Source organism: Daucus carota, chromosome 3 (assembly GCF_001625215.2).
Source record: "Daucus carota subsp. sativus chromosome 3, DH1 v3.0, whole genome shotgun sequence".
Taxonomy (NCBI): domain Eukaryota; kingdom Viridiplantae; phylum Streptophyta; class Magnoliopsida; order Apiales; family Apiaceae; genus Daucus; species Daucus carota.
Genome location: NC_030383.2, coordinates 55,463,615 through 55,535,703, shown reverse-complemented (window position 1 = coordinate 55,535,703; position 72,089 = coordinate 55,463,615). Strand labels below are relative to the sequence as shown.

The window sequence follows — 72,089 nt, the reverse complement described above, 5'->3', positions numbered from 1 at the left end:
CTCATACATTGCATACATTAGTTCATATAATTGCATTACATGTTAGTTTCATTGCATGACATAACATAGCATGATCCCATGTAATAGTCCAAGTTGATGATACTATGTGCAGCTTGTTTTTGATTAATTCTTGCTATGATCACATATTAGCGATGTTACATGTGTAGTGTCACTAGTGCATAGCTTATTTATTGACACAAGCTTATTTTGCTCTTAAATATTGAATTGACTTAGATATACTTGCTTCTTGAGGGGTAGCCGCTTGTTGATGATTAGAATTTTGACTATTCCCTTTTGAGCTTATTACGTAAATGCTTGAGTTTGAGGTGATTGTGGGGTGTAAATGTTTTCTTCAAAAAAAAAAGAGAAAAAAAAAAAAGAAAAAATCAATAAAGTATCAAGTACTCCTTTGAGATCAATGGGTGGCGAAAATGAAAGGGACGACCCATGTACTTGTGCTAGTATTAAGTGCAATTGTACTGAAAATATAATTTTCTTGGTGACTTTTCATTATCCTTGATTACTGGAGAATTACTTGACTTTAAAAAAAAAAAAGAAAAAAAAGAGCTTGTGAAGTCTTTTGGTGGTCGTAACTCACTTACCCTGAGGAGCGTCCCAATCTTAGACCGATCATGTGGGGAAAAAAAGATTTATATATAGTAGTATTATAGAAATAAAAAGAAGACATGGAAATCCCTTGTAAACTTGAATGATAGCTAGTGCTAAGTAACGAAGTGTTTAAGATTTATTCTAGTAATCAAGTTGGGAGCTATTAACTCGCATGACTAGTCATGTTGAAACTTGTGTGTCTCTGTTCTTGATTCAAAGAAGAGCATGTTGTTAAGCTAGGCACACACGCACACTCTGTACTTGTGTTCACCAAGTGGTTTTATTGCGGTGTGAGCTTGATGTGTCTAAACTTGTTGCATATTCTGATGGTTATCACTAACTTGGAATATACTATTATTATTGGGATCAATACATTTACATTTATTAGTTGCATTCATGTAGTTGCACTCTGTGCTTGTGTTCTTGTGGTCATCTATATTATTATTACATGAGCTAGATGGATTTTGTGGGTACATTCGCTATAGGCCCTCACGAGACCTTACTCGTCCACTAGGGCTGCCTAGGGGTTTAAAGGGCTTGTTGCATATGCCAAATGCAACCGTGATCACCTACGAAAGTGGTATATATCTATTAGGTGTTAGTGTTATTTATTTTATTTGCCCGAGGACGTGCAAAAGACTAAGTGTGGGGATATTTGATAGAGCATATATTTATATATGTTTTTATATGATTTTATTCCCATAATTTTAGTATTTTGTAAATAATCGGGATGTTACTAATTGATTTTAAGTGTTTAATTTCAGGAAAATAAATATTCCTAAAGTTGGATTAAATCAAGCTTATTTGAGTTTAATCAGATGGAAATTCGGACTTTATGGATAGCCAGCGAAGAAAATCTTGTTTGGGCCGTAACTTGAGTTCTGGATGTCAGAATTGGGCGATTCAACAGCCCACGCGAAGATATTGAAATTCTCTACAAGTTTAAGGTGGTCCAGATATCAAAATCTAACTGGATCAGCCCAGAATCAGGCCTGAACAGCAGCCTACGAATTTCAGCATAAGAATCCAACTCGCTTTAGGATATTATTTTATTTTCTTGTAAATTAAGAAAACTCATATATATATATTAGGGTTTTGATAGAGATTAGAGACAACTAACTTTGTATCATATAGAATAATATAGAGATAGCCTTTTAGAGAGAAAAGGGAGAGAAACACTTGTGAGAGAGAGATTGGAAGAAGGAGTGAAGGGATTCATCCGGACTTCAAGCACTTTCATCAAGTTGTATTCTTTGTACTTAAATTCTTACTCTCATGGTTTGTGGTATAAATATATATTTGTTTCACCTATTCATGAGTAGCTAATTCTTTGATCCAAGAGTTAGGTAGTATTCTTTGGCTTATTATGTTTGTTTAGTTGGATTGTGTTTTCTCTTGATTTGTTAATCTGTCATTGAGCGCTTTATACAATTAAAAGAGTAGCTAACTTTTAATTGAATCTCTAGGAGTTATAACGAATCGGGAGAGGAGTTATAATTCTAGTACATGATATGATGGACACAATTTGAGTATTAGATCGGGAGATTAATATGAGAATTGTGAGACATAAAATCCTTGGTTCTTAATAGTTTACAAGTGTTCTTTGATTGACCATGGGAGTGGCTTTTAATGGATAATTGTAGGCATTATAATCTACCTTGGGAGAGGAGTTTATAAATATTAGAAGGATTGTTTTTAGCAATCAAGAGACATAAATTAGACATTCATGATAGCCATTGAAGAACTCTAATTCTTGGGTTGTTTTCTCTCATATTTATTATATTTATTTATTTATTATATTAATTAGTTGATAGAAAAACCCACCAAATTCTTCTCCACACTTCTGAATTACAAGAGATAAAAGACTCGAAATTGGTATTGATATTAGTCCTTCCCTGCGAACGATACTCTTGAAAATACTCGACAACAGTCTTCATCTCATTGTCAACTTCTTACAAGGGACGCGCCCCTCGGTCACCTCCGAAGAGGGCGTGCCCTCCTCCACATATTACAGGACGTGGGTGGACGGAGGTCGGTCGCGTCTCTCCATCAACACTCTCAAGTAAGGCGTCCCTCCTTGTGACTCGGAGGACGCGTCCTTTTCAAGCAACACCAAGGGTCGGTCGCATCCTCCCTTTATAAGCAGGAGGACGCCTCCTCTTCACGCAACACCAAGGGTCGATCGCATCCTCCCCTTATAAGCAGGAGGACGCCTCCTCTTCATGGGACACGTGTGACCTGGAGGACACATCCCTCCTTCCGACGCGGAGGACGCGTCCTCTTCATTAAGATACGCAACATCGGCGGATCAGTCGCGTCACGGAGGGCTGCGCCCTTCCGTTCAAACTAGTCTCTTCAAGGGTCGGTCGCGTCCTCCCTTTATAAGCAGGAGGACGCGTCCTTCCTTTATATAGGACTCTTAGCCCAATTCATGTCTTACTTAGTTAAACTAAGTACATACTTGGCCCAACAAGGACCTAGCCAAATTTGGCTATAACAGTTTCTACTGCATTACCAATCTAAGTTACATAACACTACACATCGAACTCTGAGAGTCTTGCCGTTTCAAATCTACAAAAAGTACTATTTAATTACATATTTCCAACTATATGATCAAAATTAAAGAACATTATATATATGTGGTCAGATTTAGGGGTGAACATAAACCCATTCAACCCGCTAACCCAACCCAAACCGACCTTTTTTTAGGCCGATTAACCCGACCCGTTCAAAACCGAAAAATAAATGGGTTAATTTTTAAAAAACCCGATTAAATTGGGTTGGGTCAGGGTTTTACAGATTTTAACCCTGAACTAACCCAACCCAACCCGATTATATATATATATATATATATATATACATATATATAATATTTACATATCTATTTTATATTTTTTAGTTTATCTCAATCAATCTTTAATCTAAATTTGATTTATCTAGGGTGTGTCTATACATTTACAACAGCAATATGAATAATTTTAAGTATCTCGATAACTATAAAATGTAAATGATGATTTTTGGAATTTGAACATGGTTAATAATTTGTTAATGAACTGATATACACCTTGTAAATAAGAGTTCATAACTGAGTGTGTATACAACAATTTCCTATTATTTCACCATTGTTCAAATGTTTCACCAATGTAATAGGCTTCCCTCTTCGATTAAAAACTTACGCATCGATTAATATTGGTGAATGATTCATAGAAACTGAGTAACTATAAATATGTATGCCGACTGTTACTAGCTACCGGTGTGCGAGTGAGTATTTTTTTTTCCTGTCGCGATGAATGACTAAATTTTTATTTATTATGATTTTCGCAAGTTTAACCCAAACCAATCCGACCCAACCCGAATTAATTGGGTTGGGTAGGGTTGGGTTAGATAAATTTTTTTCAGTTAACGGGTTAAGTTTTTATTAACCCGAACTAATTGGGTTGGGTCGTTTTTTTCCAAAAACCCGCCCAACCCAACCCATGTTCACCCCTAGTCAGATTGTCATTAAGCTGTGTTAATTCATATACAACTTTGCAATTTGTTGATCTATACATTTGTCGATGCCACTAATTACTTAAGAAATCCAAAGTATTTTCCATATAAATACAGTGGACCCTCTCATGAAACTCAGAACAGGGGGAACATACTATATGGATACAATATGGAAAGAATTCAAGAAACGAATATTATATAGTACACTGGCGGTATAGTGAAACTGGATTCATGTTTGTTTCCCTAGTTTCCATGGTAACCACTAAACAGGTAGAAAATATTGTGGGCTGTCATATATAAAAGGATAATTTTTTGTTGTTTGGATCGTCAAAGTACAAAATATATGCATATAAAGTTTAAAAAGAATTTGACTGAAAACATATGCTTACAAGTACATTAGGCCAAATTTACTCCCAGGACAGTTGTGGTCTGTCAGACTGACTGTGGATGCCTTCTCGCCCTTTCTTCCATATTTGTCTGTTCTCCTTTGATATCTTTAAAACATAAAGACTTCAAACTCTATTATTTGGGCAATTATCTTATGCCAACTGAAAAACAAACAAAATATTACCTGCAATCGGAGGGCTGTGTAGTCCCTTTTTCCCTTAGAAATGCACAGGGGCTGTGCCTGAACCTTCATCCTCATATTTGGCAGTAAGCCAATACAGTAAATTCATATATACATATACGGGTTTTCTAGTGTGTACCGCTACTTTATACTTAAGTGGTGGATTTCAATTGATTTTCATCTCATTAATAATGATGGCCTCCTGCATGCACAAAAATCTCTACCAATCAAAATCCTCCACCTAAGTAAAAAGCAGATGCTAGTGTGTGCCCATGGGCCATGGGCACACCGGAAAGACCCTTATATATAACATATATAGAGCGTAAGAAAGACGAAATCGGTAAAATGAAGAAGTTTGATCCTCGAATATAGCTTGGTGGTCTTGCTAAACTTTAGAATACATACATGGAGATGCTTTGTTAAAGATTATAATGTGAATATTCCTTTTTTTCTCTTCTGATACACTCCAAATCAAAGATTATAACTAAACAGTTTTTGTTCTTTCAAGATATTACAAAGAATTGCATCAATAATTTGTACTTGCACAAAAAGATCAATATTGAGTGAACCATCTCAAATCTACAGTGAAATGCTTCATGCTTTCGATTTGCCTAGTGGTTGAACTAAAGATTAGGTTACTCAAAAGTTGACAGGAGAGTAGGAGCTTCGGTACCCTTCAGAAGGTCCTCTAAATCTCCGTACTAAAGACATAAATAAACCCTGCATACAGAAGATAAACATAATACTCTAGTTAGTGTTGGCTGCATAGTAGAAAGATGTGTTTTCTTTTGGACAGAAGAAACATGGAGTATATCACTTAAAGCATATGTGGTATGACTAAATATTCTCTGCTAGAAACATATCACGTACATTGCTGAACAATAATGATAGAGTCTAAAACCCAATTAAACCCATAAACTTAAGAAAATGTAGTGATGCAAATGCAGCCAATTACCCAATTAGACTAAAACCACAATTACAGACGTAATGCTTTATGGTAAGTAGCAACAACCAACATGCTAGAAGTCCCCACATCACAATTATATAGATTGTAGATGTATTTTGGTTACACTTCCTCTCCCTTTGACTTTAGGCATTTCTATAGGGATGCTGCGGACTCACAAGTACATTCTAGACCTATTGTTCTATACATCTGTAGGCCCCATTCAACCTTTTGTTGGTTCAGATAGGACATCTCCACTATAAGATATTGCATCTTCCGTGCTAATAAACAAGTAGTGAACAAATTATCCCCCCACCCCAAAACACACACACGTACTCATTGCATCTCCATTTACCATGCCTTCCTGGAGATAAAGACATTAAGCATAGTAGTACTGTTGTAGATTCAGAATTTTGAATTCCAGAATCTGCTGCTACTTACCACTGCAAGAAATTATTTATTTTATCCATCCATTCCATGATTTTGAGAAAATTAGATGATAACTTCAAGAGATATCTCATACAAATTAAGTGAAGACTTATGGGAGCTTCAATTTATCAACCATTCTACAAATTAAAAGCTGAGTAAAGCAAAATGGTAGTATTTTTTAACTCCCAGGAGGACAGGACGTACTAGAGATCTCACAGGTATTTATTATATCCACTACCTAATCCTCTAGTTACTCAAGACTCCAGAAGAACATAAAATTTTGATACAGGTGACTAAAAGATGTATACACGCCCCTTTCCAAATTATCATATTTGAGTCGACAAGCCTCTTTTAACAGGAAGCAGAATAACTATAACATCCAACAGATTCCATACCTGGACAGTATGTGGTAAGCTGGCCCAAAATTCCAAATTGGGTATGATCTGTAACAAAGAGGGGCAGAATATATATGCCAAAAAAGGTTAGAATGGGTCTCATTGAAGCAATCATAACCGAACAATGAAAAATTGCACTAGTCTTATACAAATTTTATCAAAAGTGAATTTCAACATAACTACATTCGAATTATTAATAATTTTTTACTATTTTATACTTATATAAACAGACAACTTTCTGGTGTAAATCAAAATATAACCATGGCCATATCTCATATTAATTAGTACAGAGAGTTTTGACATATACTAACTTGCAGGAAACCAATTTTAAAAGCATTCACGATTTTGGGATCTGGCTTAACTTGTGTGTAATATTTACTACATTACAGGTATAACACAAAACTCTAGTTCTAGATAGTAAATACATAATTACCCACGTATACTCATAAGAAGTTAAGTTATTTGTGGCAAAAGATGAATGCTTTTATATTCCTACACAAGAATGTACCTTCCAAAAACCAACATATTTGTGGACGTATCACATTCTATCATGAAATAGCACTCCCTAGGATTCATTCATTTCTCTACCTAGCAATGGCTATTGGTCATATAGAAACTGTATCGTGACTCTACTATAATTTGAGAGTTGAGACATGCATATAACCCGATGAAATGTTAATCTGAAACCACTAGTAGTATGGTGATGGATTTACTTGGTATATAATATGGGTGAGGCAGGCCTTACAAATTACAATACAAGTATTTGATTGGACCGGCATGTACTCTGTACAAGAACAAATGAGTAACAGAAAGACTTGAGAAAGAAAACGTACATCTATTCCACGAATGTGCAGGAAGAAGTATCGATACACAGCACCAACTACTAGATAAGCTCCAAAGAGGCACAAAATACTGAAATTATTTAAACCGTAGAGTAAGTAAACTCCTTTTGATTCTGGTGATTGACTGATTGGTACGGCTTTAGGAAAAACCACTTACATGGTTAAAAGGGTAACAAACCAGCCCCATCCTTTACCATGTGCAGATACAATTGTTGCACAACCAGCAGGATGCTTAAATTGGGTAGCCTGTTAAAAAAAAAAAATTAAATTTGAACAGTAAAAACATCAAGATACAGATAATCTACTGACTATTGTTTGACAACCAATTCGGCAGAGGAGTTATTAACATAGAATGCATGCATAGATATCAACACAGGAGTACCTAAAGAGTAAATATTTGTTTTAAATAGGTTAATACAGAAAAAACTTCTGTATTAAATATTAATTTAGGAGATATTTAACTATTTGTTCTAAATTAATATATATTTGTTTCAAATAGGTGAAATTATGGGCTCGCTACTTAAATTAAATTTAAATAAAAAGGCAGATATTAAATGATGTTTAATATGTAATGCACACACATAGGCACGGGGCTTGCAGAAGTCCATGTGCTTGCCCTAGTTAGCATTCATAAATCAGCACACAAAAACTGAGAATTTCTTTATCTCCCTCTACTCACTTTATCAATTTTCATAACTGTTTCCTCTCTCTGTATATATCTCCTTGTGCATGTATATACATATACACATAGGTCTTTTGTTTAGAGAAAAATTATGGAAGTAGTTAAGGAAACAAAGCACTTACATAATCACATTTCCCACTTCTATTCAACGTGAGAGGCCCCTGCATAATCATTATATATTGATCACAACCATTTCAACCATGTACAGTCACATATTATATAACAAATAATTCCTAAGAAACTGCATTGTGACCTGAACTTCATTGGAATCACAGATCACAGAGACAGAAAGAGAACAGTAAGGCAGGCCACTAGACATCTTAACGATCACACCAGCATGGGGAGTCCTTTTATCTGCATGTCCTCACCGGTAAAAACCATTAGTGAGTTTAGTTTATCCTTAATCAAATTTGCACGTGGATAAAAAATAATAATATACTGAAATTTGAGTCAAGCTCATAAAATTTCTGACTCTAGGTTTTGCAAAGCCATCAACACCCTATATTTAATCCCTTACTATCATTGAAACAAATGCAAATAGTAAATTATCTATAAAACTATTTTAAAAGGAAGGTAACAGAAGGAGAAAAAAATTGGTAACATTTTATAAAAAGACAACACCTTACCAATAAGATCAATTGTCATGCTTGAGGTATTCCCAACAGATGTACATACATGATAGCCTGCAATTAAAAATATGTCGAATAAGTGGATAATCAAGAGGTAGCTATTTTAAAGCAGCTTGTTGGTAGTGGATGCTCATGAATAGATCTTACCTCCCAAATTATTAGAAACAAGTGCACTGCAACCCATTCCACAATGTGATGGCCCTCCACAGCCCTACAAAATATAAAACATCAAAACTGCCATCAAGGTAAAGCCTGTGGAAGAACAGTTGAGATTTAAGTACTGCAGTTAAATACTAGACTTGTAACAACCCTACATGAATTATAATACCAAAACCAGTAATAAGTAAACCCTTTTATAAGTACAAGATTGAAGTACTCTAATTAATTAAATATAAGACCTACACTAGTAGACACTTCTACTAGGAGGCATGCAGAGAAACAATGCTCGCACTAAGAAAGTATTATAGAGAGATCTCAAATCTCTAAAAATTATACTGCTAGTCACACCGCTATAAACATTATCTCGGAGATAGTAACACACAAGAGAAGTACCCCAGAATGTTCATATTAGAATAAAATTCAAAATTCATTAAATGGTTAAAGCAAAACCAAAATTAAAAATGATGTGGAGGTACTACTCTTTTAACTGTATCACGTCATTAAATGAATTGGCATGATGTTATTTACTCATAGCTGGCTAGGACAAGAACTGGCAAGTCCACTATGATAACAAAGAAAACTCAAACATCTTTTATATCTTCTTTATATATATATGTTTTACATATTATTTTAATGTAGTCAGACTTTTTATGCGGGGAAGAGAAAACTCTTGAACTCCCACCGCAGAGAATAGGGCAGTTACGCTCTGGGAAAGAGTTTGGTGATAACTCGAACATCTTAGGAGTGTTTCCAAACTGTGCAAGTGCACGCCATTACTGCAGCTCAACATGGTAAGAGCTAATCTTATCCTAGCTTGTGATAGGGAAAAGGGTATCAGAGGGTTTGGACTTAAGACACAAAACTGTATTCCTATTTCAATAATCTGAACAATAATAAGCTAACTCAAAAACAATATGTATAGCTATATACAACAAACCTAAGCATTTTTTTTCCTAATTCAATACACACTCTACAAAATATGTATTACTTTCCAAATCCAACTCTAATACAAACATATGCGTGTGTGTGCGTGTGTGTATGTGTAACAGGCTCCTAAAGCCTATATTATTTGCCCAATCCAAGTCTCTTTGGGTTTCTTTACAGGTTGTCATGTTTAGAGCTTCCAGATTATGAATTATTGACAAATGTAAATGATAGAAACCTATCGGCTTTTCTTTAAGAAGTACAAACTATTATGAACTGCAGCATATAACATTACACAAAATTACTTTTGATTTGTCTTAATTTTCTCTAAGTAGTATGGCTGGAAAGTCCTATTGATTCTAAAGGTTTGAACTTATAAAAGGTGAGAAAGAACTAAATTTTGTACAAGGCGGGCAGATGCCACAGAAATAGCTGACACGTTGTAACTGTGCTTACCAAGAGCACATCAGGAACAGCCATTAGTTTTAGTGAATAATGCTAAAGATCATTTTCTCACTAATTTTTCTTCAAGATGTTCTGCTGTTTCTTACTCCCTCCGTCCCAATTTATATGCCTTGTTTGACTTTTTGTGGTCAAATTGATCAAATCTTGACTAATATTTACATACACTAAATAATTGAAAAAATTATAAAAAAATATATTACTAAAATTTATATCTATTCTACTTTAAAATGTATTTTTTGATTTTTCAGGATCATGTAAGAACAATTATTAATTACCGATCAAAGTTTGGTCAATTTGACCATAAAAAGTCAAACAAGACAAATAAATTGGGACGGAGGGAGTAGTGTGTAAACTAATATATGCCAAATAGAACAGGGAAAGCACTAACCTCGCAGCCCAAACATGAAGGTTGACCATGGTTGAAAATCATCATGTCACATAGCTGTTCCACATGAACATTAAAAGAGAAAATAGCAAACTTAGCAGTTGATAAATTTTACATATTTTTGTACTCATCAAAAAAAAATCCACAATGAGTGCCAGAGGCTTAGAAAAGTCTCCAAACCATGTATTAAAGTGATAGTATTAGTCAGGCATACCTGCTAAGTTGTAAAAAGATACACCAGCCCAGTAATACATATATTCTATTCGTTTATGAAACACGCCTATTGAGTATAGGGCCAATGACCAAGTGCAAAATTATCTATAATTAGAGAAATATATTTTAAGACTTGCAAGTTTTTCAAATTATTAGTGAAGGTGCATTGTTCCAAATTGTTTATCTAGCCAGTTATACACAAGTTTATGCTCGAGACATTTCCGACACAAGTCTTAGTGTTGTAAAAGGCGCGAGAGGCAGGCGCCTCATGTCCTGAGAGGAGAGGCGATGAGAAGCAAGAGGTGGGTAACAGGTGCGGGAATCATGGTCTGAGTTGAGAAGTGATAAGAGGCAAATTGTGCATAATAGGAATACAATAAACTTTGGCCAACATGTTTAAAAAATCAAAAATAAAAATAAAGATTGATCCCAAAATTTGGCAGCCCAAACCAAAAATAATAACGAAATTAAGGCAGGACACTTGTAATAAGTTAAAACATATATCCTAACTGTCCTTGTAGCTCTTCGTCTAGTGACAAGTATATTTATCTTTTCTTTTCAATTTATTTAACGAGTGAATGCATGGGATCAGCTTCTCTGTGGTTGCAACTTATATAACTCCTCAAAACATACCTATAAGATAATCAACAATTTTGTATTTAGATGGTCAACTTTACAACACCTTGTTCACATATTCACATATTTTGTAATTTGTTATTATGAAATGAAGGCTCATGTTCCTCTTAGAACCCTTAGCCCAAGAACCCTTAGAACCTTTAGCCTTATTTTTAATATTGATTAGGGTTCCGCAGCAAAACTGCACATGCAAAAAATGCCATGTTTATGTATTTTATTTTGAAATTATTTTTGAACACACACAATGATACAAAAAACATGTATTTACATTTAGATCCTGAAAAACTATTTAAAATTTAGGGTTCTGCAACAAAACCTTAGGCTGTGTTCACTTGGATGGAATGGAATGAGGGGAGAATGAAATGAAAAGTCATATAGAAGTTTTAAGGAGAAAGAAGAAAGCATGAGATAATAGTGAGAAAATATGAATGTATTTAAATTTGTTGTGAGAAAGATTGTAAGGATACATGATGTAGAAATGGAATGAGCATTCCTTCCAAAACGTATAGGTTAGAATTATAGTTAAAATAGTAGGAATGGAATGATTGAAGGAATGAAATTATATACATTTTCTTTAATCAATACCATTTTTAGAGTACAAAATTCATTCCATTCACCCACCATTCCATTCAATCCAAGTGAACACAACCTTAGTGGTTCTAAGGTTCCATATTAAGGATTGGTTCTCTCTTGAGTGCAACCCATGAAATATATTAGTAAAGAGGACTATGAAATATGATATATGCAACACTGCAATAATATTTTGTTGAGCTTCCAATCTGTTTGTGCTCTATTGTGAAGAATAATATTTGCTCATCTTAAGCTTATGTGATGTCTACTCATTTAATACTATGGCCCCATTTGAAAGTTAAAGGTCTGGGAGAATATTAAAGGTTTGAGCAATATTCGAGGTTTGACCATGTAAATCCGCTTATATTAGTGTTTGGTAGTTAATGGATTAAAATAGCTGTTTGAACAGCTAATTTTCGAAAAGCTATTTGGAAAAGCTTTTTTTTATTAAAGGATTGGGTATGTGTCTAGCTAAAGTCCAAAAAGCTGATCAAACGGCTACTTGCCAAACAATTTTACGCGAAATAGTTAATTCAATCTGCTAGTCAAAACAACTACTCCAATCAGCTAGTTAAAACATCTAATTCAATCCGCGAACCGCTAATTGCCAAACACGGTCTAAGATTTGTGAGTTGCATTTTAAATATTGAAATTTTGTCTATTTTCTTGTAAAACTACACCTAGCGTGTTTCATTTTTTGCCTTAAAAAAACACTTACTAAACAACAAAGTTATCCATTGTCTGCCTAGACTCTAGCTGCTTCCTGATTACTGTTGTGTAGATACATATTACAGAACTACAGAAGGAGTATAGAACACTGATTTTGCAACTAGTCGATACATAAACTAATAGTCAATTAGACTCCTAATCATTTGCACACCTCAATTAAATAGGCCCTTATCAAGAGAATAGAAAATAACAAAGCATGTAACAGTGACCTGATAGAGCCAACCTGAAACCAAAGCACTGTCTCGTTCACCGCCACTTTGTAAAACCTAAATCAATTAAATAACCAAAACACGAAAACAAACAACACATTAATTTAACAATAAACTCAATTCAAATGCTCAACATCTAAACTGATATAAGTAGATCACACAGCATATATGACTCCATTCACATTCTTCGAAATTATGAAAGCATGCTATGTCCTCAATTCCTCCTTAAATGTCATTTTGGAGCAACTCCGCCAAATTGACCAAACTTTCACCGCAAATCTAACTACATTAACCTTCAACTTAACTTCAACAAGCTCACACAGATAAATATATACAGAGGGAGGGAGAGAGGGGGAGAGGGAGAGAGGGAGAGAGAGAGAGAGAGAGAGAGAGAGAGAGAGAGAGAGAGAGAGAGAGAGAGAGAGAGAGAGAGAGAGAGAGAGAGAGAGAGAGAGAGAGAGAGAGAGAGAGAGAGAGAGAGAGAGAGAGTACCCATCTTCACTACGAGCACCATGTGGATAATTGGAAATAGGCGATCCCAGTTTGTAGTTATAGACCTTGTTGTTTTCACTTAGAGTGAATTCACAAACTGAGTCTGAGAAAATCAAATTAAAATTAATTAACAGTAGTAATGATATATAGTGAAATGATGCAGAAATTGTCATAATCATTGTGACAATTTCATGAATGCTTGCAAATACTAGTGATTCAGTGTAATCATGTTCAAGGAAACTTTGGCTACAATAACAATGCTGTTCAGCAGTTGTAGTGAATTTTAAGGCTCGACGACGTCGTCGTTTTACAACACATTGTAAATGGGTATTTGCCCGTTGCCCGTTGGTACCCAGGGTTCTTCAATTATGGTATTTTAAGGGCAGGTTTGGATAAATTTAACACTCGTGAGTCGTAATCCATGAATATCAATTATATTTTAATATCACTTTCAGTAATTATAAATCAAATAAATATATTATTTTTCAATAAATGATCGATCATATTTTTCAATAAATGACTGAAGTTGCATCTAGTTGCAGATCCTATTTTTGCAAAAATATTTCAAAAATTAGTAATTTTTACAAATTTTTCAAAAGATCGTAAAATCGCAAAAAAAAGAAGAAAAAAAATGATATTTTTGATAAATTCCTAATTTTTTATTGGTGTTGACATGGTGATTAAAAAAATAAAAAAAATAATGTGAAAAATAAAAAATATGAATAAAAGTGGTGCTATTTAATTGATAAATTGAAAAAGTTGTAAAATATAAAATATGTATTATAAATATTGTTATCTCTGAACAACTTTTAGAAAGTTTTGAAAAGTATTCAATTGAGAAGAATATCCAAAACAAAATGTCAAATAAAGAATTAACAAAATAATGTAATTTTTAAATATTATTCTCAATATATAGACACATACATATATAAAGAAAGAAAAATATTGATATATTGATATGTTTTTTCTAACTGAATTTCTCCTAAAATTTAATATATTGGAAGCGAAAAAGTCGAAAAAGATAATTTTGATATCTCTTTTTCCTCTTTCCAAACTTAAAATAAATAGAAAACTCTTTTCTTTAATCCTCTTTCTTTTTCTTACAGTGAAATTTCTATATTAATATCCTTGATCATGGGAAAATATTTTAGTGAGTTTATCTGTTCATCCTAAAATTTTATTAATTTACACAATATTACATGTCAAATATAGTTATTTCTTCCTAATTGTACACATAGATGATACGGTCGTAGTTAATAAAATATAGATAGTTATGAGTGTAAAAATTATTAATCTCTCTATATCGACAAATATTTAACTAGTTAGTTAAATATATATCAATTAAGCATTTAAGGGTATTATAAATTTGTCTCATTGGCATAAGTTGGGATCGCAAGATATCATTATTTAATCAAGTTTATTAGTTTATCAAATAATCATTTATTGAGTTGTTGTTTTCCTTTTCTCTTCACTACTAAAGACTTCGGATCACATTGAGTTTTGTTAAACATAAAATAAGTTATAATTTATTGAGTAAAGTAAACGAATTGTTTATAAATGATAAGTAGGTTGTGATTTATAAGTATTGTTTATAAGTGATAAGTAGGTTATGATTTATAAGTATTGATTATAAGTGATAAGTAGGTTATGATTTATAAGTTTCTAAATTATTTAGACGATATAATTTATAAGTTATTTAAGTATTTGGATAATTTAATTAAAATGTTTGATAATTTTAGAAAATAGATTGTTCTTAGAAAAGAAAATTATAAAAAGGTAGAGGTTGTAAAAAACGAACCTCTATTTTTGAACCCACCACTTCATATTTTGATATCTCTTTAAAATGATTTTGTTTGTTTACATAGATGGGTCGAGCAAAATAGAAAACTGCTTATTATCAAAAGAGTGCCTTTTCGATTGGTGTGATCGACGTTCAGTTTGGTTCACATGCAAAGTCAAAAAGGATCTAGAACATTTAAACAAACCAACCCACAATTCATTCGAGTTGCACAGTTCAATTTAAGTCGATTTAGATTGACAAAATTTACGATTTATGATATTGTCATAATTTAATAAACAAAATCTATAACAAAAAAATATATTTAATATTCTAACTTTCATTATTTTATTAATTACAACTAAGGATAAAATTATTCATTAATAATATGTTAAAATAGTCTATTTAGATCATGAAAGATTAACATCAACAATCGTAATGTAACTTTAATTAATTTATATAATATTATAATATTTTTCGTTATGAAAAATAAATATATACAATATGTTTTGTTGATGGCTTTTATATATATATATATATATATATATATATATATATATTTGATAATTCATAATAATTAATATCATTAATATTTAAAATGTATTTATATTTATTAATAATTAAAATATATTTTTTTTGTTGATGACTTATATTTATAATTGGTAAAAATGTATGATAAGGATATGAACATAAGTATGAAATACTATATGTGTACGTAGGTACGTACAATTTTTTTATATGTATGCGTGATTTGGGCACAAAACTGTTCGTGATTAAGATTAAATAAAAATCAATCTATAAATTAAAGTGTTGTTAAAATAATTAAATCGTATGCATGAATTATATCTCAATTCGGTTCAAATCGAACTAAGGGAGATCAAATATTACAAATGATATTGTTTGATATTCAGTGTTTCAGCAGTAACTTATTGTTCAAGGGAACTAAGGTCCAATATACGGAAGAAACAAGCGTTCGGCTTCTCTATAAACTCCACCTCACCCTCTGAGCGGGTTGTTTACATTCATTGTTTGCACATTTTGAGTTCCCTATAAAATATAGGTTCATAACATTTTTTTAAACTTTTTTAATTTTTTAATATAGGTTTAAATGTTCAGAATTTTTTTAAAAAAAAATATTATTAAATCATATTTTTTACACACCTCAAGATACATGTCAAAAAATAACGTAAAAGAACAGAACGAATATTAGTTTCCAAAACATAATTAAGTATAAAAAATATTTTATGAAATTAATCTATATACTTCTTAAAGCATGAGTCATTTTTTAAGGCTGATATGGTAAATTCACATGCTCTTGGATCAACCCATTAAGCTCTGGATCGACCCAGCATCTTCCTCATTCAAATTAACACTATGAAAAGATATTTTGGATCTTTATATGACCCGACCCGGATAATACTGGATATGCACCATGTTCCTACCATATCAGTAGCGCAGCATTGAATGCAATCCCTCCGATCAAGCCACTCATTACGAACTCATTCAAATCATATCAGGATCATCATATTAAGATCAGAATTTAAAAATAGCATTAATCACACATCCTTGAATCGTGCCACTAATCACGACGTCAGTTTAGATTTAAACTTTGCTACTTATTTGCATATTATTCTTATTAGATCAAAGCAGATAAGTTGGATTTCACATTCGAAATCATTCTTTCTTTCCACGCCTGTAATCGCGACGAGTATGTTTTCTTGCTTGGCTTTCGAACTGATTTGTGTTCTCGGTCGGATTTTGGTGTAGTACTACTGATATTGGCTTTCTTTACACATTAATTTCTCTATCCACGGATTTTGCTTTGCGCTTATTTACTATATTGTATAATCAAATTGTACTTATCTTGCACAAATCGCGTTGATCCGTGTATGCGTCAGGTAGTATCCGTCAATGTCCTCTTGCGACGATGCTTCGACAAAGGATGATGTTTCGAAGTCAAAAAGAGAATAACATCATTGGCCGTGAAATAAGTCTGCACTATTTCCATCTTAATTTACAATATTTGCTACATTGTGTATATTTGTTCATTCTATTATTTTTGAACGGGTTTTGAAGTTTGTTGTTTGAACGCTGCAGGTACCATAATCAGTACATGATTTTGTATTTAACGTGTTTGATAATTTGCTACAGAGAAAAGCTGAGAGATCCGTCCTCACGATTTCTATTGATTTCATGTTCCAGGAATTTGAGAAAAAGTTCGAACACTTTAGTGCAAATGAAAGATTTTTTGTTGTGATATAGAAATTGGGAATATTTTTTGAACATCATTTTTAACTCTTCGTGTTGGGATTTGTGTTGTGCAAAAAGTAATCTTAGTGTTTTGTTTTTTAATTCTTCCGGATTCAATTTATTTTGATTTTGTATAGATGACATGATAATTTGTAATTAATTTTTTTAATTTTTTTGCATAATTTCCTTTCGTATTGATAGTGATTATGATGATGCATATATGTCCTCACTGTATTTATTGAGCCTCTTTTTGTTATTGAGTTTTCCTTACAACTGTTGAACAGAGATGATTCGTCCTGGCCACCATCGGATGCTCATCGTGTGAAGATTTGTATTCACTTTTCCTCAACATCTGCTTTATTGATCTAGACTTTTTGTTAACTTTTTATCGTGTGCCATTGTTTTTTGACAAGAGACACAGAGAATGAATATGACGCAATTTCCATCCAGATACATGAATCTAGCCTGCTACAACTCATATGTAAATAGGGAAAAGTAGTCAAAATATATTTGATTTTCAATGATTTTGGCATTTATTATTACAATCCTTTTTTGTATAATATGTAGTGGTTTCGTTATTCAGTATATTCAATTTTCAAATCTTGACTTTTTGTTATAATTTCGAATTAATGGAGTCTTTTTTCACTCCACAATTTTAGCTCTTAATAACGAAGTTTTTATATATTAGATTTTTAAATATTCGGATATATGGATCTAGACTGTTATAGCTCATGTGCAAACAGGGAAGTCAAGCTTTATTTGATTTCCACTGATTTTGACATTAATTGCTAAAAAGCTTTTTCATTTAATTTTTGCGGTTTCCATGTTTATTATATTCAATTTTCAAATCAAGACTTTTTGTCATAAATCAAATTAATAGAGTATTTTTTTTAATTCTATAATTTTAGCTCTTGATAAGGAAGTTTTTATATATTCAAATTTTTAATGTTTGGATGCATGGGTCTAGCCTGCTATAACCCATATTTAAATAAGGAAAAATAGTTAAAGTATATCTGATTTTGGCCGTTATTATTACACTCCTTTTTTGTATAATATATACTGGTTTCCATATTCAATACATCCAATTTCCAAATCAATACTTTTAGTTATAATTCCTAATCAATGGAACACTTTTTAACAACACAATTTTAGCTCTTGATAATAAAGTTTTTATGTATTAATTTTTTTTATATTTTCCGATACATACGTATACACTATTATAACTCATAGCAAGTAAGAAAACATAGTCAAATATAATTTGCTTTCCACTTATTTTAGCATTTATTACTATAATATTTTTTCGTATAATTTGTGCGGTTTCTATTTTCACTATATTCAATTTTCAAAACGACTTTTTGTTATAATTTTCGATTAACGAAGTATTTCTTCACTCCACAATTTTAACTCTTGATAAGGAAGTTTCTATATATTAGACTTTTTAAATTTTCAGATACAGGAGTCTAGCCTGCTATAACTTATATGTAAATAAGGAAACATAATCAAAATTTATTCGATTTTCAATGATTTTGGCATTTATTATTACAATCCATTTTTGTATAAAATATAGTGGCTTCCATATACATTAACAATTCAATAAGCAAATCAATACTTTTTGTTACAATTTCAAATTAATTGAGTCTTTTCTCACTCCATAATTTCAGCTCTTGATAAGGAAGTTTTCATATACAAGATTTTTCAAACATTCGATACATGGATCTGGATTGCTATAGCTTATATGCGAATAGAGAAGTCAAACTTCATTTGATTTCCACTAATATGACATTTATTATTACGATACGTTTTTGTTTAATTTATGCGGTGTCCATGTTCATTATATTCAATTTTAAAATCAAGATTTTTTTGTTATAATTGCATTATTAATAGAGTATCTTTTCACTTCACAATTTTAGCTCTCGATAAGTAAGTTTTTATATATTTGACTTTTTAAATTTTCGGATAAATAGGTCAAGCCTGCTATAACTCATATGTAATAAAGAAAGGCAGTCAATGTTTATTTGCTTTTCGCTGATTTTGACATTTATTATTACAATCCTTTTTTCTAATATATGTACTGGTTTCCATATTCACCACATTCAATTTTTAAATCTAGATTTTTTTAATATAATTTCATATCAATGCAACACTTTTTAACTCCTCAATTTTAGTTCTTGATGATGAAGTGTTTATATATTAGATTTTTAAAATTTCCAAATATATGGATCTAGCAAACTATAATTCATATGCAAATAAAAAAACGTAATCAAACTTAATTTAATTTTCACTAATTTTAGCATATATTACTACAATGTTTTTTCGTATAATTTGTGCAGTTTCCATTTCACCACATTCAATTTTTAAATTAAGACTTTCAGTTATGGTTTTCGAATAATAATTTTTTTTTTCATTCAACAATTTTAACTTTTAATTAGGAAGTTTTTATATATTAGATAAAAAAAACAAAAATCATACTCGTGTGCGTAGCACGGGCCAAAATGCTATGAGTATATATTTATTTATATAAAAATCTGATAAATGAGCATATTAGAAGTTTAAATAACTTAACAATAAAAAAATTTACATACAGTAAATTATACAAATTATTATTTAATAATAGATCTATAAACTTATAAATTTTTAACTATACAAATATTGATTTAATAATAAATCTATAAACTTATAAATTTTTATTCCAAACATAAAAAATTATTATTATATTAAATATTTGGTTATATTAATGATACTAATGAAAAGTATATTCCGTTATAAAAACAATACAGAATCTATTCCATTATAAATATTTATCACGTATATCTTCTTATTATAAATTTTAAACATAGACAATAATTGTAGCATATAATTTTAGTAATGTAACTGAATTATGATCACATGTGTATTCCTTTATTAATGTATTCCTTCAAGGTTAGTTATTCCTTAACTTATCAATCAATTTTTATTAAGGACGGGAGGAAACTCTTTCATCAGCATATTCACCTTACTTTTATAATTAAGTAATGGATGGAAGCTTTATAATCTGCATAATCAGGTTAAGTTTAAATTTATTTCTATTTCTAAATAAAAAGATTTATATAGTCTGCGTCGTTATAATTTCCGTTGCGTAATTTTATTTTTTTTCAATCGAATCGTATATATTATCTTTAACATTTACAGCGTACTGATCGTCAATAACATAACACGATTATTTTGACTCTTACGTGCGTTGCATTTCATAACTCATATCTCATAACATATTATTTGTTAATAAAAAATGTATAGCTTAACTATATAAAAAAAACAAAAAACCATACTCATGTGCGTAACACGGGCCAAAAGCTATGAGCATATGTTTATTTAAATAACTTCACAATAAATTTTCTTACATACAATCAATTATAATTTTTTGTTATTTTATTTAAAATACGAGGGGTCGCCGTTAGCCGACCCCAAAATTTTTTAATTATATAGTGATTACTATTTTCATGTCTTTTATAAATATTTTAGTAAAAATTATCAAATATTTTTATTTATTTTAACTATACAAATAATGATTTAATAATAGATTTAAAACTTATAAATTTTTATTCAAAACATAAAAAATTATTATTATATTAAATATTTGGTTATATTAATGATACTAATGAAAAGTATATTCTGTTATAAAGACAATACAGAATCTATTCCATTATAAATATTTATCACGTTTATCTTCTTATTATAAAATTTAAATATAGACAATAATTGTAGCATATAATTTCAGTAATATAACTGAATTATAATCACATATGTATTCCTTTATTGATGTCCTTCAAGGTTAGTTAATCCTTAACTTATTTATCAAATTTTATCAAGGAAGGGAGGAAACTCTTTTATCAGCATATTCACCTTAATTTTATAATTAAGGAATGGATGGAAGCTTTATAATCTGCATAATCAGGTTAAGTTTAAAAATATTTCTGTTTCTAAATACAAAGATTTATATAGTCTGCGTCGTTATAATTTCTGTTGCGTGATTTTATTTTATTTTAATCGAATTATATATATTATCTTTCACGTTTACAGCGTACTGATCGCCAATAATATAAAACGATTATTTTGACTCTTACATACGTTGCCTTTCATAACTTATATCTCATATCATATTGTTTGTTAATGAAAACCATAAAAAAAACAAAAAATCATACCTATTTGCGTAGCACGGGCCAAAATGCTATGAAGATATTTTCATTTAAATAACTTAACAATAAATTTTTTTAAATACAATTAATTATAATTTTTTGTTATTTTATTTAAGATACGAGGGGTCGCCGTTAGGCAACCTCGACAAATTTTAATTATACAATCATTACTATTTTCATGTCTTTTATAAATATTTTAGTAAAAATTACCAAATATTTTTAATTATTTTAACTATATAAATAATAATTTAATAATAGATCTATAAACTTATAAATTTCTATTCCAAACATCAAAAATTTATTATTATATTAATTATTTGTTTATTTTAATGATTCTAATGCAAAGTATATTCCGTTATAAAAACAATACAGAATCTATTTCATTATAAATATTTATCACGTATATCTTCTTATTATAAATTTTAAATATAGGCAATAATTGTAGCATGGTATTCCTTTATTGATGTATTTCTGCAAGGTTAGTTATTTCTTAACTTATTTATCAATTTTTTTAAGGAAGGTAGGAAACTCTTTTATCCGCATATTCACCTTAATTTTATAATTAAGGAATGGATGGAAGGTTTATTATCTGCATAATAGGGTTAATTTTAAAATTATTTCTGTTTCTAAATACATAGATTAATATAGTCTGCGTCTTTATAATTCCTATTGCGTGATTTTATTGTTTTTAATCGAATCATATATATTATCTTTAATATTTACAGCGTACTGATCGCCAATAACATAACACGATTATTTTAACTCTTATATGCGTTGCCTTTCATAACTTATATCTCATATCATATTGTTTGTTAATAAAAAATGTATATGTAAGTCTAAATGTAAAGACAACCCTATCTGTTACATAGGGATAATAACTCAACAATAGAACAGGACAAGTAAATAACACTACGCCTGCACCGGAATCGGAAGATACGAAGACAAAGGTTGAAGAAGCCATCTACAGTCTTGAAGGAATAAGTTCACTGGAAGAAGTTCATTAATATGTTCATGCCTCAGTGAAGAATAAAGATTGAAGTATTCAAGATTGTGGAAGCAATGAAGATGTTGTTTAAGTACTCGAAAGATTTCAGTGCAACCCCTGAAGCAAGATATTTCTATGTATCTTGGTTGGTTATTTATAATCAACAAACTGAAGCATAAACTAACCCGGAACCGACTGATCAATGTTTGCTGACAAAGACGGTACAATGTTTAACTTCAGTGTTAGTCGCTTGTGAACCAGACCAGTGCACTAAGCGTCAGCACGTACGGAGCTTTGCAAAGTATTTATCGATCGAAGAATTGATCCAGTCATATCAAGTCATTTGTTCCAAAGCCAAGTCAAGCCAAATGCCAGCTATGCCAATGCTTACTGCTCAAATGCCATATGTCAAAGCTTCCACAGAAAGCCATATCCAGAAGTGACATTTTATATATGTGTGCACTTATATATTTGTATATGTACAAATATAATTATATATGTATATATGTATATTTAATTAAATATAATATATATAATATATATGTATATATGTTTTTTAAACATATGTATATGTATATTTATATGTATATATATTTAAATAAATATATATGTATATAGTATATGTATTTATATTTTACATAAACATTTATATATTTAAGTGTATATATATATTATATTATGTACATAAATATGTGTATATTTATATCTATAGATAATTATATATATATACCTATATATATATTTATATTTATATTTACATATAATTTTATGTATATTATATATATTTAAATATATGAGAATATATTTAAATATATGTATATATATATATTACTATATGTTTATATAAATATTATTTATATACATTTATATATATATCTTTATTTATACATATATTTATATAATATTATGAATATAATATAATATAAATATATATAATGGTGCAAATTTGTCTAAGTGATCACTACAGGGGAAGCATCATCACTGATGAAGCGCAAACTTTGACTAAGTCAAAGTTTGCGCCTCAACCTTCCTTTAAACACTTAGAAAATTTCTAAGTCACCACTGTCACACTAAGGATGAGTGTTTGGCGCAAAGTTTGACTGAAGGGAATGGCGCCACCTTTGACCAAAGTCAAAGGCGCAACCTTTGACTTTGTCAAACTTGGCGCTAACAATTCTCCTGAATTGTTTTTCTAAGTAAGAAAATCCACTGGGCACAGAGGAGAGTCTCCTGGAGCGCAAACTTTGACTAAGTCAAAGTTTGCGCCTCCAACCATTATCTCTAGGCGCAACTTTGAAGAGCTGTGGAAAATTCTAAGTTGATCAACACTGTGGAGCACTGTATAAGCGCAACTGTTGACTGAAGTGGCGCAAAGTTTGACTTCTGTAAAGGTGGAATGTATTTGAGGCGCAACTTTGATTTATATATATATATATACTCATATATATGTATATGTAAGTTGCGCCACCCCTTGGTATTTTCTGAGTTAGATTTATTTTTATAAATCGAATCCGTCCAGGACGAACTCAAGTCGTCCAGGACGAACTCATTAACCATGGTTAGTTTATGAAAGCCTATAAATATGTGATTGTGGTTCTCACAATTTACATCATCCTTCGGGATGGATGACCAAGTGCTTTGCACAAACTCTCTCAAATATACACACACCCTAGCCTAGTTTTGTACCATAAATATTTGTAGTGGATAGGGCTTGTAATATTTAGAGGAGTGGTCATTGTAGCCAACCTTCGGGTTTGGATTTGTAGCACCTTCGAGGTATTTATCAATATACAGATATACCTTGGAAAATATTGTGTGTTGGTTTAATATTTTCATATCCTCAGAAACCGACCCAATAAATATCCGGAACACGAAACCCATTACAGAACTGCAATTTGTTTATCCGCAAGATTCGAAAGAATTTTAAATTGTAGTGAGTATCGTATTCAACCCCCCCTTCTACGATACTTTGGACCTAACAATTGGTATCAGAGCCAGGTTGATTGATATACAAATCAGGATCCTAATCGTACGGAAAATCAAGAACCTAGCTTTCGATATTTGATTAGGGGAAATGTTCTTCCGGTTTGTGTTGCTGAATTTGTCCGTAGGCCTAAGCAAGGATTATCCGTCGGATACTGAACTTTGGACTGGGACTTATAAATTTATACTTTAAATTTTAATAAGTTTATTTTATAAATTTGACTTAATTTATTTTAAACTTATTAATTGAGTTTATTATGAATTAATTAAATTTATCTTATAAACTTAATTAAATTTACTTTATAAACTTTGCTAAATTCATTTAATAAATTTGCTTAAATTTATTTTAGACTTGTAAAGTTTACTCTTAGACTTTATCAAGTTTATCATAAATTTTTATAAATTTATTATTTAAATTTGTATAGTTTATGATTTAAATTTAAGTTAAAATATAAAATATAAATTTAAGAGGATTTAACTGATTATGGATATAAGTTCAAGTTCAAGGGTTCAATTTCATTTGTTCTGGAAGCTATGATTTAATTGGAGACGAGACACTTGAATATTTTCAAAAATTAAATTTATCTAATAAATTTTAATATATTTACTAAATGAATTTGAAATAAATTTATTCTAAACTTATTCAGTTTATTATGAATTTATTTGAATTTATTTTTTAAATATAATTAAATTTACTTTATAGATTTAACTAAGTTTATTTTATACTTTATTTTCTTTCATCTTTTAAAACTTAATTTTAAAATTTATTTTCTTTATAATTTAAACTTAGTTTAAATAATCAAGTGTCCCGTAACCTTTTTAATTATTCTACTCCAAGACAAATCAGATTGACATTTAGTTGAGACAGATCAGGCTGACAGATTACAAGACAAACACCGGGCTTTCAAATACCAGATTCTCAGAACCGGTAATGGAATTACATTGATGACCCAATCCAATTGATTTCTCAAAGGATTATTGGAAGCAGTTTTCTATGTTCGACAAAGCTGATTGTGATTCGAAGAAGATTCTATTGAAGACTGATTGGACACTACTGACAGTGAATTTTGAAAAAGATATTTCAGGCCTTGATCTGAGTAATTACTCCGACTTGATTATGAGATCACCAGATCAGGATGGGAATTTGCTACATATGCAGTGAAGCATCTTTCCAGGGCTCGGAATGTCAAATTTGAATGGCACCACTGGTAGTAGGAAAAGTGAAGTTTTTATGGACGAATCTTCAAGGGATTTCAATCTAACTCAGTGATTCAGGGATATACAATTACTCAGTGAATTGTACCAATGCTAAATCTATTTGGAATTAGCTGGGATCAAAGACAGAGAACTGTGGAGGTTTAAGGATATAGTTATCAAGTTATTACCGCACCAAATCAGTTTCGTGCATTTATGTCAGAACCTTAGGATTGAACAGAAGAGTTTGTAACTGCTGAATTTAAGGAAGCTCAAGTCGACGAAAGTTAACACTTTTGAAGAATGTGAGGATAGAACTTCGAGGATTAGCATAACACTATCTGAGAGGTCTAGTCATGTCAGATTCAGATGGAATCCATTGGTTTCAAGTGGAGACTCTTCGGGGTTCAGTTCGACAGGTTGTTTGAAAACTGAGTTGGTCAGCAGACACAATATTGATTGGTATCTTTAGCAAAGAAGGGTTGCTATATATATTTGAAGCCTCGACAAACAAGGATGATAGGGCTTGTCTGAAACTCAAGTGGATGTTTTGAAAGAAACATCACAACAAGTTCTTATGCTATTTTAGGAAAGGTGTGAGATGGATCAATTGCTGATGAGAAGGATGATTATGGTTATCTGGCAATCCAAGCATTCTCTGAAAATGATTCACTTTGCACATCTCAGGTATGAATTCTTTCTAACTATGCAATACTTATTTCTTTATATTCAAAGCATGTTATAAATCTCTGAGTAGAATTGTTTAACACACAAGCACAAGCATGATAGCATCACAATAGATAATGTTGAACTAGTATGCCAGATCACTGTTCTGGTAATTAGGATTGATGATAATCTTGTGCATGTGTCTTTAGCAGATTCTTAACATGTGTATGAATATTTAGGATCTGATTATTTGCAATGGTGAGATTAGAAGCTTTCCTTTGGAAAACAACTCTTAGTTTTAGGGGTTATGATCCTAGCATGTATAACTTTGTTAAAACACTTACTTTCAGATTCCCTAGTACAATTAGATTTGCTTATCTAATCTGAATTGGTTGTTAAGGATTTTATTTTGTTCTATGATGGAATGTCTACCTTGTGTCAGTAGTACTTTTAGAACTCCATGTTAGATCTAAAACTGACTTTAGGTAATAGAGATAGTATAATGCCATATAACAACAGATTGGAATCAGATCCTTATGCTCTTGGAAGATTATTGAATATGTAATTCTACTTGATACCTGTTGCACTTGTGTTAATTGGTTTAAGTAGAGAGTAGTGAATTTTCTGAATTGCATAACTGCCTGTCTTGCTATTGTCTTATCTTTGATTGTTTGCCATGTGTATTCAACATCATGTCTGCTTATTTTCATGTCATGAATGCATGTCTTTGTACTTGCATTGATTTTAGAAAAGCATGTTTGAGAATCACATTAGGGCAATGTCTAGATAAGAATTAGCATGTTAAGGTTGCTCCTGTTGTTACCATTGTTAAAGAAAAATCTCTATTCCATCCGGACCCAGTTATGATTGGGGACCATAGAACTCTTTCCATTTGTGATTGCAGGTTACATATGTTCCATATGATTTTTGGTGCACTCTGTTTGCTGAGTAGCTGAAATCATATGATTCACAAAAGTACCATGTTAGCAAATGTGATCGTGTGAGCAGTTCCGTCAATAATCTTTGAAAGATGACAACAAAGATTCTCTTGCGGGACATGCCTGTTTTCCTGGAATGTCATCATGGAAGCATATCTTTCTTGCAAGGAGTCAAAACACACATTCCTAGTATCAGACGGTTCTCTGACAAAGGACATTATGTTAGTTCATGGAATAGTGTTTTATCTCAAATCTGGAAAGATGTGAATCTGCTCGTAGCTAATATGGAACTTCAACTGAAGATGGAGTGAGCTATTTTGATAGTAAAGCTTCATCGGATGAGTGTTAGCTATGGAACATGAAGCTCTCACACTTGTATGTCAAAACAAGGAGCTCTTTTTATTCGTAAGAAGAGAATTGGTGAGAGGACTACCTCATCTGGAATTCAATATGGATGAAGATTATGAGGTATGTCAATAGGGAAGTCGAAGGAGCATCGCACAGAAGCAAAGATATGATTAACATTACTGAGCCACTTCAGATGATACGTATGGATTTCTACGGATCAGCTAATGTCATGTCTGCAAACAAAGCTAGATATCTTTTTGCGATGATCATTGACTGCTCTAGATTCTTTCGTGTTGTTCGTATGTGTTCGAAGGACGAGACGTCATAAATAAAGGTTGATCAAGATGAACCCTGATCATTGATAAATCCAGAAAGACACCATTTTTGTCAGTGGCCAATCAGAAGCAAACACTAACTCTTGGTATGTGTTTGGAGGAAAATGCCTCTTTGCAAGTCTTGCATTTGAAGCTCAAAGAATATTTTCCTCGGCTACTCAATGGAGTCTACAGTCTACAGGGTGATTGTGATTAATCAACAGAAGGTGATTGTAAGTCTGGACAGGACATTGAACGACACTTTGCTCCAAGCTGTTAAAGGTGATATTATTGGTTTAATAATGATTCAGATCCAAGCAGAATCTCTTTGCAAGGATAAGGATTATTAAAGAAATCCCAGCAACAGCTTAGGGGGAGCATTTGGTGGATCTACTAGTCAAACTCAACACCACACAAGATGAACAGGACATATAAAGAACGTATCTGCTTAGACAAAGGGTTTGGAGTCAATATCATTCCCGGGTTCTAGTTCTTAAATGTTCCTAACGGTGAAGTGAAGACTGGGAGAGCTATTGTGAAAGGATGTTATTTCTTTGGGTTTCAATCTTAAGTGAAACTAGATGAAGATTCAGAAGCTCTTAAAGGGATCCAGATTGAGTGATTGCACATCAAGATGATCTCAATCAGTTTGAAAGCAGATTATGCGGATTCTAATACCTGACCTAATGACAATCCAATACTTAGTACTTGTCGGGTATTTAGATTCCAACTGGATGTTTTTGGCTCTGTTACGAGGGACAAGCCAATTTGGATGCTTAGGGTTACTACAAAAGAGAAGGTTATGAAGATGATGGAAATGGAATCTTCAAGTTCAAGACTCTACATCTTAGGGGATTCAACGACTTTCATGATTGAACTAAAGCACCATTGACGAGAATTGGGTTCAGGATATTACAGTGAGCTAGAAGATGAAGCTTCATGCAACATTTCAAGGACTTTGCAGTTGCAGATCCAACGGAATTTGTATGCTCTTTCTTCATCAGCTCTCATTGAGTTGTTATCCAAGACCTAACGATCGTCACGGACATGGTATGTCTTCTGACTAGCATATTATTTTTAAATATCTGCTTGCTAGAGTCATATTTGGTATCCAAATTATTACCTCTCATGATACAAGGCACACACAATACAACTATATGTGCTGTGATACCATGATTATATTATATGTGGACTAACGTCACTTGTGCAAGATAATTGCTAAGTGAATGCAGATTAGTGATATGATGAGTTTGTTGGAAAGTTGCAATTCTTTATGGTCTACTAGCTAGTCTAAAGAATGATGGCAATAAAAGGAAGTCAAGGATCTTTTGAATATGCGCAATTTGGAAGATTCTAGACCTGCCAAGACTTGTGCCAACAACCACTGGACTTGATCAGTACAAGAAAGGTACATCAACTGAAATGTCAAGTCTCAGAGGCATTCAACTCATCACTTTACTCAACTGCAAGTGGATCACATACTATATTTTCTATAAGGTACTACTTCTTTCATGAGCATGTCTATCGTATTTCTTAAATGAATTCATGAGTATTAAATTGTCTATACGTAGGAATTGTGAATTTATTTAAAATCCAGTACCTCGTGCTTTTTGTTATTCTATGTGATTGCCATGTTTATTGCTTTGCATGCTTAGATGGTGATTATATGTTTTAGCATGAGTGTTTGTTATTTCAATTATTTAAATTGTGTTGCATGACAATTAAGTGACTTATTTGTTCATGATTTAAATGATTAGATATGACATGAAGCATGACTTAATTATGTTATTTTTCTTGATCTATACCTCTTTAACAATTGGTATCTAGTAGAGAACTTTGTCATAATCTGGTCGTGATATATCTGTATTTGTGAACATACTTAGGATTATTTTCTAGGTTGAATTCATTTTTATAGGTATAAAATCTGAAGCATGACTTATTTGTTTCTAGACTTGTGACTTGTATCAGTAATTGGTATGTGGTTAGAATCTAGTTAGAATTTAGTCATGATATACTAGTATTTGTGGAGTTACTTAGATTCTCACTAGGCTGAATCCATTTATATTAGTGTATATACTTGAAGCATAACTTTTTGTGTTGGATATTTGATGATTTATTAATTGATATTTTGTTTCATGTCTAACTACATTAGTTGTGATACTTATAGTGTTAGTGATATTTTTGCATGCTTATATGTAGATCACTAATATTAAGTATTAATATTTTCTGCGAGGAGTTGTGTGAGTTCACTGGTGTTTAATGATTATCTGTGTAAGACTCGTGAACTTTTCTTCAACTTTCCCTCGGGCTTGCGAATATCTTTGTATGATTGTCATGATTTTAGTTGTTATATGCTGATCTGATAATTATATGATATTGCGTAGGTAATTATTATTTTATCTTAGTTAAATTGTGATCCACAATTATATGCCTATTTGTTTCATGATTGACTTTGATAGAATAATAGAAGCATGATTAATTCATTTTTGAAATATTTAATTGGTATCTATTTCTGATGCTTTATTGATATTTTATTTGTGAATTGATTGTGATGTATTGGCACTGGTGAAATATTGTTGCATATTTCTTAAAACCACTGGTGCTAATATATTTTAGGTGTTTAATATTCTGAGTACAAGGGAGACAACATAATCTTCATTCTGTCTCATATTTATGTTCTGGAGTGGTGAGTTTCTTTAAAGAAATTTCCTTATCAATTGATTTTAACAATTGGTATCCACTGCTCTATTTCATAAATACTACTTAGAATAGTTTGCATCTATACATGTAGCGTCATAAGACGAGATATTGATTATCTTGTATTTGTGTACTTGGTGATCTTTGTCACTTGCAGCGTCTGTTTTGACGATGTGCTAGTATGAGGCCTTTTCACTAATTAGTGTGGCGAGTGCTTTATACACTGTAGCGCATAAATTTTCTTGTTTTCTTTTTAAAATTGTAGTGAGAAACAGGAGTCTGTGTCTTTTTCAAAGACAAGTTCATTTAAACCTTTTATGCATAGATTCAGACTCTCGTACTCAAACCAGTTTTTAATGGAAAACTTTGATTCTTTCATCGGTTGTGATTGTCATTCTTTATGAAAATCATTTTTACAATCACAACTGATTCATTTTTCCTCAAAAGATTAAATGCAATTGCTTTCATTTAAAATCATAGATTTTCTAAAGTGCATTTATATCTCATTCTGTTCTTTGGAACTTAATCAGCCTTTTGGCTTTCCTAAATAGTCATAAGGTTGAAAACCAACAATCTTTATCCCAGACTATAAAACCAAATTCAGAACACATCCCAACTTTCCCCCTGGAGTAATAAGGAACTTATTAGACTAGAGGTCAATGAGGGAGAAACTGTACATGTTGCAGCAAATAAGGATGTGAGGGATAGTGTACCCACAGCTCTACCTCTCAAGGAGAAAAGGTGTTTTTGAACTTGAGGTAACTGTTGCTCATCTGTATTCTCCCAAAAGAATATAGAGCTGAAAAGGCAATAAAACAGTCTCTGGAATCATTTTCTCAACAGGATGAGTCCATTGAAATTCGCTCGTCAGCCAGAGCATCTTGTATTGAGTCAAGCACATCATCAGTAATCACTCTGATGAAGAGCCTAAACAAAAATTTTTTATGGACACAATACAAGAGAGTGCACAGTAAGGTTAAAGGTTTTGTTCCAGAAGCAACTTCTTCATTTACCATTTTACGGTAGATAAGATGGTTGATGCCTTTACAGGTGTAAGGAGGAAACGAGGATCTCAATTGCCAAATCTTCAGGATTCTCGTCTCCCTCCCCAGATAAGAACAGATCTGGATCCAATCGGAATGGATTTCCTATTTATAGGAGATCGGCAACTCTCTGACTATGAGTCAATTTATTGATGAGTCAGTTGAGGATCGGGGATTTGCGAAACCCCATTGCACCGCCAGTGACCTCTCTTGAAGGGGCTATGGTGATTTTCTCATGCAGGTACAGAAGACCATACTTTGAGTGCTGAGAGAAACACTGTGAGCCAAACACTGAGAGTTAAACACTTGGTGAGATTCTGAGAAGAACCAGTGAGATATTAGAATGAGAAATATGTGAGCATAAGTGAGTGCAAACACATAGGATTTTGAGAAGAGTGAAACACTTGTGAGGTACATATAATAATAATTGGTATCGTAAGCTCACAAGTTGTTGAAAGAATTGACGGAAGCAACTATGGTTCATTCCATTTCACGGTGTGAACTTATGGTTGATGATTCACTTGAATCAAGTGTCTTCACAGACATTGAGGAGGACTTAGGCCTTTGCCATAATTAAGCCTTTGTCTAACCTCCCAGAGCAAACAACTCTGGATCCTTAATTGGATAAGCCACTTAGTGGTTGGCAACTTGTGGACCATGATTCAGATTTATCTGATGAGTCTACAGGGACTGGGAATTACGAACTCCCATTGCACCACCGGTGACCCCCTTTAAGGGTGGCTAAGGTGATTTTCTTGCAGGTACTCAGCATTTTGGAAGCTCAGTATTTGTGTGGAGGGATACACTTACAGAACTCGTGAGTGACACCCTTACCCTAAAACCGAGAGAAAATTGAGTGTTGAGTGATACACCTGCAGAACATTTTAGTGAGACACCTACTAATTACCAAATTTATACCTAAAGACAAAGTGGATGTTGTTACTGGAATGTCAGTTCTTATTCATTACTTTTCCGTTTGGAACCTATTCTTTCAGCATAGGGACCAACCCAATCAAAGTAAACCCTTCTTCTAAACTCTTTCTTCGACCCCAGCTTTAGCGTTGTTTAGTTCTCTATGGGGAGATTATCTTTTGGTACAGGAAGTATTGTACACGTTCCTTGACCTATTTGATACCACATATCCTCGGAGGATTCCACAACTAAGGGGGAGAATATATTTAGGGGGAGAATATATGAAAGGGGGAAGAAAAAGTAAGTTAGCTTTCTTCTATTGTCTACGACTAAGGGGGATTAAACTACTCTTTAGCTGTGTACTACTGAGGGGGAGATTCTTCTTTCAACTAAGAGGGAGGATTGATCTTTCATCTAAGGGGAGATAGCTACTTATCACAAAGGGGTACCTGATCAAGGTAATGGGAGGAGAAGTAATAACAACTCATGTACACCTCACCACTGTGTTGTATCTTTATTCAGGTGGTACGTGGTATGATTCCTAAGAAACAGTGGTATTGGTTCACCACTATCTCTGACAGAGGGAGAAGCATAAGCAAAGACTTGTTCTTTACTTGTGAGGATTCATGGTGATACATCTATTCTTCAGTAAGTGGTAGACAGGAACTTATTCATTACCACTGGAGAATTCAATGAAGCTGCTGATTGTTCTTTGCATAATGGAATGTTTTGAATTCTCTTCAAGACAGACTATGAGGATTATCTGGCAGGTAAGCAAAAACCAGAGAAATGAAGGTGATATGCACATCTGTTATTTCTATTCATGAAATCTGGAAATGTATTATATGATCCAGAAACTTTGTAGCATTATTTACTAGTCCAGGACTTTACTTTTTCTAGTGTTAGTTGAGTTATCCTCCAGAGGATTTGCTTGTTATGATTAACAAACAAATAGGGGGAGATTGTAAGTCTAAATGTAAAGACAACCCTATCTGTTACATAGGGATAATAACTCAACAATAGAACAGGACAAGTAAATAACACTACGCCTGCACCGGAATCGGAAGATACGAAGACAAAGGTTGAAGAAGCCATCTACAGTCTTGAAGGAATAAGTTCACTGGAAGAAGTTCATTAATATGTTCATGCCTCAGTGAAGAATAAAGATTGAAGTATTCAAGATTGTGGAAGCAATGAAGATGTTGTTTAAGTACTCGAAAGATTTCAGTGCAACCCCTGAAGCAAGATATTTCTATGTATCTTGGTTGGTTATTTATAATCAACAAACTGAAGCATAAACTAACCCGGAACCGACTGATCAATGTTTGCTGACAAAGACGGTACAATGTTTAACTTCAGTGTTAGTCGCTTGTGAACCAGACCAGTGCACTAAGCGTCAGCACGTACGGAGCTTTGCAAAGTATTTATCGATCGAAGAATTGATCCAGTCATATCAAGTCATTTGTTCCAAAGCCAAGTCAAGCCAAATGCCAGCTATGCCAATGCTTACTGCTCAAATGCCATATGTCAAAGCTTCCACAGAAAGCCATATCCAGAAGTGACATTTTATATATGTGTGCACTTATATATTTGTATATGTACAAATATAATTATATATGTATATATGTATATTTAATTAAATATAATATATATAATATATATGTATATATGTTTTTTAAACATATGTATATGTATATTTATATGTATATATATTTAAATAAATATATATGTATATAGTATATGTATTTATATTTTACATAAACATTTATATATTTAAGTGTATATATATATTATATTATGTACATAAATATGTGTATATTTATATCTATAGATAATTATATATATATACCTATATATATATTTATATTTATATTTACATATAATTTTATGTATATTATATATATTTAAATATATGAGAATATATTTAAATATATGTATATATATATATTACTATATGTTTATATAAATATTATTTATATACATTTATATATATATCTTTATTTATACATATATTTATATAATATTATGAATATAATATAATATAAATATATATAATGGTGCAAATTTGTCTAAGTGATCACTACAGGGGAAGCATCATCACTGATGAAGCGCAAACTTTGACTAAGTCAAAGTTTGCGCCTCAACCTTCCTTTAAACACTTAGAAAATTTCTAAGTCACCACTGTCACACTAAGGATGAGTGTTTGGCGCAAAGTTTGACTGAAGGGAATGGCGCCACCTTTGACCAAAGTCAAAGGCGCAACCTTTGACTTTGTCAAACTTGGCGCTAACAATTCTCCTGAATTGTTTTTCTAAGTAAGAAAATCCACTGGGCACAGAGGAGAGTCTCCTGGAGCGCAAACTTTGACTAAGTCAAAGTTTGCGCCTCCAACCATTATCTCTAGGCGCAACTTTGAAGAGCTGTGGAAAATTCTAAGTTGATCAACACTGTGGAGCACTGTATAAGCGCAACTGTTGACTGAAGTGGCGCAAAGTTTGACTTCTGTAAAGGTGGAATGTATTTGAGGCGCAACTTTGATTTATATATATATATATACTCATATATATGTATATGTAAGTTGCGCCACCCCTTGGTATTTTCTGAGTTAGATTTATTTTTATAAATCGAATCCGTCCAGGACGAACTCAAGTCGTCCAGGACGAACTCATTAACCATGGTTAGTTTATGAAAGCCTATAAATATGTGATTGTGGTTCTCACAATTTACATCATCCTTCGGGATGGATGACCAAGTGCTTTGCACAAACTCTCTCAAATATACACACACCCTAGCCTAGTTTTGTACCATAAATATTTGTAGTGGATAGGGCTTGTAATATTTAGAGGAGTGGTCATTGTAGCCAACCTTCGGGTTTGGATTTGTAGCACCTTCGAGGTATTTATCAATATACAGATATACCTTGGAAAATATTGTGTGTTGGTTTAATATTTTCATATCCTCAGAAACCGACCCAATAAATATCCGGAACACGAAACCCATTACAGAACTGCAATTTGTTTATCCGCAAGATTCGAAAGAATTTTAAATTGTAGTGAGTATCGTATTCAACCCCCCCTTCTACGATACTTTGGACCTAACAGTATAGCTTACCTAGATAAAAAAAACAAAAAATCATAACCATGTGCTTAGCACTGGCCAAAATGCTATGAGCAAATTTTCATTTAAATAACTTAATAATAATTTTTTTTACATACAATTAATTATAATTATTTGTTATTTTATTTAAGATACGAGGGGTCGCCGTTAGGCGAACCCCGAGAAATTTTAATTATATACTCATTACTATTTTCATGTCTTTTATAAATATTTTAGAAAAAATTACTTAATTTTTTTTTTATTATTTTATCTATACAAATAATGATTTAATAATAGATCTATAAACTTATAAACTTTTATTCAAAACATTATAAATTATCATTATATTAAATATTTGGTTATATTAATGATACTAATGAAAATCTATTCCGTTATAAAAACAATACGGAAACTGTTTTATTAAAAATATTTATCACGTATATCTGCTTATTATCAATTTTAAATATAGTCAATAATTGTAGCATATAATTTTAGTAATGTAACTGAATTATGACTACTATGTATTTCTTTATTGATGTATTCGTTTAAGGTTAATTATTTCTTAATCAATTTTTTAATATTAATTAAGGAAGGACGAGACTCTAGCGTCAGCATATTCACGTTAATTTTATAATTAAGGAATGAATGGAAGCTTTATAATATGTATAATCAGGTTAAATTAAGAATTATTTATGTTTCTAAATACAAAGATTTATATAGTCCGCGTCGTCATAATTTCTGTTACGTGAATTTATTTTTTCAATCGAAATTCGTATATATTTTGTCTTTAACATCTACAACGTACTGATCGTCAATAACATAACTCGAGAATTTTGATTATTACATACGTTGCCTTTCATAACTTATATCTCATATCATATTGTTTGTTAATAAAAAATTTATAGGTTAACTAGATAAAAGCAAATCATACCCGTGTGCGTAGCACGGGCCGAAATGCTATGAGCATATTTTTCTATAAATAAAAATTTGATAAATGAGCATATTTTCATTTTAATAACTTAACAATAAAATTTGTTGCATATAGTTTATTATAAATTTTCGTAATTTTATTTAAGATACGAGGGGTCGCCTAATCTTAATTATATAGTCATTACTATTTTCATGAATTTTTTAAATATTTTAGACACAATTACCTATTTTTTTATTATATTAACTATACAAACAATGATTTGATTATTGATACATAAACTTATAAATTTTTTATTCTGAACTTGAAATATTATTATTATATTAAATATTTGGTTATATCAATGATACTAATGAAAAATCTATTCTGTTATAAAATCAATACAGTATCTATTATATAGATATTTATCACGCATATCTTCTTACTATCAATTTTCGGTATAGACAATAATTGTAGCATATAATTATAGTAATGTAACTGAATTATGACTACGTACATATGTATTACTTTATTGATGTTTAAGGTTAATTATTTCTTAACCTATTTATCAATTTCTATTAAGGACGGGTGGAAACTCTATCATCAACATATATATTCACCTTAATTTAATAAATAAGGAATGGATGGAAGATTTATAATCTGGATAATCAGGTTAAGTCATGTTTCCAAATACAAAAATTTATATAGTCCATGTCGTTATAAACATTTTTTCGTGATTTTTTTTTTTCAATCGACATTCATATATATATTATCTTTAACATCTACAACGTACTGATCGCCAATAACATAACTCAAGTATTTTAACTCTTACATACGTGCCTTTCATAACTTATATCTCATATCATACTGTTTGTTAATAAAAAATGTATAGGTTAATTAGATAAAAAAACAAAAAATCATACCCGTGTGCGTAGCACGGGCCAAAATGCTAATAAACACGTTAAATTTTATAACTTAAAACTCATAAATAAGTAGTTTGACTGCGCCTATTACCCGTCAGATTTAGGGTTATTCACGACAGAAAATATAGGTTAAATTGATAAAAAAATCAAAGAGGCCAAAAAGACTAGTTAAACGTAAATAACAAGTAAAAACCGACGGTCTCCAATCCAGACCCGACCACAAACAATAAAAGCCCATTTTAAAAGCACCAGCATCCCCCTGCAGCCGGACACAACCCTAATGGCGACAGAGAGTTACAACCCGACCGGAGCACTAACCAAAACCCGATTCTCCGACCTCCAACCACGCCTCTCCGAGCCGGTTCTCCAAGCTCTCTCTCAAAGCGGCTTCGACTTTTGCACGCCGGTTCAGGCCGCTACTATACCTCTGCTATGTAGCTATAAAGATGTCGCTGTTGACGCCGCCACGGGCTCTGGGAAAACCCTAGCTTTTGTCGTTCCTCTCGTTGAGATTCTCCGTCGCGCTTCCACTCCTCCTAAGCCTCACCAGGTCCGTAGATTCTCGATAAATTTTATTTTTTTTCTCATGCCCAATGATATTCTTTCGATGAAGTAATTTGTAGTGGAGAACTTTAAATTGCATTGTTGTTATCATATAGTCAATGTCATTAGAAGGAAATTAAATATTGTGTCTTTAGGTGGTTAGTATAATGTTGCGGTTAATATAATGTTGTTGTTTTATTGCAGCTGAGCTCTGTGTGTATATGTAATTGGTAACTTATTTGCAATTTGAAGGCGGAACATTTTCTCGAGTTTCTAATAGCTCATTTTACTTCATATCTCGATTCTAGCATGTATGGTGGGTTGATATCTCAGCTTAAGCAGAGTAGCTAGAAGGTCCTGTAGTTTCCTACTGATTACCTCCTCTTAGCTACTCCCCCCGTCCCCCTCAATTGTTTACCTTGGAGGACGGGGGCTCGGCATGCATTCTAATGCTCTCATAAAATATAGTTTGATAAATTATTTTTGAATTTTTTTTCTTGTGAATAAATATTTACTATCTAAATTTTTATACAAAAAAGAAAATTTTCAAAAAAAGTTACGAAACTATGTTGTATATGCGCCTTAAAATGCGTATTGAGTAATGCACAAAAAGTGTAAAGAAATGAGAGGGAAAGAGGAAGTATTACTTACTCTATTAGCTAAGATTAAGTCTCTACTAGTTAGTTACGTAGATGAATGCATTAGATGGGACGGCATATGTATTTTTTTGTTTGCCTGTTATGATGTTAAATGAGCCGTTAATGATACTTGTGTGGTTACCTAGTTTTTAGCAATATGCAATTTAACTTGAGTAATGCTCCAGGTGTTGGGAATAATTATATCACCTACAAGGGAGTTGTCATCACAAATATTTCATGTTGCCCAACCATTCATCTCTATGCTTTCCAATGTCAAACCTATATTTAACTTGAGTAATGCTCCAGGTGTTGGGAATAATTATATCACCTACGAGGGAGTTGTCATCACAAATATTTCATGTTGCCCAACCATTCATCTCCACGCTTTCCAATGTCAAACCTATTCTTCTTGTTGGTGGAGCTGAAGTAAAATCAGACATGAAGAAAATCGAGGATGAGGGTGCTAATCTACTTATTGGGACCCCTGGAAGGTTGTATGACATCATGGACCGCATGGATATTCTTGATTTTCGGAGCCTTGAGGTAGTATGTTGATTTATGTAGCGTTCAGGTGCAATTATTTTTACTTGAAACTCAGTACGAGGGAAAAACTAAGAAGAATAGTTAACTTTGGATTTACTTGTTTATTAACTGCATAGTTATATAATTGAATGACATCACATATTTATGTAAAAGTAAAGACGTTTTTTGCATTAATTGTAGAAGTAAGACTTTCACCAGTGTTATTATACTTGAACACACTGCTTTTGCATAAAAAGAAAAACAAAATTCATACAGTATTGACGGAATAATCATATTTTTCACTACTATGAGGAAATAGAAACTGGTAAACGAGATTTGTTATGTTAGTTCAGCAATTATTCTTGTCTTGAAAACGCCAAATGACCTTTCATCTCGCAAAGGACATACCCCCCCCCCCCCCCCCCCCTCTTTTTTTGTGTGTGTTGTTTATTCTTAGAAACAGTGTGTGTCATTGATGTTTTGTTAGTGATTGGTTGCCAAGAGCCCACCAACTAGGTAAACGTGCTAGTGGCAGATTTTAGTTCTGTGAAAACATTTTTAATACCAGATTGCTGTTTGTACAGATTTTGATATTAGATGAAGCTGATAGGCTATTGGATATGGGATTTCAAAAGCAGATAACTTCTGTTATATCTCGGCTACCGAAGCTTCGTAGAACTGGTCTCTTTTCAGCTACTCAAACAGAGGCTGTCGAAGAGCTATCCAAAGCAGGATTGAGGAATTCTGTAAGAGTTGAAGTTCGAGCTGAAACAAAATCTATCAACTCTGCACAATCATCACTTCAATCAGTTTCCTCTAAAACTCCATCAGGTCTTCTTCTTGAGGCATGTACATTTCTATCAAGAATTATTACCCTGCAGCTTATCTATATATTAAATTGTAATGTTGTTACAATATTGTGATTATAGGCAATAAAGATATCTTTTTTATACTGTCTTTTACTTTTGCAGTATCTTGAATGTGAAGCAGATAAAAAATCATCACAGCTTGTGGATCTACTTGTTAAGAACAAGTCCAAAAAGATCATAATGTACATTAAGCATGGATATTTATTCTACAGATATGATAAGTATTGAAAATGCTGGTACACATTATTGACTCTTGTCTCACATATGATCCTTCTCAATTTCAGTTATTTCATGACCTGTGCTTGTGTTGATTATTGGGGGGTTGTCCTTCCTCGTCTTTCTGCTTTAAAGGGTCGTTCATTAATTCCTTTGCATGGACAGATGAAACAGGTTCGTTTTTTCTTTTCTTTTTGCAAATCATGTTGTCAGATCAATATCAGTACTGAACATTAGTATCATTTGCTTTCCTGTAAGTATAAAGTATTCATCTAAAGATTGAACAAGGTCCTTTGTTGCTGCTTAATTTTGTATTCTCTAGGCTGCGAGGGAGAAAGCATTAGCTTCGTTTACATCTCTTTCAAGTGGCATTCTTCTATGTACTGATGTTGCAGCTCGAGGTCTTGACATTCCAGGTGTTGATTGTGTTATACAGGTAATTACTTCACCATCATAGGTGTTAATTGTGTATGAACTGTGCTTCTTTATTTCAGTATCTGCTTTTTTCTGTGTGTATCTGCAGTATGACCCTCCTCAGGATCCAGATGTGTTCATACACAGAGTGGGCCGGACTGCTAGGTTGGGTCGACAAGGGAGTTCTATCGTTTTCTTATCACCGAAGGTCAGTCTTGAAAAATTCTGTTCATTGGGAATAAAAGAATAAATAGAAGTAATAGGAAGGGTCTTTATAGAGCAACTAATGATCTGTTGAATGCATGTATTTAGGAGGAAGCATATATCGAGTTCCAGCGTATAAGAAGGGTTCCTCTAGAAGAACGAAAATGTTGTGATGAGGCTTTTGATGTTGTCCCTGAGGTGAGTTTATCCATATAAATCCTAATCAGTTACAACTTGTTTAAGCTCATTCATAGGCGACCCTTGATCTTGATTTGTTTCTTAAAGAATTTAAATGAGTCCTAACAAAGCGAGCCTAATTAAACAAGTAAAGATACAATACACTAGCTTTGTACCATTATTTTTTTGTGTGCAAGACAAGTAAATTTGAGTGCAAACAACTATATCTGATATAAGATTGAGCTTCCAAGCCAACATAAACTTCTACTTGCATAAATGTATATTTTTTAGTTTTCACCAATATTGATGTTACTTTGTCAATTAAAATCAGTGGCTGTCAAAATATTGAAAGATAGTGCATGTTTTGATGATGGTAATGATAACCTAGTTATTTCACCATTTGACTTAAAACTTAAACAGTATCTTTCCAAAGGAGGTTCACTACAACTTAAACAGGCATGTTGCCACTAGCTAACAGTTTTTAAACTTCTATCAAGTAGAAACTCTCTACCTCTGATCCTTTCTGTTAGAAAGATATCCATCGACTATACACAGTAACAACTATACATAGTAACAAACAAGTCATCAAAGTTATGAGAAGAACAATGCTGACCGGAACTATCAACATATATATTGCTAGCTCTCTTGATAGTAATAATTATATGACCAATATTGCATTGTTTTAGTTTGTGGTGAGCCAAGATTCTGTCTGAAAAATAGCCAAAACATAAAATTAACGAATTTACTCACCTGACAAGAATTCCCAAACTTTAAAATGCAGTAGTATATATATACTGAAAAAAGGGTAAAAAATAGCTTGCAGGTATATTATATTGGACAACACCTGGAAACTCTTGTCCAAGTCAATGAGTATTATTTGACTTGAACATTTTATTAATTTTAAGATACTAGAAGCAATATGACATAAAAATAACTCTGGATTGGGGTCTACAACATACTAGAAGCAATCAAACTAAAAAATAAAATAATTCTGAATTGGGGTCTACTTCCAATCATGTTCCCAGCAAATTTGTAAAATTACGTTGAAAAATTATTGAAGGTGAAAACCAAAATAATATGGAGAGTGATGAAACAGACAATTTACCACAAATATATTCGAGATCAAATAAGTTGCAGCTGAAACTTGATCTAAGTTAAATAAACTAATCCTATAGATCAAATTTTAGTAATAACCTTTACATTTACACTATTTAGCTCGTTTATACACTGACAACTTAGAATAGAAAATTAGGATTATAGAAGCCAATATAATACTGACAACTTATCTGATTGTATATCGCACTGAGGGTTTCTGCAAAACCGATTTACACACCTGGGATTTGACTCATATATTTTTTGTATTTCTTCTTCAATCTTATCACTATTTTCAGAACGTGGCTACATTTTATTTTTTTTTGCCATTCATAAGTGATGTGCTTTTGGATAAATATTGGTTAGACACGAAACTCAAGTTCTGATTCTGAATAGGATATTAGCCCCACTCAAGTTACTCTTTTTTTTGTGCGTGTGTGTGGCAGAACTGCATGATTATGCATTTTCTGTCCCTTGGCAAACCTGTCATGTTTGTGAAAGGAGCACTTTTCATAGTGAAATAGCAATCTACATGTTCATAGATCTCTGTAACTAGCAATAGCTGTTTGTCAAAATGCAAACAATTTTAATTTAACTAACATATGAGACAAAAGCAATTAGGAAATCGTGCATATAAAATTACTAAAATCATAGTGATGGTTTTAGTAATAATTATTATAGCGAGGCTGACCCTAAAAGTATCCCTTTGTAGAAGACTGTTCTTTGTATAAGAACACATGAGGAAGTATTTTTATCAAGTGGGTTGATTACTTCTTTAATCATGCCATGCGCATAGTTTGGATATATATTGAATAATTTTGATGCATCAATTTAGGCATTAATAGTAAATTTTTTGGCTTTAAGGCCCAACCTGATAGTGACGTGTAATCATGTATGTTGCTAGTTGTACTTGTGGACCTAATACAGAGATGTTCTGCAAGTGACTTCTAGTGCCATATAATCCACCATTGAAAAATTTGATATGCTCTTTTCTTAAATAGGGAGCTTAAAAAAGAGAATAGAAGGTTAAATTAGAAGCTTTTAGTGAAGTCACAACAGATCTGACTTGGAAGATATGGTGGGATTTTGATATCATCTTAGCTCATAGGTCAGATGCATCTTATCTCGAAAATTATAACCCAACTTTCACGTCTGTGTTGAATTGGTGGTTTGTTTATTCCTTTATCTCTATATTTTTGTTTTAGGACTTGGTCCAGTGAGTTCTGATTATTGGTGAATGACTTCCCTTTAAAATAAGCTAAAATCTCTTTCAGATTCGTACTGCTGCCAAAAAAGACCGTGATGTTATGGAAAAAGGACTTAGGGCATTCGTGTCTTATGTACGCGCATACAAAGAGCACCATTGCTCCTACATATTTAGGTAATATGCAGGTCTTGGTCGGTCCTCATTTGAGTTTCTTTCCTTTGTTTATTTTTTGTATTACATCTGTTTGACCAATTTACTGTCTATAGGTTTAAAGAACTTGAAATTGGGAGACTTGGTATGGGATTTGGCTTGTTGAAGCTTCCCTCAATTCCCGATGTGAAGCATCACTCAATTTCAACCGAGGGTTTTATACCAGAGCAAAACGTCAATCTTGAAGACATCAAGTTCAAGTGAGTTTTTCTAAATAAATTCACTGCATTGTGCTCCTGTGCTAAGAGTCTTCTATATGTTCCCTTTAATTTCTGTTCACTCAATTATAGAGTTATTGAAGCTTGTTGCTGTTTTTCAAGAAGAAAGTAAAGTTCAAAGTTGTACGAGAGAATATATGAGAGAATATATTTCGTCTGTTACCTTGTCCGTATAGCGATCGTGCCTATGTCATGCTTGTACATACTACCTCTTAGTGTATCCCAGTTTGAAGTTTGAACACCGTATAACATCTAACCCTGTTGGGAACTTGATCTTGCAGGGACAAATCTCGTCAGAAACAAAGAAACAAGAACCTGCAGGAGAAAAAAGCAAAACAAGAACTAGAACCAAAACGGCAGAAGCCCAAATTGTCATTAAAAAATGCAACTACAGTGAATAGGAAGAAAACAGCCCAGCAGAGAAGAGCTGTTCAGACTGCTGAAGATGATGATGAACTGACAAGGGATTATCGCCTGTTGAAGAAGCTGAAAAAAGGAGCAATAGATGAAAACGAGTTTGCGATGTTGACAGGAACTGAAGATCTTTGAAACATATAGGTGCTGTACTATCCAGTTAAAGATGTGTATTATAGGCCGGCTCAACTGCAGACAAGTCATGCTGTAGAGAGTTTCTGCTGTCCTTCACATACCGGCAAATGTGTTGTCAGTTCTAGGTAAGGGCTACTTTTGGTTGACTGATAACTTTGCTTTGCTTATCATATAGTAGTTTCTAAGTGTATCCATATATCAATGTATTAATTTCAGACATTAAAGACAGTTATATCAATTCCAGTTTGCTGCAAGTTTTGTTTATTTGTTTCGACACGTTTAGTACATTATGATTGAATTCATGTGCTGTTTCATGTTCTTTATTGTAGTTGCAACAACTGGAATTTCCATTTCGTGCTAAGGTGTCTTTGCCATCTTTTCCTGTACACTTTTATAGATAGCCGTTAACCATTCAGCTCAGTCTCATCACCGTACTCGGAATTTCTCTGCTCGGAATTTCTCTGCGATGAAGTTAAAAATAGCCTCTATTGGTTTAATCACTCGAGCAAAATGAGCATTCTTTTTTTCCTTCACTTTATTCCCTTTTCTCCTTCACTTTATAAAATGTTTCGCATGCATATATTCTAAAATGCATGAAGGCGAATCGTATTCCATGTTATCCGTATTGTATGGAATATAGGATAAAGGTAGCTGACGACTTCATATTCCTTGCCACTGAAGTTCCTCTGATTGAACTCTAATTCAAAGGAGAGGATGTACAGTGTCATTTTGTCTTGACAAAATTTTAAAAACTTCTGGAACATACATTTGGTATTGGAATAGAACAAATTAATAGCTAGAGGGAAAAAAAATAAAATCTCAGATCTTATGAACAATGACTTAACACAAGGTTTGTCGAAGATGGGGAATTGAAGTATTCAATTTTTGCTTAGTCTTGAAAGATTGTTAGCATTCGACAATTTTACACGAAGTTGATAGTTGAAGTTTGTTTTTTGTTGCAAGAGCTTTTACAAGATTCGCACATTACTTAATTTTGTCATTTTACAGATTTTGTAATAGGATCTTTCTAATGTGCCTAACGTACACAATATACACAAAATTTGATGAGTTTGGTGGATTTTGATTGGTTGAATTGATGTGAATGCAGGGAACCATCCATGTTTATAATTGGATGACCAATAAAAATACACTAAACTCATAAAATTTAGTACTTATGGTGTGCATATCGGCACACCATATAAAAACCGTTTGTAATACTACCTCCATCCCAAATTAGATGAACTTGTTGACTTCGGACACGCACTTTAAAATCCATTGACCGCATAGCCACATTACATAATTTTAAAATTTTATTTTTGCAAATAAAAATTTAAATATCAAATTTTCATTTACAAAAGAAAATTTAAAAAAATAAATATCAGAACTAGTCGGTCAATGCACCTTAAGTTACATGCCTAAAGTCAACTAGCTCATTTAATTTGGGATGGAGGGAGTATTAAAATGCAGAGCCATCAAATTAACACATCATTTCAATGTGAGGGACACTGAAATCCGGGGCAGCTGAGAGGCATATCCGGGTAGTATTAAAAAGTGTTGAATACATGCTACGTTTCTTGAATTGCGTGAGTTAATAATGGAGTGCGTGAGACACGTGTATTGAGACAGTATGGAACCGATAAAATAGATCTCCCCATTTTTAACAAATATTTTTTTTACAGATAATTGAATTTTCGCATGTATTTTTAGATGCTTCATAATTTTCGATAAAACCGAATTATTTCTTCTTTTTTTTTACAAATATCCATTATATATATTTAGATTTTCGCATGCATTTTCAAATACCACATGATTAAAAATATTGAAAAGAGTGTGCTAAAAGTTCAATAATTTGAGAAAAGACGGAGGATTTTAACATGTTACGCACTTACCGTAGAAAAGAAGATGATAAAAATTAAAGTGTAAAAAAACACTGGTAAAATACTAAAATTACAAAAAGAAGAAGTGTTTTGGTATGCCTACTTGTTACGAAAACAAAGTTTAGTATACAAATTCCCACAAAAAAAAAGTTCATGCAGTCTATAATATTATATTTCACACGTTTGAATATATTTTTTAAATATGAGTTTCACTCATCTTAATTTCACTATACGATCAATCAATACATGAATAAACTTCGACTAAATTCGAGAATTCCACAAATGAACAATCCACTTTCCAATTAAACGAAACAAAGCACAAAAGCTAACTAACTCAACTTAAAGTCTTGAACTAACCTGTTACTGCTCTTCAAATTTGCCACTCATAAACACAGCTAGTTAAAGTCTTTGAAGTCAACTAACTCAACTTCAATGCAGATCCCATTTCGCGCCTATATAAACCGCCAAACCCTCATCACCCTCAAAACCATCTACACCATAATACACACAAGCATTGCATCTATCTTCTTCCCCACCAAAATGAGCACTCCCACCCCAACTCCACCCCCATTTGATCCCTCCCGACCCTCTTCACCAATCTCTTATCCAATCAAAACCCTCGAAGAACTCGAGTCCAGGTCTTATTTTGACTCGTTTCACTACCCTTTTAACAAATCTTGGGGTTGCACACAAGGTGTTCGATCAAATGCCGCAGAGAAGAGTTTGCCGATGAGGCCGAGATTGTTGGTCTGTCATGATATGGCTGGTGGGTATGGTGATGATAAGTGGGTGCAAGGTGGGGATAACCCGGATGCTTATGCCATTTGGCATTGGTATTTGATGGATGTGTTTGTGTATTTTTCGCATAGTTTGGTTACTTTGCCGCCTCCTTGTTGGGTTAATGCTGCACACTTGCATGGTGTTAAGGTGTGTTTTTTTAATGGTGGCTATTAGGTTTTGATATAGTTGTGAATGAGGTATGTTGGTTTTGTTGTTTTGGTGATGACTAAGCTGGTTTTTGCTTTTCGTTTATTGGAATATACATTTGACAGCTTTAAGGGTTGGGTGTTGCTGTACAATTGATAAGGTTAAAGGGTCAAATTCATTTTGTGAGAAATAGAGATTTTTGGTCTGTTGTTGTCTCGAGCTGCAGAGGTCTGAATATTCAATTTTGCCAACTAGTACAATATATAAGATATAAGATGTTTAGTTGTGATCTTCTACTACATTCGGAACCATTGGAACTACAACAAATTGACATGTTATTTATTTAGAAAATTTGTAAAAAAAGCTATCTGTTACAAACATTTTACATATTCATTCAATATATACTTATCAACTAGCTCTATTAAAATATAGAAAAACCACTTTATGGATCATCTACTATAAACACCCATCAACCACTCCTGCTAGCAGATAGACAGAAGACATACTAATAGACGTATAATTTGAACTGGAAGGGGATCTAGACGTGAAATTCTTTTACTTTCGTCAAAAGAATTTTAATTTACGTATAATATTTTATTATTTAAATATTAAAATAATATTATGAAATGTAAGTGCATTGCATAGATGGAGGCTAGCATATAAGATATAAAAAAAAAAGGGTTCTTATATACTGTATACACATGATAGAACTTCGAGGAGTACAAATGTACGTGATCCTATTCTTTTCTTTAGCATGTTTTTCGTACTCATCTTCTAATATCAAACTCATATCAATATTCTAGTTTTAATTTTTTGTGTATTACGATTACCCGTATACCCGTAAATATTTCCGATTTTAATTTTATATGTTGTGTGAAATAAGGTACTGGGTACTTTTATTACCGAGTGGGATGAAGGGAAAGCTATTACTCGTAAACTGCTTGAGACAAAGGAGTCTGCTCACATGTATGCGGAGCGCTTGACTGAGCTTGCTGTTTCCCTTGGCTTTGATGGATGGTTGGTAAGTACTTGTCCTTTTTCAATTTGTCATGATTAATTTGAAAATTCTGTCATCCGTCTAAGTTTCGGACTTACGACATGATCCCTAACAGCCCCTTTCTATAGACATTTCAGTATTATTCGGATGGTATAGCTATTTGTATTCTATACACTTGCAATTTATTGTCTGAGCTAACTAATAGATTAGCCGCAGTATGTAATATTTGTATTGTTTTTTTAATCTACTGAGCTTCAACGTGTTGCGAAGCCAAGTACTCTCGTTTAAGATAAAGTATAGATGTATTGGACTTTAAAGACCATATCAGGATTGAATCGACTCTAATATGTAATCCAAATGTTTGTATTGGGTTGTCATAGTGTAAAGCATATACTCCCTTCAGCTAATGCATAGCTTCTCACATAAAACACATAGTGTTGTATGTATTATCGAAGTTTCGAAAATATAGGCAGACAAATATTGAGATCGAATTAATATGAGCTCTTGATTTGAGACTTTTTTTACTTTCGGTAATCTTGACTACACTCTACCCTTGAAGATTTCCTCTCTTAACTTTTTACAAGTCTGTCAATAACTGTCCATAATCTTCTATATATTTGCAGATCAACATGGAAGTAGAAGTAGACATTGAACAAATTCCTAATTTAAAGGAATTTGTTAGCCACTTAACTTATGCTATGCACTCTTCGAAGGATGGGTCTTTAGTCATATGGTAGGTTCAATACGTTTCCTGAATTAAGATTTATTAAGCTCTAATCTGTCGTCTCCTTTTTAATAACCTTATATTGATTTTGTCATATCTAGTTCAGTTCTGTGACTTATGTCCTTGCTGTAGGTATGATAGTGTTACTGTTTTTGGAAAACTTGAGTGGCAGGATCATCTAAATGACAGCAACAAGCCCTTTTTTGATGCATGTGATGGCATTTTTGTTAACTATACATGGAAGGTATGTTGTTGCTGCTAATTATATGGTGTTCATGAATTTGTCTTTCAATAGATCTTGTTAAGTATTTCGTCTATCATACGCAGGCCAATTATCCTAAGCTCTCAGCTGATGTTGCTGGTAGCAGACAATTTGATGTGTACATGGGTATTGATGTATTTGGAAGGGGAACCTTTGGTGGTGGACAGTGGACAGTACGTTAAAAGTTTTAAGTTTTGTGTCTTACATTAAACAGAGGCCTTGCTTCGTCAGATATATTTGTTAAACCTAGCACACATGTTCCTTTAAGAGACATGCAAGTAAAAAGAATAGGTTCATACAGTAGCTTATTTACAATTTCGTTTTGAATATCAAATGTTTAATAGTAACATACAAATATATGTAGCCATGTTCCTTTGCAGTGATATATATGTTATACAGCGTCAAGTTCGAAATGTTGCATTTACTGTAAAAACTAGCACTACCTTAGTAGACATGCAAGTGAAAGGAATATGTTCATCTAATACCTTATTCACAGTTTGGGTTTAGAACATCAACCATTAAAAAAACAAAAAAAGATGCCATATAAACCTATATAGCCATGTTCCGTAGCAATGATATGTATTTTACAGTGTCTAGTTGCTAAAGAGATTGCCAATTCAACTATTGAACTTTTTAGGGTATATGAGTCCATATCTATCATTATCGTCACATTCACCAAGGATCATCAATCACATGGCGCTTCATCAAGCAGTATATTGACATCAGAACTTTGTGTACGTCTATAATGTAGGGAACTCTTCTTTTGCTTGTGGTATTCACTTTAATGTGTACTCTTTTCTTCACAATGACATTCATCGTTTTAGTCCGACGATGTTCAGCAGGAAAAGTAGAGTTTTCTGTAATATTATGTGAAGTCCATATAATATAATTATTTTCAGCAAGGTCTAAGTTTTATAAATTGATGTAACTCGGTCAATGAGTTACCAGCTTCTCCATTGCTAACCTGGTGTCACTAAATATCTGGTACTTAATTTAAGAGTAACATACAATTTGAAAGCTCAGATTAATTAAAACACAAGTTTCGAAATATCACATTCCACAATACATACTAAACTTAGGCAAGTTACTGTGGACAGTCTAACCAATCTTTTTTTTCGAGAACAAGTAAAATCCAGTTTGAATGATAATTCTTTTTCATATTCAGACAAATGTTGCACTTGATGTAATAAAGAAAGATAATGTGTCAGCTGCTATCTTTGCACCTGGATGGGTACTTGAGACAAATCAGCCGCCTGATTTTCAGACGGCTCAAAACCGGTAAATCACTCATCTCCTTCGCTAACTTCAACTAGCAGCAATTTTATGTTCAACACTGTGCTGGGTGTTTAAAGTAGTATACTTAGTTGTGTCTGAGATATCAGGGCACCTCTCTCCACCTATATATGATACATAAAATGCCAGTTGGTAGCAGTCATTAAGAATGATCATTTTCCAGCCCTTCCACTCTTTTACTTCTTTGTCCAGTCTTGATATGTTGAACAGGGGCTACTACAAGGAGTTGAATATGTTCGTCATTTTCCATATTGATTTACAGAATGTTTGGTTGACCTTATGAATTGATAGTGAGGCATGTGTTGGATATGCAGATGGTGGGGACTTGTTGAGAATTCATGGGGAGTATCACAAAAGTACCCTAAATCACTTCCATTTTATTCGAACTTTGATCAGGTACTAATTGTTATGAAGCCTTATTTTCCTCGACTCCTTTTATTTAATTACTTCAGTAACCTTTAAAGCTCGTTCCCCTCCAGTTTGGCAATTAATTTACTGGAGTTTGTATAGTTGGTTTGATTAAGAGGTATCATTTATTCAATTAGAGCCCAACACTTGCAAGAAAAAGCATATGTGAAATTATAAGATAGTTACTAAATTATATACCAAATTATAACCATATTTCATGGATTTTGGGCATTTTTAATGAAGCAAAAGAATAGTGAGTTTAAGAACCTTCCTTACCGTTATTGAAAGGGCAACAAAATATCCCAAATAATTAATTTTAAGTAGCATACAGTGAGGTACATGATTAAGATTTTAGGCCATTGGTGTTTCCTGTGGCATTTATGACAAAGATATGAGAAAAAGCTTATATTTCTCCGATGATTTGTTATACAAACAAGCTCCTGTATTTATAGGTACAGCAGAGCTAATTAGCGCTAAAAATCAGCAAGCAGATCTCACTATATCTGCCTGGAAATCAGCCTACAGAATCCCCAATTATTAGCCTAAGTCAAGCCTAATACAACTGCACAAATCACTGATTTACAGCTAGTAAATAGCAGCTATATACAACTACTAAATAACAGCTACATTATACTGTAATGATAATTATATTGACACCCCCCCTCAAATTGATGCTGGTAAATCTAGTAGCATCAATTTGCCATTAAGAAACTTGTGCCGTTGACGTGTCAAAGCTTTTGTAAACACATCAGCTGTTTGAAGATTAGTACTAACATGAGGAAGTTCAATAACACCACGAGTAAATGCATCTCTGATATAATGACAATCAACTTCGATGTGTTTTGTTCGTTCATGAAATACTGGATTGGAAGCTATCTGAATGGCACTTTTGTTATCAGCATGGAGTGGAGTAGGATTAATTTGAGAAGCTCCAAGCTCGGAAAGAAGGCCACGTAACCAAACAATTTCAGCACAAGCTGCAGACATGGCTCTATATTCAGCCTCCGTGGAAGATTTTGAGACATGATCTTGCTTTTTACACTTCCAAGAGATCAATGCATCTCCAAGAAAAGTACACCATCCAGTTGTAGATCTTCTAGTATCCGGACATCCAGCCCAATCAGCATCACTATATGCTGTCAAATGAAGATCAGAATTTTTTGGAAAGAATAGACCACGCGTAGGTGACCCAATTAAATATCGAATAATACGCTTCACTGCAACAAGATGAAGATGCCGAGGTGATTGCATAAATCTGCTAACTATATGGACAGCATATGAGATATCAGGCCTAGTAATTGTTAGATAGATGAGGCTACCAACCAATTGTCTATATAAATAAGGATTAGGCAAAAGCTCCCCTTCATCTTTTCGATATTTAACATTCACTTCCATTGGTGTATCAACAGCAGTAGCCTCCTTTAAACCAGCCAACTCAATAAGATCTCTGACATATTTATGCTGATTTAAGAATATACCTTGATCTCGAGAATGAACTTCTAGACCCAAAAAATACTTAAGATCCCCAAGATCCTTCATTTGAAATGTACTATGCAACATATTCTTGAGTTTTGATATGAGCACAGTGTCACTGCCTGTGATGATTATATCATCGACATAGACCAGAAGAAAGACCATACCTTCTTGTGTCTTATGAAAGAAGAGAGATGAATCATATTGGCTTTGTGTAAAAGAGAAGTTGATGAGAGTATGGCGAAACTTATCAAACCATTCTCTAGGAGACTGCCTCAACCCATACAAAGTGCGCCTTAACCTGCAAACTTTATTTGGAGCTATCCATGCCATGCCATGTGGAAGTTTCATGTAAATTTCTTCTTTAAGATCCCCATTCAAAAAAGCATTTTTGACATCCATCTGATGTAAAGGCCAAGATTTAGAGGAAGCAACAGCAAGAATGGTTCTTACAGTGGTCATTTTAGCAACTGGTGCAAATGTCTCTTCATAGTTGATACCATATTCTTGTTTATTGCCAAGTGCAACCAGCCGAGCTTTGTATCGATCTAATGAGCCATCAGACTTGAGTTTCATACTATAAACCCACTTGCTACCAATTGGCTTAACATTTGGAGGCAAGGAAACAACGTCCCAAGTATGATTTTCTGCAAGAGCTTGAAGTTCTGTTTCCATTGCTTGTTGCCAACACTCATGTTCCATAGCCTGTTTATAACAAGTGGGAATAGAGATGGGAGATAAAGTAGTGGACATGGCTACTGGATTTGTATAACCATACCTGTCGGGAGGTTTTGAATTTCTAGAGCTTCTCCGAACAGGAGGTGGATCATTGGAACTCGGTAGAACAGGATCAGGTGCGTCCGAAAGAGTCGCAGGAGCCATAGTGGGAGATGTGCGTCTATGATAAACATGACCTGGTTTAAATCTTTGTGATGGGGCTGATGACTCGGGAAAATGAGGCAATATAGCTATCGATGGGAGTTGTGAAGTCATTTGTGTGCAAAAAAATGACTGATTTTCAAAGAAAATTACATTTCTAGACACACGAATACGACGAGTATTAGGATCATAGCAAAGAAAACCTTTTTGGGTACCACCGTATCCTAAAAAAGCACACTTGACAGATTGTGCAGTAAGTTTGTTCCTTTCATGTGGCTGAAGAAGAACAAAACAAACACATCCGAAAATATGAAGATCAGAATAATCTGGTGCATCTTCATATAAACGGAGGTAGGGAGATTCATTGTTTAAGGTGGGAGATGGTAATCTGTTTATCAAATAAACAGCAGTAGACAGGGCTTCACACCAAAAATGAGATGGAACACAAGACTCGATGAGGAGAGTTCGAACGACATCAAGAAGATGACGATTCTTTCTCTCGGCCACACCATTTTGTTGTGGAGTTGATGGACAAGATCGTTGTGATATGATTCCATGATTTTGAAGGAAAGATTGAAATTCATTTGATGTATATTCACCACCCGAATCAGATTGCAAAATTCTGATTTTTGCAGAAAATTGTGTCTCGATTAAAGCATGGAAAGTTTGAAATGCTTTAAAGACCTCGCTTTTATATCGAAGGAAATATACCCAAGTATAACGAGAGAAATCGTCTATAAAAGTTACAAAATACTTGTAATGTTGATGAGATACCACTGGTGAAATACCCCATACATCTGTATGCACAAGTTCAAAAGCTTTGGTGGTGTGAGATTTACGTGATGGAAAAGGAAGTGTTTTGCTTTTACCAAGTTTGCAAGATGCACAATGAATATTGTCTGTATTTGAAGAATTCGAAACTTTATTCCCAAGCAAACCAGATTTAAGTAAAATACTAAGAACATGAGAATTTGGATGTCCTAACCGCTTATGCCACACTTGATTATTACAATCAACGGCATTACAAGAGACATAATTTGACACTAGAGAAGGTGATGGGAGTAAAGGAAAGAGACGTCCCACTTTAGGCCCCTTCGCGATCATCTTCCCTGACACTTGATCCTGCACAAAACAACCAGAATTTGAAAATTGAACGGTGCAATTGTTATCAACTAACTGGCCAACAGATATAAGATTAGTAGACAACTTTGGGGACACAAAAACTGTATTCAGAGAGGTTGAAATATCACCAACAGCAGTAATAGGTAAAGAGTTACCATCAGCAGTTTGAATATGAAGATCCCCTTTATACTTTTGAACATTATTTAGGGGTACTGTTGTGCTAGTCATGTGATTTGAAGCAGCGGAATCAAAATACCAAGGCTTATGGGCAGAATTTTTGTTACCTGAAATTCCTAAAGTTGAAAATGCATTAACTATCATCTGCTGGATCATTTCAGGAGTAACAGAGGACTGACCAAAGTTCGGAGCATTTGAGGATCCAACTGAGACATTGTAAGCAGTCTCAGATTTCTTCGGAGGCCGGATTGGACAATCTTTAATAGTATGCCCAGCTTTCTTGCAATAATTGCAGAATTTTTTAGTGCAATTAGTAGCAACATGTCCAAATCCTTTGCAACTGTAGCATTGGATATTACTCATATCTCTTCCACCTCTATGCTTTCCTTGGGCAACATATGCAACAGGAATTGGAGAAGAATTCTGTGATTTCTGATCGATGAAAGTTTGTGTCATGAGCCGTTGTTCTTCTCGAAAAAGCTCACCTATGCAAGTATCGATTGAAGGAACTGGATTTCTATTCATGAGGTTGGACCTGACTGGTTCAAAATCTCCCCGCAATTTCATTAAAAACTGATCACGTTTGCTCGTCTCGTGTACACTTTGGACAGCAACTAGTCCTTCAGCAGAAACACTCTCATACACAATATCAGTGTATTCATTCCACAAATTCTCAAAAGAAGAATAAAACTCTTGAATTGTCATGCTTCCCTGACTTAGTTGTCCCAACTCAAGCTCTAATTGAAAACGTCGGGCGGCGTTGCTTTGATTGTAAACTTTCTTCAAGTAACCCCACATATCTTTAGAAGACTTGTAAGGCCTGAGATTGAGAATCATAGACGGTTCCATGCTCCCGAGAATCCAAGACATTATCTGAGCATCCTTCACCTTCCATTTCGCAAGTTTCTCCTTTTCTTTGGAGTCAGGTGCAGATTCCGTTCCATCAACAAAGCCCCATAATTCTTTTCCCTTGACAAGAATCTCAAATTGGAAAGACCAAGCAGAGTAGTTCTTCCCATTAAAACGAACAAGAAAGTTGTTAGATTGCTCCAATGACATGATTCGAAAAAAAACAAGAACCAAGAGATGAATTCCAAGAAAGATGACTAAAAAAAAAACACTGATTATTAAGGTGGACAAGAAGTACAAGAGCAGATTTTCAAATAACCAGCTCTGATACCATGACAAAGATATGAGAAAAAGCTTATATTTCTCCGATGATTTGTTATACAAACAAGCTCCTGTATTTATAGGTACAGCAGAGCTAATTAGCGCTAAAAATCAGCAAGCAGATCTCACTATATCTGCCTGGAAATCAGCCTACAGAATCCCCAATTATTAGCCTAAGTCAAGCCTAATACAACTGCACAAATCACTGATTTACAGCTAGTAAATAGCAGCTATATACAACTACTAAATAACAGCTACATTATACTGTAATGATAATTATATTGACAATTTAAGTACTGATTTGTTAGTAATTTCTGAATACTCTGTTGCAACTATTATGTGTGGCCTAGACCAAAGAATGTTCCATTGACACAAAAGTGTTCTCTGCCCTTACATATTCAGGGTCATGGTTACCACATTTTCATGGACGGAAGGAAAATATCAACTAAACCTTGGAACAACATCTCTTGCCAAAGCTTTCAGGTATGCTGTAGGCACCAATTATCTAACATCTTTAGTTTTGATCTAAGTCCGACAGCACTAGGATGTAACATCAGTTTTCTTATCACTTTGTAAATATATTTAGTCAGATTGCATTTATGTACAAGTAAAGATAGAATTCGTTACTGACTGAGTAACCTATGTATCCATGATATAAAGATGCATGGTTAGTAACTAGATGACAATGAATTAGTAAAAGTCACACGTGTTAGTCGACAAACTAAAATATGCCACTAAATGGAAAGCCCATGTCTAGGATTGGAAGTGCATCTAGGAGCTTATCTTTGGGGTAAAGAAGCAGCCTTATTGTTTAGTTAACTTTTGACAATTTTGGAGGTACTGGATTCCTTACAGTCAAATTTGAAACCTCTCGGCAAACTAATATATGATACCATATTAGACGAGCAGTTCTCCCAAAACCTTTAGTTGATCCTATACTTGTAACAACATGCAACTTCATAGAACGGAAGAATTTATTGGGCTACTTCTAAAGCTATAACAATCTTGAAAATGAATTCATTATAATAAGCTTAATTTAGGGGTTTTCCCCAACATATCGGGGGTTTTGGGGGAACTGCTAATTTAATATGGTATTAGAGCTTAGGTATACCGAAAATCTCAACTTTGGACCCTGACGCCTCCTTTGACATTCTCAAAACTATTAAAATTTGATATAGATGCTAAGAGCATCTCCAACCATTGAAAGCCCTTAGCTAAAATGTGAGTTGGCATACTAAAAATAAAAAATTTAGCTCGAAAAATTCATACTCCAACCATACTCAGCTGTTGTCTATAATTTTAGCCAACCTCCCATGGATGGCTAAATTTGTCGAACCTCTACAGGTCTGTAGGAAAGATTGCACATCATTTATTATCATATTGAACTGATATATTCTATTTTAACAATCTAAAATATTAATAACATACTATTTTTAAATTATAGCCAATCAATATAGCCGATACCATTGAAGCAAAATGTCTTACAGGTTCAGCAAATTTTACATAATGTCTTACAGGTCCAATTTAGCCAACGATTATAGCCAACGCCGTTGGAGATGCTCTAAGGCTGATTTTTGCCCCAAAAGATGGGTTTTATTGATTTATTTACTTTTGACTCACAAGTATAGACTATCAATTGAGGGTAGTGTTAAAGGTATAAGACTTATGTGGAGGGTTTTTCCCAAATTCTTTAGGTTTTAGGAGAGTTGGTCCTTTAATAAGGATGGACAGGGAAAGGGAAAGGATCTGACTGTATCTACAATAATTAGATCTGTAAGTATTTAATTATTTAAAGAATATATCAAGTTACCCTCTCCTAATATCTTAAGGTGTTAGGAGGACCTAATTAGATCATATATAATATTTGTATCCCTCCTTGAGAGCTCATATCTGGGTTGAAGAGTGAATCAGTTAGGGCAATATAAACCTTAGTGTTCAGATTAAAATATATGACAATATTGGGGGTAGAAGGATTAGAACTTGTGACCTCTAATCTAAGTTGTGATACCATGTTAAGTTACAAGCTTCCTAAAACTTTGTGGTTTTTTGAGAAGCGCTTACTTGGATCATATTTTATCTTACTAAATATTATGTAGTAATGTCTAAATGCTGCATATCCAGTGTTAAATCTTGGCATCATGCTTTAGTTAACTATCTTGTTTCAGAAAGTTGGATGCTTTATTCATTCAATCTTCTGATATTTAACTTGTTTTAACAGCCTCTTCTAGATTGTCTTGAAGATCAGAGACCAAATGCAATTCAAGTTTCTATAGAGTAAGCTTTATCGATCTATGATCTATCCTTACAGTTTTTGGTATGTATGAGCACTTACATATAAAGTCTGGAATTCAAATGATTGCATGAATTAGGTAATTTAAAATGGTGGTTGATGTAAATGTTTTCAGGGGCCTTCCAGAGTCTGGAGGCTGCAGAGCTTCCTCCCAATATCATAGGTGTTGGGTTTGCCTTTCTAGTAGATATCGTACTGGGGAAAGGGTATGGTCAGGGTGGCCCTTTTCTATCCACCCTTTAGATTAAATTCACTGGAAAGACAAAACTCAACCTGCCCCAGTAACTTTTTATAGTGGGCCCCTTTCCTAGGCAACTTTTCAAGAAGTGCTTCATATGTTATTAGTCACATGATTAATTGATTAAAGCTAAAAGTAAATGCCAACAATAGAAGCATTAATATAAATTCTAAGAAGGTAGAACTAGAGTAATGATTACGGTTATTATGAAGTGATAGTAGATGGAACGAGGGCCTATCTGTGTCGGTATATCTTCAACTGGATGTTACTGCAGTTGTCAACTTGTCATAATAATAATTAAAAAAAAATAGTAACTTTAGTTAATGGTTGAAAAATGTGCTGCACTTTCTAGTTCTTATCTGATCTGGTGTTGATTAGAACATAATGTAACGTCTTAAACGAAAATGGTTAATCATCCTGCATACCTTATAACATCTTATTTGCACCAGGCAGGACAAACTTTGTTTAAAATGAATGTGATAACTAACTTGACAAGTTATGAGATTATTTTATGCAGATTACTTTAGCTCTGGTAAATAATGTGCCATTAAAATGGTAGGAAGTGATCACTAATGTTACATGTAGAACCAACATCGCAATGTTTCATATAACTTTACTGCCAGTCTATGGATCACTTACTGTAATTTGACCTGAACTAAATAAGGCTAAGTGGTTGTTAATAAATAATAATGCTTTTTTTTTACTGTCGTCTATTTAAAGACGTGATAAACATGCGAGACGTCAGATATTTCATATGCCTGCAATTGTAGTAGTAGTTTTACATTATACTCCCTCCGTCCCTTTTTAGTTGTCACATTTCTAAAAGAAATTTGTCCCTAAATAGTTGTCTCATTCTTGTTCCAATGCATATTTATACATATTTTTCCATATTTATCCCTTGATTGTTAGTTCCAGTGTTTGACTTTACCATCAATATATACACTTATGACTTAGTATTTAATATAATAAATAAGGGCATACATGGAAACTACTTATAACATTTAATTTTTCTTAATATGTGTGTTTTTTGCAAATGTGACAACTAAAAAGGGACGGAGGGAGTATTGTATTGTAGTGGCAATCCACTTTTTTGCCCCATGACTTTTTTGTCAAGTGCGATCTATTTGCCGTCATAGATAAAGCCATAGTGGTAAAATAATAACCTTCTGTGTTAACTTGTGTATATTCTTCTGAATGGTAGTTTTAATGAAGCGTCTTATATTGGAGGAGGAAACATCACGCTAAAAGGATCTCTTGATGGCGATACTTATTTTACAACCAGGATATTTCAAGGAGAACTGCTTTTTGGGAACTTGCCGGTCCTTTTTACTTTTTCTGTAAGCCTTATAAATTGTTTTTTTAATGAAATTTAACTTTATTGTTGCCTAGAACTAGATGTTTAACTGTTTTGGTAATATCTGTGTTTTTAACATTTAATGGCTAAAATGATTATATAGCATAAATTAGAAGGGATTTTAATTCCTATGAATATTCTGCTTCCTCCAACTCTCTATTGAGTGGCTTTTCTAATATTGTCTAGGAAGATATTTGGAGATTTGCATACTCTAGGTCGTGCAAACTAAGAGTATATATAACACATCCAAAGCCCCTATGCAGTTTATGCTGCTGATTAGCACAATATGTGCAGGTGAAATCAGATGTGAGCTCTATGGTAGGCCTTTCTCTCAAGTTTTCTTCTCAGGCGTTGGAGAAGACATCAATACTACTCGCTTCTCGGGGTGATTCCGTGCTAAACACAAAGCAGTTCTCTAGCAAGTTTAATAGAGTAATTATGCCACATCAAGTGAAACGACTAGATGCAACTCCAGGATGGGTGATACAAGAGAGCCGTCTTGCAATGGAGGGCTACACATTAACAGGGATTCATATCATTTGTTATAGATCAAAACATATCTCAGTTAACCATGAAATAGTGACTCAAAGTCCATCTATATATAATGCAGTGCTGGGGCATATCGATATTAGAACTTCTGCAACAAACTCAGATTTCCCACCTGATGCATCATGGTTAGTTGAGGGTCAGTTCATAAAATGGACTTCAGGTTCCGAGGCTTCGAAGACCGTCAGTGTTAAGATCATTTGGAAACTGAAAGACGGAACAGCTTCTTGGTTCCCTAGCTACAATATCTATGTTGAGAAACAAGGAATAGTCAGAAATTCAAATGCACTGCTTGAAGAAAGGCTAGAATATCTTGGACTGGCACGAGTGGAAGCCTTTTATATATCTGATCTCATGGTTCCTTCTGGTATCTCTAGACTAAATTTCATCATTCAAGTATGCAGTCTTGATGGCACTTTGCAGAAGTTAGATTGTTCACCGTCTTTCCAGTTAAACGTAGAAGGTTAGTTAAAGATCATCCTCTGTGCTTAAAGGAGGGCCTATGTGGTATATTCACTGAGCATGTCATAATTTGTACAGAGATTTTGAACTTGTTGTATGTGACAATAAAACATAAGAGGTATTTGCAGTTTGCATCCCATAGCTTTGGATCAATATCACTTTGGTACTAATAGTTTGAGAAAATACACTCTGCATCTTTTAAGTGTCAGACACACTGCTTTTAACACCCTTTCAGCTGTTTCCCGGCAATTGTTGATCATTAACATTACTTTGGCGAAGGTATAAGTTGGTAGAAGTCTTTTAAAAAGTCATATTCACAACAATACACACACTCACACACACATAACATCTGTATATTTGGACTTTATCTTCTTCTTTAGGCAAGCAATTGCAATCTCCAATGGCAGAACTGTGTCTGTGTTTGAAACCCGCATTGGTTGTGGTACACACGACATGGACTCCTTCAAATGCTGGTCATCGATTTGCTGGTTGTGCCAAGGGTCAATGTCAATATTTCCGTTGGGTGGATCCCCCTTTGTGTGATCGTGCCCTGTTAATCATACCTGGTTTGATTAGTAAGATTGATCACCTAGAAGTAAAGAAGCAATTGGAAACTATTAATTTGAAGAAGAATGAAGAGTACTTCAAATGCAGCACAACTATGAAGATGCTACTTGTGACATGGATGCTAATTGTCTCCTACATCTTTTGGAACAAAGTGCATGAGATTTGAGTCTTTTTGTAATTTATGTCAACTCAAGTCTTGCTACCTTGTCATATGTCCAAAATTTGCATGTTAATTGAGCAAGGCAGCTGGTCCATGTCCTGAATTTGCATCTTAATTAAATAAGGCTGTAACTCCCACTACATGTGTATCGTTTAAACTGGCGGGAAAAAATGTTGATAGGATGCCTGTGCTTTGTTGATTGTTCTGGTTTAAAGAAAGAGACTTTTGTTTGGTCATTTTTCTGATATGTTGAACCTGCCGCAAAATATTTCAACAAATTTGGCTTCGTAGCATCTTCAAAGTGGTTAAAATGATTGACTAAAATATTATAAATTACTAATTGTATAAAATTTGTTAAAACACATGTATTGTATCTTGATTGGCTATATTTTAGAAATAGTTGGTTATATTTAGAAAATATTAATCTATTATTATTTTAATTTGTTATAAATAAATAAATATGACAAATATTATGATATCAACAGATATAACGAACATTGTAAGGTTGCCTGAATTTTTGGACAATGAAATGTTTCATGTGTATGGTTGGGAATGAGTTACTCAAACTTAGAATACAAGCCCTGGGAGACCATTAATCACAAGTTTATCATAAGATAAAGCTACCTGACTTAAAAATTGATTACGAGCCATTTGTAGACCAAGAACATAAGTTCAGCATTCCTTAGTAAAACCCAGGCATTGGCCATTAGACCATATAGCAGTGACATGCAACTTTAGCCACTCAGTACAAACCAAACAGAGACGAGTGACAACCACACTATTGCAATCACATTACTATCATTACACGGGTCCAGGTCCCCAACACATGATTGCTAAGGAATTTTTACAAAACACACACAACTTCGGCCGTTGGATGGCGGCATGGACAGTCTAGATTTAAAACACGTCCAGCGTTTTTTAGCGTTGTACACTGTCTTCCAACGCTGAAAAACTGCTAGACAGTTAGATTTTTCTACACATCTCACGCTTAAAAAGAAGTTAGAGATTACCAAAGACTTAAGTGTGCACCTTTGTTCCAAAGATCAATCTTCGCAGAGATATTTTTTTAGCTGAGAGCTTGCTTTTTTGTGTTTGAAATTAAGTAGTGCAATGACATAGTGCTTATGATATGGGCGATCAAAAATGATCACTATGGCTTTCCAGCGCTTTTTTAGCGCTAGACATGTAGAAAATTTGTTTTTTTTTAAAGTAATATGATATCACAGAAAATCAGAAATGACTCATTATAGGAAAAAAAATTAATTTAACTAATTTGATTTAGATCAGTACTAGAAAATTTTCTAATGTCAATAAATTATATTTGACATAAATTTGAAATATTACTGGAAGGAGGCTAAAGCTAAGCGAGTTATTCAAGTTGTTAGTAGTTCGAGCTCTGTTTCTACTGCGTTGGTGAAATGGAAAAAGCCCGAGGATGGAGTTCTCAAGCTAAATGTTGATGTAGCCGTGCGTCTGGGTGAGGCCTCATTCTCGTTAGGCTTGGTTCTCCGTGACAGTGCGGGAGCTTTTGTGATAAGTAAAACGATTTGTAAAGCAATGGTGGCTACTGTCATTGAAGCCGAAGCAAGTGTTATCCTTGAAGGTCTCAAGTGGCTGTTAACATTGAATCATGAGATGCTAATAATTGAATCAGAGTCTCTTCTTGCTGTTAGAGCTTTGCAAGACCCTCAGGAAAATCTCTTAGAAGTTGGCCATATTTTGATTGTCTGCAAGCTTATTTTATATTCGAACTCAGATTATTCAGTTTTCTTTGTTAAAAGACAAGTGAGTGGGATAACTCATCTTGTAGCTAAATTACGTGTTCTCTAAATTGTCAAAATGTGTTTACGTCTCCTCGAGATGTGTTGTTGGAGACTCTTATGTATGATACATTTCGTAGTAATGAAATTTGTCATTTATTCAAAAAAAAAAGAAAAAAAAAAGGTTTAACCGCAGCTCCTACGACCTTAATGACCGCCGAAAATAAATTGTCAAAATATTTTGGAAGGAATTTGTCGGGAAAAATTTGTCGAAATTAATTTGTTTGAAACTAAAGTTAATTTTTGTACCTCATCATGTGCAAACTATTTCTCGACACTTGTGAGTGAGATTCGTGCTTCTCAATTGTGAGTGAGAAATTGCTGCCAAAAGTTTCTCAAAATTTTGCAATTATTTTCTAGATGATTCCGTTGAAATTACACGAATTCGAATGCGTACAACTTCTCATATATTATTTCGAAATCAGTTACTTAGTTCGTCACAATTAATTCTTTATACTTGGGGTTAAGGACTTGAACATATATTAAGATTTTTAATAATATAATTTTATAATAATTTAATTTTAAAATAAATTAATATTGATTTTTTTAATAAAAAGGAGTTCTTATAAATAAATTAAGAAATTATATTTTATATACCTTATTAAAAAGGAAAAAAGATTCCGTTAGGTTCCATCATTGAACATGTCACACTTGCAAAAAAAAACGAATTGGAGCCCCATATAAAATTATTGCTCAAAATATACCAATGTTAAGGGGGGCAAAATTAGAGAAAATAAATACACGAGTCAGAGCAGACGAAACAGAAAAGCTATATAATATAGGTTGAAAGTTGAAACTGAAATATGCATAGGATGATTTGTTCGTTCTCGAGCCCTCAAAACTGAAAGTGTTCTCCACTTTTTGTTTTTAACTCTTCCTATATATTTTTTTTTGTATGTTTATGCATCAAAGTTTCTCCGTGCAGTATGATTTTCAAAGCTTCGATTTTTTCCAAATGATTTGTTAGTTTCCCTCGAAATTAACCCCTAAAACTTTCATCTAGGACACGCTAAAACCACAAGATTTTCTTTCCATGTCTGCGTAAACTCAGACAACTTATGAGTCATTAAGGTAATTTTCAACACTAATCTATATTTTATTATACTTTTATCAGCTCTTGTCTGGTTAGCAAAAGCTTAATGAATTTACACTATCGATCCCTTTCCTTCCAGCTGCATATCATTCATATTAATTCATTCATATTAATACTGGTTAGATACACACACCCCTAACTATCATGGGGCCGTTTGGATAAACTTAAAATAAGTGAGTTGAGTAGAAGTTACAAGTAAGTCAACATTTATAAGTGATTAAAGTGTTTGGGAAAAAAGTAGAAATTTTGAAATAAAAACTAGTAATCCAAACTTTTTATAAGTGTTTTTTGACTTTTTACACAAACGGTACGAATAAGTGTTTATAATTTATAAACCCATAAGTTGACTTTTAAGTGATACACAGACACCACCTATATATCCTCTACTTTTTGTGTATCATACCTTTCTTAGTCTTATATAACAAACGCATCATATTAATAATTGTATAATGTATGTGAAATGAGTTTTTAGAACCCGTGAAGCTTCTTCTCAGTTCTCACGGACTTGCCTGCATGTAACACATGCATGCCAATATGCCATGCCGGCTATTGCAATTTCTATTTTCTAAAAAAAAAAAATGAACTTCCTCACTTTCGAAATAAATGAAACCGTTATTTTTATTCTCATTTAATTTGTATTTGAATAATTGTTTATATGTGTGTAAAGTTTTAAGTTATGTAATTAATTATATAATATTCAAAGTATTAGTATTAAATGAAAATGTAGTCAAATCACAAATTCCAAATAATAGTAGTAGTAGGAGTAATAATAATAATAAAATTTCATCATAATTAAGCTGTTTTAAACAAGATATTTTAAAGCGCAAGATATATATATCATATATTAAGAAATGTAAACCGACAATATCCAGATTACTTGTAGAATTGTGACCTACTTGCTTTCTAAGTTGACTTCTGAAATGTTGTCACGTTGAGAGGACTGTAGTTCATGCATGAACTTTTAGAACTTGATATCTAGCTAGCTAGGTTTATTGTTTAATATATCATTATTTAATTAAAAAGTGACGATAATATGATATGACCTATTTTGTGTGTCCATTTTCGAATTTCACCTAATCACGGTGGGTTTTTCTTTTACAAAATAACCACTTATGTTAAGATATAATATTTTTATTTGAATAACCACTTATTACTTATTTGCTCGTATCTTAATCAACGATTACCTTCGAATAAACAAAAATTTGCACACGTACACTGCCAGATGCATGCTGGTGAAATCCTATCTCTCTTGCTATTAAGATACAAAACTTATTAATACATATATGCGTTAATTAAGAATATTATATTTTTTGGAATATTATATATATATATATATATATATATATATATATATATATATATATCACATAAGAACATCATATTTTTATAATATATATTTATTTTTAAATATTTACATTATATCTGCCTTGCAAATTAGCAAATTCCAATAAGGAGAACTGGAGAAGTATAATTAGATGGTCGCCCTCTAATAATTTCTGATATTTGTTTTCATACTGAGAATGTTTTCTTTCACTGTATTTTTTATTTTTATTTTCTAAGAAAGCCACAAAACTTATAAAGAAGAAATCGAGAATATATAGTGATCTATCCTACTCACTATCAACTGAAACATACTCCAGACTGAACAAGATTTAAATAAGAACTCAGTAGTATTATTTACTCGCGCGAAGAGCCTTAGTAGAACACTACTGTAATCAGGTCTAGCAACATTTGGAATATATGTCTGACACTGAGGAAGTTGAGAAACACTAAAATTAATTAGTCCACCATTAATATACTGAAACAAGGTCTAATTGTTTAATCATAAGACTGATTTACTTAACAGAAGAAGCCCTTTATCCAAGGCTCCGAACTCACCACCCCACATGCTACAGTTGACTCTATTACTCATTTCACCCATATAAAATACGACGGAGTAAGTAAATTTGAAAAATACTGATAAATTTTTCTCAAAATGACATATAAAAGAAGACGGAGGGAGTATCCGTTTAGATACTGCATTTATCAGATGTGTGAGTCATGTGCTTAAGACACAAGTCTTAAACTAATACATAACGCGCGACTTTATTTGCATATTTGCTCTGTGGAAAAAACAATGAATTTGATAATTAAGTAGTCATTAACAACATTGAAGCATAGATAAATTAAATTAATTAAGAAACATGCATGTCATGCCCAAAGAAAGACTCTCTCTTGAGAGAATCATGGATTACATTGGTAGAATTCGAGGATGAGTAGTTGAGATACTGAGGCATCATGTTATTGCTGTAAAAACTCGATTTGTCGTCGCCGATAAGATCATGAGCGCTGATGGGTTCCATGGAAGGTGGTAGCAGGGGAGGCTGCTCTTGTTGCATTTGGATGCAGAGCATCTCGGTCTGAGCCACTGCCAGCTGCATTTGAAGCTGAGACACCTGGTTTTGCAGGTATGATATCGCTCCTACGCATCCGTAGACCGGGTCTCGGACCCTTGCGTTGGCTTCGTAAACCAGACTGCTTACTGCATCTGCTCTCTGATGAATCGGAAGCTCCTGTGCATAAATAAAATCACAACAATTAAGTTAATATTATGTTGAAACATAGCATAACATCTATTTAGAGCCTTCTTCCAACACCTCAAAGTTTAAGATGAACCGGTTCTCAACATGGTATCAGAACTTCACAGAGGTCTAAAGTTCAACTCTCTTTGAATAATATTTGTTGTAGCATAAGGTCCTATGAGAACATTTCAGATAGTATTCTGATAAATGTTGTGAGGCCTGTAGCTAAAATACATAATTATTTTGAGAAAATGTATCTTGAATCGAAATTTAACTTTTTTGAACTATTAAAGATTTTATGCATGTGCGAGAATCAAGTAGTTGGTAATGAAGAGAAGAACAGAGAAGAAAAAAGAGAACCTGCAACATCTTGCTAATGTTGCTAGCACCAAACACTTTGTGAACAATGGCGAACTTATGGGGATCATCGGAAGGGAAGTACGGAGCGAAAGTGCAGTCCTTGGTGCATCGCCGCCGGAGCAGCTTGCAGGAGGCGCAAGGAGAGTGTCCTGTTCCCATTTTTTTGATATGTTAAGTGGAGAAAATAATGTTGAGAATGTGAGAGTAATGCCAAAGAGGATAGGGTGAGGTTAAAGGCAAGTGTACCAAGTGTATTTATAGTGGTTTCACAAGGTTTTCAACGCGGTTCCAAGATGTTATATAATATTTACCCTTCAAATATACTGTGTAAACACAGCAAAAGTGTCATTTTTCTTTTAAAACTTGTTTAAGGTGAAAAACTTGTTCAAAATATGAGTATCACAGGCGAGGAAGTGACATGCGCAACCCTAGCTAGCCCATACGTAATATTTAATTTTGATTTATATCTAATCGATTATGTTTTAATCTGACTGAAAATTTTGTGTTAATAAAAAAAAATCAACAAATTCTCAATAAATCCTGTATTGGTATTGCAATCAGTCGATAGGTCGTTAATTCTGATTCTCGTAATATTGCAATCAATCGATGGATCATTAGTTACGATTTCCGAATTTTACAGTCATACGTACTCAATCTCAATTACACAACCCCTCAATTTTCGATAACAGTTAGGTGTCATAATTAGCTTATACTTAGGCCCTGCTCCTGAGTTTTTTTAGGGGAAAAAACAAGTGAATGCTTTCATCTAACTTTTGGAGTGAAAGTATGCTATATTTGCATCCACTTTCACTTGTTTTCCTTCTTTTTAAAAACTCGAGAGTACAAAGTGGAGTGAAAATTATATAACTTTACTTTATTTTCACTTGTTTTCCTCTCTAATTATAACTCGGGAGCAGGGCGTTAGCGTTTCAAAGCTATTTTGTTAACGTTGATCATTGCAGTGCGGTGGAGACACCTTGTGTACCATCACATACTGATTTGACAAGGAATGCACTGGATTATCTTAGATCTCCTACTTTCCGAACAAATTGTTGTTTGTCTCGTGCTAAAAGGTTCTTAACTACCCAAAGAACGTGAAAACTCCAGAATTGTCAATTCACACTTCACTATTGCTAGCGTTAATTCATCTTTCTTCATGTTCTATTTTCCTTAATCAACAGCTAATTAGTCTTCCCAAATTATCATGGCTGTGAGAAAATTTTGTGCCATGCATATGAGACCTACGAGGCTTACTATGACTATGTTTTTATCACGTTTGCCGAGAGAAATCGCCATATTATCACGCATATATAAAGTACTCCTAGTCAATAACGCACGTATGAATATTTTGCGAGCCCTATAGTCAATCTCTTCCACCGAATAAATAATGTATGTTAACATAGACACATAGAGTTGGCTTTTGATCAAAATGTTTCGAAAATATTTATAGGTGCGTGCATGTTTGACATCCTCGACTTCGTTTTTCTCTAAGAACTTATTAGACGTCTCTTTTTTTTCACATGTTTTGTAAATAGTCAGAATACTTATAAAAAATTAAAAAATTTTAATTTTTTTACAAACATTTTTATAACTTATAAGTCTTGACATACTTCTTACTTCTAGTTAACTTTTTTATTTTATTTTTTTTTAAATTTACCCAAACGGCCCCGTAATAAGTCACTTAAAATTAAAAATAAGTCATAATGATTTAAAGTCATACATTTGAGGTTGCATTTTTTGAATAATTTATTTATTATTATATTTCCTTGATACATGTTAATTTCAACCCTATTTTTTAAAATTTATTTTATTTTTATATATTTTTAATAAATATCAACCGCAATCCTAAACTAATTAAATAGCCTATTAAGTTTAATTTTATTATTATATCTTTAAACTTATAGGTCGTCCACAATATAAAATTTTCAAATAGATAGTCTAAACTAAGCCCTTGTTATATTAAATTTATAAATCATCATTTTAAATAGGCTCGTAGTGTAGTACTGTAGGTTATGTCTCTAAGTCTAACTCTATTGTCATAAAATTCAAATTTACCATAGTTTCAGAGATTAATGAGATTGCAAACTAAATGATTACTAGTTAGAATAATGTGAAGTGGTTACATGTAAGGTGTTTTTGGTACGAGGTTGGGTTGGCTACATAGATAAACAATTTTGTTACATATGGACATATTTTGACAATCGGTAATTAGATTGTTAATATTGTAATTAAGAATTTTGGATTTTGTATAACTTCCCTCTTGCATGTATAAAACTTTTTCCTCTTAAAAAATTTGCTAAAATAAAATGTTTAAAAATATTTTTATACATTGATGTAGACATATTAGGTAGGAAATTCAAATTTGAAGTTGATATATTCCGTGTCCCGTACGGATATTTTCTAATTTGTTGAAATTATCCCGTGCTAGTAGTCTAGTACAATATATCACATTCTTGCCAAATCTTCAAAAATGATAAAAATGAGATATCTTTGTCGAATATTATTTAATTTCAACCTAATTACGTTCGTGATTAATATCATACTACTACTTCCTCCGTTTCAATTTACATGTCCACTTTCAAGAAATTTTTTTGTTTCAAATTACTTGTCCACTTCAACTTTCAATGCAAAATCATATTTCCAAAGTCAATTCTACTCCACATATCTCTTATTCCTATTTCCTAGATCAATCTCACTCCACATATTTTGATCATTTAATGCAATTAATATGTGAATAACCACTTTTCTTAAACTGTGTGATTTTTTTAAAGTGGACATCTAATTTGAAACGGAGGGAGTATTATTTTTGTGATTAAACACCAATAAACATATTAATTATGGCATCCCACAGGGGCATTAATGAGTGTCTGACACGAAATTAATCTAGAATTATAAAAATGAACACTCATGTAATTTCGAGAAAGATTAATATAGAAATGTGTAGTTCGTAGAACCCTAAGTCCCATCAACACTCTTGCATTAACTGGCCTTCACATGAATCCAGGTTTTCTATTCCCTTGTCTTCGTCAACCACCCCCACTCTGTCTTACTCTAGATTCGATCATGTCCCATGTCTATACTATGATTTTTCTTTTCCAGAAAATAAAATGACATTTGCTGAATATTAATTACTCCTCCAGGTTTTAGGTTTTTTGTTATAAGCGGGGGATCATGGTAATTTTTTATTTAAGATCAAATAAACGTTTATTTCAAAAATACAAAAAATATGGAACATTTGTTTCAATAAATTTTCGGATGAATTAGGTTCGAACCCAAAGCCGACAGAGGATATACATATTTTTTTATTTGTAAAAAAAAAAAGGTTAATTGAGATATACAGTGCCCTAGCTAGATTAATGGCCTCTTGCTCTTGGTCATGAAATTGCAGCATGTCCCAAAGACTATGGCTAACATCTCGGATGAAGAGAGCATGAAAAAGAGAGACGAATCTTGTTGTTTGATTATATATTGTGTTCTTTCTTGAAGGAAATGAGTGTAATTAATGTTGAAAAAACAGACATCTTTCCAGCTTCACCACCATTGAAGGAGAAAACATACATACATGCATGCTCGACTAACTTGCTCCGATGCGCATTAAATGCTTCTCACATTTCATGGCTTTCAAAGATTCGTTTCAAGATGCTTTCATTTGGTCCCAGTTCTTGTTTTCTCCCCTTCTTCATGGTTTGTTTGTCTCCTTGCATAACGCATACGCCCAATCCAGCTTCTTGTGTTTTTTCTGGCGTCGATGGGGCCGGTCCAATATTTTGGGGTCCTCCAGTAAAGTTTAGGATTAGGCTAAACATTTGAACGGACCCAAAACTTACAATTGCATTACTCAACTCAAAATAACTTGTATTTACATAATTCAAAAAAATAAAATTTGCATTTATGATCATTAACATAAATAAAAGAATAAAATTTGCATTTAATATTGAAATTTTATGACAACTCCTTGAAAAAACTGAAAATCAGCTTTTCGTAAAAAATATGAGGATCTGCTGTAATGCCTCTATGCAACAACGATGTCAAATATAGCCTCACATGGGTATATTGGATTGAGATTTTAAAGCATTTTTTTGCATTCATGAAATCTGAGTGTATTCGACTGGGATTGTTTGAAATCCATTAAAATCTTGAGGTATTCAATTGAGATTTTAAATTATGCTACAAAATCTGGTGGTATTCAATTGGGATTTTAAATTATGCTTTAAAATATGATGGTATTCAATTGAGATTGTTTAAAATCCATTAAAATCTGATGTTATTCAAATGCTGATGGATTTTTTTGCATTTCATAAAATGATGGATTTTGTGGCATTATTCAGTGTATTTTAAGTTTTTCGAAATCCCATCAAAATCAATAGGATTTTGAAGCATTATGCATAAATCCTATAAACTCTGCGACATTTTATCAAGAATCCGCACAAAATCAAAGTCACACACAATGCATTAAAATCCATAAACTAAAAACAATCCATTAAAATCTCAATCGAATACATCCCCTTAATATCTTCATCTAATCTCTCCCCTCTATTTTCTCTCCCAATCGCTCTCCTATCTCAATCTCTCACAATCTTACAATTTTATCTTTTATACTATAATATAATTGTAACACAATTATCTTTATTATGATTTTCATAAGTATAAAATTGATTTCAATTGTTAATTTTTATATTAAAAACTAAATATATAAATTAATTTTAATTTAGTAAATAAATGTATATAGATAAATCAAAATATGTTATAGTTTTATAATTTTTTGACTTTGATCATCGAATTAGAAGTTGATGATCAGTTCAGTTACCCGATTGCAAATTTATATTAGTTCAGTTAGTTTGGTAAAAGTTTTTTGAGTTCACACTACTAGAAAAACGGGTAAAATTGACCGCCATTT

General features: G+C 33.0%; 5 protein-coding genes across 7 annotated transcripts; 3 read left to right on the top strand and 2 right to left on the bottom strand.

Annotated features, from left to right (window-relative positions):
* Positions 1 to 5,007: 5,007 nt before the first annotated feature.
* On the bottom strand, positions 5,008 to 13,691 carry LOC108214095 (uncharacterized). 2 transcript variants are annotated; one of them, XM_017385890.2, is made up of 11 exons: positions 13,369 to 13,691; positions 12,891 to 12,933; positions 10,523 to 10,576; positions 8,734 to 8,797; positions 8,584 to 8,640; positions 8,211 to 8,311; positions 8,080 to 8,118; positions 7,433 to 7,521; positions 7,267 to 7,345; positions 6,434 to 6,481; positions 5,008 to 5,386 (listed from the first exon to the last, which is right to left on the bottom strand). In XM_017385890.2, exons 1-11 carry the CDS (start codon positions 13,545 to 13,547, stop codon positions 5,306 to 5,308), a joined length of 834 nt encoding a protein of 277 aa, XP_017241379.1. In that variant the 5' UTR covers positions 13,548 to 13,691; the 3' UTR covers positions 5,008 to 5,305. The 2 variants fall into 2 exon arrangements, with proteins under 2 accessions (XP_017241379.1, XP_017241380.1); XM_017385891.2 differs by having other exon boundaries at positions 5,082 to 5,386; positions 12,877 to 12,933; positions 13,369 to 13,618.
* A 24,081-nt stretch (positions 13,692 to 37,772) lies between these two features.
* Positions 37,773 to 44,696, top strand: LOC108215149 (DEAD-box ATP-dependent RNA helicase 18). 2 transcript variants are annotated; one of them, XM_017387514.2, is made up of 11 exons: positions 37,773 to 38,123; positions 39,061 to 39,297; positions 39,861 to 40,121; positions 40,248 to 40,327; positions 40,430 to 40,535; positions 40,684 to 40,797; positions 40,885 to 40,983; positions 41,088 to 41,177; positions 43,523 to 43,629; positions 43,722 to 43,865; positions 44,165 to 44,696. In XM_017387514.2, exons 1-11 carry the CDS (start codon positions 37,854 to 37,856, stop codon positions 44,430 to 44,432), a joined length of 1,776 nt encoding a protein of 591 aa, XP_017243003.1. In that variant the 5' UTR covers positions 37,773 to 37,853; the 3' UTR covers positions 44,433 to 44,696. The 2 variants fall into 2 exon arrangements, with proteins under 2 accessions (XP_017243003.1, XP_063945556.1); XM_064089486.1 differs by having other exon boundaries at positions 37,984 to 38,123; positions 38,940 to 39,297.
* A 1,872-nt stretch (positions 44,697 to 46,568) lies between these two features.
* LOC108214132 (cytosolic endo-beta-N-acetylglucosaminidase 1) lies at positions 46,569 to 60,768 on the top strand. The gene is made up of 11 exons (XM_017385936.2): positions 46,569 to 47,236; positions 48,120 to 48,257; positions 48,857 to 48,966; positions 49,090 to 49,201; positions 49,285 to 49,392; positions 50,385 to 50,497; positions 50,827 to 50,908; positions 56,144 to 56,224; positions 57,960 to 58,015; positions 59,471 to 59,606; positions 59,918 to 60,768. Exons 1-11 carry the CDS (start codon positions 46,742 to 46,744, stop codon positions 60,635 to 60,637), a joined length of 2,151 nt encoding a protein of 716 aa, XP_017241425.2. The 5' UTR covers positions 46,569 to 46,741; the 3' UTR covers positions 60,638 to 60,768.
* A 263-nt stretch (positions 60,769 to 61,031) lies between these two features.
* LOC108212715 (uncharacterized) lies at positions 61,032 to 63,188 on the top strand. Its single transcript, XM_064090130.1, has 2 exons — positions 61,032 to 61,349; positions 62,709 to 63,188. The coding sequence occupies exons 1-2, from the start codon at positions 61,032 to 61,034 to the stop codon at positions 63,186 to 63,188; spliced, it is 798 nt and encodes a 265-aa protein (XP_063946200.1).
* A 3,064-nt stretch (positions 63,189 to 66,252) lies between these two features.
* On the bottom strand, positions 66,253 to 67,403 carry LOC108214134 (LOB domain-containing protein 12). The gene is made up of 2 exons (XM_017385939.2): positions 67,193 to 67,403; positions 66,253 to 66,823 (listed from the first exon to the last, which is right to left on the bottom strand). The coding sequence occupies exons 1-2, from the start codon at positions 67,349 to 67,351 to the stop codon at positions 66,446 to 66,448; spliced, it is 537 nt and encodes a 178-aa protein (XP_017241428.1). The 5' UTR covers positions 67,352 to 67,403; the 3' UTR covers positions 66,253 to 66,445.
* Positions 67,404 to 72,089: the final 4,686 nt, after the last annotated feature.

Bases quoted from the DNA above. Each gene is read 5' to 3' on its own strand.
- LOC108214132 (XM_017385936.2), top strand. From the start codon at position 46,742: ATGCAGATCCCATTTCGCGCCTATATAAACCGCCAAACCCTCATCACC. The intron at 50,498-50,826 runs GTAAATCACTCA...TTGGATATGCAG, and splicing joins TTTCAGACGGCTCAAAACCG to ATGGTGGGGACTTGTTGAGA. The intron at 59,607-59,917 runs GTAAGCCTTATA...CAATATGTGCAG, and splicing joins CGGTCCTTTTTACTTTTTCT to GTGAAATCAGATGTGAGCTC.
- LOC108214134 (XM_017385939.2), bottom strand. From the start codon at position 67,351: ATGGGAACAGGACACTCTCCTTGCGCCTCCTGCAAGCTGCTCCGGCGG. The intron at 66,824-67,192 runs GTTCTCTTTTTT...ATTTATGCACAG, and splicing joins ACATTAGCAAGATGTTGCAG to GAGCTTCCGATTCATCAGAG.
- LOC108214095 (XM_017385890.2), bottom strand. From the start codon at position 13,547: ATGATTATGACAATTTCTGCATCATTTCACTATATATCATTACTACTG. The intron at 12,934-13,368 runs GTACTCTCTCTC...TAATTGATTTAG, and splicing joins GGTGCTCGTAGTGAAGATGG to GTTTTACAAAGTGGCGGTGA. The intron at 8,119-8,210 runs GTCACAATGCAG...ATGATTATGCAG, and splicing joins GTGATTCCAATGAAGTTCAG to GGGCCTCTCACGTTGAATAG.
- LOC108212715 (XM_064090130.1), top strand. From the start codon at position 61,032: ATGGCAGAACTGTGTCTGTGTTTGAAACCCGCATTGGTTGTGGTACAC. The intron at 61,350-62,708 runs GTGCATGAGATT...TATTACTGGAAG, and splicing joins CCTACATCTTTTGGAACAAA to GAGGCTAAAGCTAAGCGAGT.
- LOC108215149 (XM_017387514.2), top strand. From the start codon at position 37,854: ATGGCGACAGAGAGTTACAACCCGACCGGAGCACTAACCAAAACCCGA. The intron at 41,178-43,522 runs GTGAGTTTATCC...AATCTCTTTCAG, and splicing joins CTTTTGATGTTGTCCCTGAG to ATTCGTACTGCTGCCAAAAA. The intron at 43,866-44,164 runs GTGAGTTTTTCT...TTGATCTTGCAG, and splicing joins CTTGAAGACATCAAGTTCAA to GGACAAATCTCGTCAGAAAC.